The sequence below is a fragment of the Ascaphus truei genome, chromosome 7, assembly GCF_040206685.1.
Source record: "Ascaphus truei isolate aAscTru1 chromosome 7, aAscTru1.hap1, whole genome shotgun sequence".
Lineage (NCBI taxonomy): Eukaryota > Metazoa > Chordata > Amphibia > Anura > Ascaphidae > Ascaphus > Ascaphus truei.
This window is the reverse complement of record NC_134489.1, coordinates 4114109-4186197: the sequence shown is the minus strand read 5'-3', so window position 1 is coordinate 4186197 and position 72089 is coordinate 4114109. Positions and strand designations below refer to the sequence as shown.

Below are 72089 nucleotides of genomic sequence, written 5' to 3'. Positions count from 1 at the left end.
CTGGACTCCGTACCTGCCGATCAGTTGTCCCTGCCTGCTGTGTACCATGAGTACTTGGACGTGTTCAACAAGGTACAAGCAGAGGTTCTTCCTCCTCACCGTCCATACGATTGCCCTGTCGACCTCATCCCTGGGGCTGTCCTGCCGAAGTCTAAGTCTTATCCACTCTCCATCCCGGAGACCGAGGCCATGACTAATTATATTCAGGAAAATCTGGAAAAGGGATTCATCCGCAACTCTACCTCTCCTGCCGGGGCTGGCTTCTTCTTTGTGAAGAAGAAGGATGGATCACTGTGGCCATTGATCGACTTCCGCGGACTCAATAAGATCACGGTGAAAAAACAGTATCCTCTTCCGCTCATTTCTGAACTGTTCGACCGTCTCCAAGGGGCCTCTATCTTCTCAAAACTCGACTTAAGGGGTGCCTATAATCTCATTCGTATAAGGGAAGGAGACGAGTGGAAAACAGCGTTTAACACACGTTCTGGACATTATGAATATCTTGTTATGCCCTTTGGGCTGTGTAACGCCCCTGCCGTGTTTCAGGAATTTATGAACAATATTTTCCGTGATGTATTGGGAACTTTTGTCATTGTCTATCTAGACGACATTCTTATTTTTTCTAAAAATCTGGAGGAACACATTCAACATACCAAACTTGTGCTCTCCAGGCTTCGTTCTAATCGTCTTTACGCCAAGATGGAGAAGTGTCTGTTTCACCAGGCTTCCACGGCCTTCCTAGGCTATATCATCTCCAGTCAAGGTTTTTCCATGGACCCTGAGAAGCTGAAGGCGGTTCTCGACTGGCCACTCCCTAATTCGCTCAAGGCTGTGCAACGTTTTCTTGGCTTTGCCAATTATTACAGGAAGTTTATCAAAATGTTTTCTTCTATTGCTCTTCCCATCACCGCCTTGACCAAAAAGGGCGCCGACGTCTCATCCTGGTCACCTGAGGCCATTTCAGCCTTTGAGATTCTCAAGAAGGCGTTGGTGTCTGCTCCCATCCTTCGTCATCCGGATACCTCCCTCCCCTTTACTTTGGAGGTTGACGCCTCAGACGTAGGAGCTGGCGCAGTTCTTTCCCAGAGGACTTCCCCCCAAGAGAAACTCCATCCTTGTGGTTTTTTTTCACGGAAATTCTCAGCAGCAGAAAGGAATTATGATGTCGTAATCGCAAACTTTTGGCCATCAAGCTGGCTCTCCAAGAATGGAGACACCTTCTGGAGGGTTCCAAAGAACCAATTGCTATTCTCACTGTCCACAAAAATTTGTTATATATTGAGGGGGCTCGTTGCCTAGGCTCCCGCCAAGCTTGCTAGTCACTCTTCTTTTCCCGCTTCAACTACACAATCTCGTATATTCCTGGGACCAAAAATGTTAAAGCGGACGCCCTTTCTCGTCAGTTTGCCTCTGAGACTGAAGCTAAAGAAATTTCGGAACCTATTCTCCCGGCCAAGTGCATAATTTCTGCTAACAACTTCGATGTGTTGGATGAGATCAACAAGGCACAAGCGCATATTCCCAGCAGGTTCAGGGTACCAGAAGGACGTCTATACGCTGCTCCACGTTTTCGCCATAAAGTGTTACTTTGGGGTCATTCCTCTAGAGCAGTTGGTCATGCAGGCTTCAAAAGGACGGCAGATCTCATTAAACGGACTTTTTGGTGGCCTAAGATGAATCAAGACATTCTCGAATTTACCTCTGCCTGTCCTGTATGTGCCCAGAGTAAAACTCTCCATTATAACACTTCTGGACTTCTTCTACCACTTTCCATCCCTGAACAACCCTGGAAGCACATTTCGATGGACTTTATTGTTGAGCTGCCTGTTTCCAAAGGGATGAACACTATTTTGGTCGTGGTTGTCAGGTTTTCGAAGCAGGCACACTTTGTTCCCCTCAAGGGTCTTCCCAACTCTGCCACCTTGGCAGACGTCTTCTTCAAAGAGATTTTCAGGTTGCATGATGTCCCCATTTCTATTGTCTCGGATCGTGGGTCTCAGTTCATCTCAAAGATTGGGTATCTCTCTCTTGTTTTCCTCTGGATACCATCCACAAACCAACGGTCAAACTGAAAGGATGAACCAAACTCTTGAACAGTATCTAAGATGCTTCATTTCGGACTCACAAGATAACTGGGTGGATCTTTTACCATGGGCCGAATTTGCCATAAATTCCTTGAGGAACGAGTCTACTCAGGAGTCTCCTTTCTTTATCAACTGTGGCTTCCACCCCAGTAGTCTCCCTCTCTCACCTTCTCCTTCTGGTGTTCCTGCAGCCGACTCTCATCTCACCAACTTACAAGAATCCTGGAAAAAAATCCTCAAGTCTTTAAAATCTGCGGTTGCCAAACAAAAAACCAAGGCAGATCGCCACCGTCAAAGGGGTCCTTCCTTCAAACCTAGTGATCTGGTGTGGCTGTCTTCCAAAAATATTAGGCTCAAAACTCCTTCACCCAAACTATCCCCTAGATTCTTGGGACCATTCAAAATCCTAGAGAAGGTGAATCCTTTAGCCTATCGTCTCGATCTTCCTCCCACAATGAAGGTTCCGTCCGTGTTCCATGTTTCCCTCCTTAAAGAATTCATTCCCAGTACCCATTTCCCGGCCCCCTCTCGGAGACCCAATCCAGTGTCCACCCTGTGCCAACAGGAGTACGAAATACAGTCTCTCATCGATTCTAGTCTGTCTAAAAATAGACTGCAGTTTTTGGTACACTGGAAGGGCTACGGGCCTGAGGTACGTTCCTGGGTACCTGTACATCACATCCACGCACCAAGGCTACTTTCTCTATTTCATCAGAAATTTCCCCTCAAGCCGTGGTTGGATCACTCGGAGATTGATCCTCAAGGGGGGGATATTGTGACAACTCAGGAGATTCCTTCCCCTCCTTGTCCCTCTCTCCCATCTCCTGTTGCCCCTTCTACTCCTTCCCACTCCTCTCCTTTGCCTTCCACCTCTCTCCCCTTGCCGCAGCGCGTTCCCCGCAGGTCTCGCATACCCACGCGGTCCCTGAGTCCCTCCTATGATCCTCCCCGCTCCCTCTCTCCCGCGGTGCCGCATTACCTTCCCCCGTGGTGGCATCCATCCCATTGCCTCCTCCCTCCATGGTGCCCGCGGCACGGCGTTCCATGCGCCTAGTGACGCGACCGGTGCGTGCGCTCCCTCAGCCCATGATGGGCACGTGCACGCTCCTCCGCTGGTCTCCATGATCCACCTGCTCCCTCCTCCCTGCCTCTGCATGCCATCTCGCGGTCGCAGGTCACGTGCGCGTTCCCCTTCTCTGGGCTTCGTGCTCCTCCTGCGTCCTTCCCTTGCTCCGTGTGGTCCCTCTCTGTGTTGCAACCTGTGCGCGCGCATCCCCAGCTTACAGAGGGTGCGCGCACATGCTCTTCTTATCCTGTTCCCCATGTTTCCGTCTCCCAAGCCCTCCAGGCCATTCCCCTGACAGCCCCTTCTGTCTCCTCCTCTTCTCTCCCTGTCCTATCCCTGTCGTCTCCCACTTCTCTCTCTACTCCTTCCCTCTCTCCTATTGGTATGCCCTCCTTTATAACCCCTGTCTGTCCACTTCTTCCTCGCTCTGCATAGTTCCTGTTTCCCTGTGTGTACCTGACCTATGCTGTGCTCCCTCTGTGTTCCTGTTGTTTCCTGCTCCTGTGTTATCTTGGATTTCCCTGGCTTTGACCCCTGCTTGTCCTGGACTACTCTGCTCTCTGGTATCCCTTGAACCCTGCTACGCATACTACTTCGCTTACCTCTGGCTTACTAGGACCTGGCTTATACTCTGACGATTCTAACCTCTGGACTCCTGGACATTGGCACACGGACACGACTACTCCTACTGACATCCCCAAGCGTTGCAAGTATAACTAACAACTCTTCCAACAGGCCCAGCAACGCCATACCACACTCCGGGCTTTCTCCCGCTGCTGTGGGTGTGGGGTATCATACCGTTCCCACCTCAGTACTGGGGTCTAGCCAGGTCTGCGGGCATACAGGCGTGACAATATAATTGTCTTTAAGCACCCCCAAAACCCTGTTTCCTTTTGTTGTTATGCTATTCTCATTGCCCCAGTTTATGTCTGGGTAATAAAAATCACCTATTATGCAAACATGACCTAGTTTTGATGCCGTCTCCATTTGCAAAAGTATTTTAGCTTCCTCAATCTCACAGATATTTGGTGGTTTATAGCATATTCCCACAAACATTTTCTTTATACTTTTACTTCCACTGCTAATTTCTATCCACAAAGTCTCTTCATTTTCATCTTTCCCTTCATAAACATCTTCCCTTATTATAGGTTTTATATCCGGTTTAACATATAAACATACTCCACCTCCTCTTCTATTTGCTCGATCCTTCAGAAAAAGGGAATAACCCTCTAAATTAACTGCGCAGTCATGGGTTTCATCCCACCATGTTTCAGTAATGCCTATGATATCATACTGCTCCCTTGCAGCTATTAATTCAAGCTCCCCCATTTTATCTGTCAGGCTTCTTGCATTAGCAAGCATGCATTTAACTTTTTTTTCAGCCTGTACTATTATCTTATCTACTCTTTCCTTTCTGCTCCCACTTGGTTTAGTCTTTAGAAGTTTTCTAGTATTATCTCTTTGTACTATTGGTGTCTTAATGCTTGTCAAACTTACACTTGCCCATATTCTGCCTCTAAAACCCCTTGTTTTCTCTTCTATTGTATTTAGTTCGTTTTCTGTTTCATTGCCCTCCCCCCTCCATCCTAGTTTAAACTCTCCTCCGACCATTTTAACATTTTCCCCCCTAGCACAGATGATCCCTCTTCATTGAGGTGCAATCAGTCCCTAGAATATAGGTGGCACCTCTCAGAAAAGGAGTCCCAGTGCTTCCTACACCACTTTCTTAGCCATGCATTAACCTCCCTAATCTCTGACTGTCTCCCTGCGGTAGAGCATGGCACTGGTAGTATTTCAGAAAATACTACCTTGGAGGTCCTTGCCTTAAGCTTTTGGCCTAGATCCCTGAAATCATTTTTTAGGACTCTCCATCTTTCTCTAACTTTGACATTGGTGCCAACATGTACCAAGACCACCGGGTCAATCCCAGCCCCCTCCCCCCCCCCCCAACAATTAGTCTACCTGATCCGCAATGTGCCAAACCCGAGCACCTGGGAGACAACAAACTGTTCGGTTCATGCGATCATGGCAACAGATTGCCCTATCTAGATTCCTAATAATGGAGTCCTCTACCACCACAATCTTTCTTGGTATCTGAGCATCCTGAGTCCCCTCTGTGTTGGAGGAACTATTCCCCTGGCTGCTAGAGGAATCAGCCTCCCCCAGCCTTGCCATTTCTGCCCCGACACTCCCAATATCTTCTCTCAATATGGCAAATCTATTGGGATGAGTCAGTTCAGAAATGACCTGCCTCTCCTTATTGCCCCTTCTTACCCTTCTAACTGTTACCCAGCTAATTACCTGCTCCTCACTAACAGCAACCAAGCTATCTACCTGTTCCTCACTAACAGCCCCACCATCTGCACCACTAGTCGAAGCAAGGGCCTGCTCAGTGAGCTCTAAACCCCTTTCAAGATTGCCAATGTCCCTCAATATTGCAAGTTGCCTCTTCAGATCAGCAATTTCTGACTCTAAAGAGACCACCCGCTCACACCTCACAGTGGTAAGCTCCCTGGAACAACTGCTCTAAGTACACATACATGTGGCAAGATGTGCATTGAGTGGCAATTTCAATCCTGCTCATTATAGCAACTATGACGTGTATAATGTAGCCCTGTGTGGTTTGGGCTACAGGTCTGCCCTCCTCCTGTCAGTAATATCTGGGTAAGGGTAGGGCCAGGAGCAATCATGGGGTTTCCCCACTTCATGCAGTGCAGTGAGTCAGTGAAGGCAGTGTCATCAGGCTCTGTGTCCAATTAGAGACACAGGGGTGGTGCCTGCTGGAGTTTGCTTAATGTACTGCAACTTCCATATTTAGTCACCTAGTCTCTACCTTTGAGAGAGACAGGGTACCCGTGCGTCAAGCTGCTAGGGCTCTGGTAAGCTTGAGGCCCTCCCTTAGGGGAGTTTGGGGTAGACCCATACCTCCTACATTAAAGTGGGTAGGGGAAGAGCAAGAACCACTCTTGGTGCTCTTGGTCAGGAGTGAAATCAGGGTCATCCTGAAGGTGAAGAGCCTTGCAACTGCTGTGATTGAGACTGCTGCTAAAGAGGAAGACCAATAAAGACTGTTGCATTTTTCCTATACCTCCTTTCTGAGAGTGAAGTACAGTATATTGGGAGGAGAGGGACAAGTTATTTTGCAGATACTTCACCCCATACCACTGGGGGCTGCACAAGATGGAGGCGCTGTACCTGTATTTAGAATTCGGACACAACCCCAGAAGCCTGTCCTGGTATTCCCCTACAACATCATGCGGGAGACCCATGGCCCCTTGTTGCCAGCATGTATACACCAACCAGACCGATGTAACAAGAGCAGTATTTCCCTTAGGAGACCCTATGTGAGATTGGGTGGGGGAAATAGGGTTACAATAAGTATTAACAATAAACTGTACTCCAATATACTATAACTTGTTTAACCGCTTCCTTGTTCAAACTGCTTCTGGATCTAACTGTACACTTCATTAAACATTAACATTGAACGGTTAACATTTCACATCACATTTCGAGGCCAAACTGTGTAAGGTTGCCCAAACAAACTAACACTTTATGGCTCAGGTTGGCCCACCTCTTTTTTATTGCTAAGTACCATGCTCTGTTGTGATTTTATTTCTCCTGCATTACTAAGGGCCTCTTAGTCGACATATCATCTCTGTGATCTTGGAGACTCAGGGAGTGGGAATAGGAGGGGGGGTGGGAGGAATGGGGAAGGGACTACTGGACTCAACCTTATGCTATAACAATAATTGCTAGTTTTATTTCTAAGTCTAAACCTAGATCTACAATTATTTCTGTATCTAGGGCTGCGTTCAGAGGTTCTTTATTTGAAGCAATAGCCAGGCTTATTAATTCAGCTCCAATGTGAGTTTAGGCTGATCTCTTTTAGCCCCAGTGCCCAGCCATATACAGGGCTGCAGTATAAATATAAAAGTATAAATATAAGAGTATAAAACAGTGTTCCTGCAGCACAAGCTTAGGCGACTCAGCGGTGTTCGCAGTCTTTGGGTACAGCGCCCCTTGAGATCCGGACACCCTCTCATGTTCTGTGCCACCCCCACCCAGTAACCCAAACCTTATGATGGTCCTGGTCAGTCCGGTTGTCTTTTGCCTTTAAATCTTTGTGGCCTGGGGGGGGCTCCCCAGCGACCGCTTTGAAAAGCTGGCCACAGGGAGCTCGGTTGGCATCCGAAATGGAGAGCGGCAGCTCCGAGACAAGAAGGCAGTGCAGTCGGCACCTTGCCATCAACAGGCCCCCCCCCCCCCACACACCGGACAGAAGATGAGGAACCAACCTCTGGGCCATCGAGTTGAACTTCAGAAGAGAGAAGGTAGGAAGGAAAAGGGGATAAGAAGGAGCCTAATCACTCCAGGGACCGGTGTCCGATGGGGAAGGTGGACTAAAGTGCTCAGCCTCCACAATCCTTTCGAAAAAAGATGACCAGCTACAAATTAACCATGGCAGCCCAGAGACCTCAGCCAAGGCCTCTCATTCTAGCCCAATGGATCCTTCAACCAAACGGAGATCGCCAACAGGTATGTAGCTTCTTGCTTCTTAATCCTTTGTTGTAGGCTTCTGTTGATTCTGGTGTTGGGAGGCCAATCTTTCTGACATTAGTGGTAGGGGGCCATTCCGCCCTGATCTTTGTTTTTGGGCCCGGTTCTTCTGGAGGTGAGATCTCGAGTGAGCGCAGAAACCTTTCACTCTCCCCTGGGTAGCGTAGTACGACCTGCTTTTCGTCTTTGAAGACCATTACTTTAAATGGGAAACCCCAGCGATATTTTATTCCTCTTTCTCTTAGGAGGGAGTGAGCGGCTTCAGCTCACGCCTTCTTGCTACCGTGACTCTGAAGAGGTCGTTAACGATTTGTAAAGTAGAATTTTCAAAGGGTATGTTCCCCTTTTCTCTGCAGCATCGAATGGGCCTTTCTTTAGTAGCATAATGATGCATTTTTATTATAACGTCTCTGCATCTTCTGCGGTCTTCTGATCTGGGGCCTAAAGCCCTGTGGGCACGGTCCATTTGGAGTTCCCTCTCTTCCATGGCTGGGTCCAGAGTTGAAAATAATCTGGTGAGTTATGATCCTAGTTCTTCAGCGGGGGACAGGTTCAGGAATATTTTGAATTCGGACGTTCTGTCTCCTTTCTCTATTCTCATGGTTCGCCTGAACCTCTTTGAGAAGTTTAATTTCGTAATTAAGTTTGAGAATTTCTACGTCGGTGCTGGCTTGCATTTGGAGGGACTCCTCCATCTTTGTCTCCAAGTCAATGGTCCGAAGGCCCAGTGTTGTAATCTCTTCTTTAACGGCTGAGCGGATGTCAGACTGAAAAGTCTGTGCCATATTGTGGGTCATCTTTTGGAAAAGTTCTTCTAAGCATGTTCTGGTGATCTCTTCGCCACGCTTGGCCTCCTCTGTCCGTTCTTCCTTAGCACGTCTCTCGGCCTCCCCTCGTGCTCCCAAATAGTGGCGCCTTGAGTTCCACCGAAAAATTGTGAAAACTCCTGGACTGTGGGCGTCTTGAATTTGACAGACATCTTGGGTCGGTTCTTTCAAACCAGGTTAGTGTTGGGCTCCGATTATAAAGTTGGAAACTTGTTTTTATTAGTATTGTGCTCTTGAGGGTCTATGGAGCTCCCTCTCTAGGCTTCCATTCCCGTGCTCCGCTTCCCGCAGTGCCAGGTAACCCTGCTCACCTGCGTCTCCGGTGGTGCCGCCACTCTCCCTCCAGTCCCGGTGCAGGCAGCCTCCCGCTATGTCTGAGGGTTAGAACAGCCTCGCTGAGCCGACAGCCATCTTGCGCATGCGACTGGGTGAAGGCAGCCCACACCGCCGGGCAAGAACCCAGCTCTTTCCTGTGGACAGCTTCCCTTGAGCCCGTGGCCAGGCTACACTGGCAGTCTGTGCTGTGGACTCTTTTGTAAGTCACTTTTTTTTTTAAAAATTGCGATTTTTTTTTCCGTATTTTCTTTTCTTTTTTCAGCCCTACTCCCCGGAGCCGACCAGGAGTGCGACTTCTCAGCTTTGTGCCCCCTTTGTACTATAATCCAATCTAAAGCCTAAATTTCAGCCAATCCACATCTCAGTGACACGTCTTCAATCTGGTCCTAGGAAGGAATGAATCTTTAAATGTACATATGTACTGTTACACATAACATAGGTGAAGTGAATAATGTAACAGCATGAACATAAATCTCTTTTGCAATCATATGACCTAATTATAATGGCCACAAATCCTCCTAAATTAACCAGGAATAGATACCATAGTTACAGCTTGGCTTAAAGCTAGAACCCACACTGCTCATTATTATTTTATTTTCTGCCCCAGTTCAGCATACATTCAAGAGCAGTTTTCACTTCACAATTGTACCACTTTTGCACTGATGCATAGAACACATAATAATTATGTCCCGTGATGTTTAATTTGGCAGAAGAAATTAATGTTTGCTATATGATTTGTTAAACTCTGTTGGAATCTATGTGTTCCAGTCTCAGGGTCCACTATAAAGGCACCTAGGGGTAAATCCTCAGAGGTCCGTTAACGACATAACGAGATGTAACATCTCATTAAGTGCTAACGGGGATCTTCAAAGATCAGTAAGGCTGTAATTATACAGAAAAATGCGCACGGCATCGCGTGTAGCAGCGCCAAAACAAGTAGCACAAATCAAATTAAAGTGCTCATACTGATGGTGATAGTCGCGGTGCGCGGTACTGCAAAGCCAACGGCTGGGGAAGAGATTGACAAATACGTTTTTTTTTCTTCCGACGGCCGTGTCATGTGAGCGATTCAGCCAATGAGGACGAACCGCTCACGACTACGCCTCCGCCACGCCTCCAAGCCACCTTTGTCCTGTCTCACTGATATAACCAAGATGCTGCTCAGCGGCAGCACAGGGTGACTTCCCAGAATAGCGCTGCCGCCCTGCAGCTCTTGGTATAATCTCACCCTAATGATTCATTAAGTGCGGTTTTGAGTCATAACGAACCCTCTTGTTACTATAACAGACATTAGTGCTAATGGGAACAAAAACAAGAGGAAAAAGCGCACAACTCATAGTGGGGCCGATACACAAAGCAGTGATAAGTGGTTTTAAGTGAGATAAATGCCTCTATAGTGCGATACTGCCAACTGTGCGATTTCACAAAGCAGTGGTAACAGTGCAATATTGCGCTTTAATGGCTTTTTATCACCAATAAACAGTCAGTGAAAGAAAAGTCGCCCCACAGGCCAAAAAATGGCAAACCAGCTGTTTCGTGCCAGTAAGCACAATTCACAAAGCAGTGATAACTGATTCGTACTATAAAAGCTCACCCTTCCATTTCACCAGCTAAATGCTGGCGAAAAGAGATGGAGACATGCATAAAAGCCTTTTTTTTTCTGCACAGCATTAATACAAGAGGCCAGCGGGGGTCTCCGGGTGGTCCCTGCGGGTGTCCGGGGGCCCTCGGGTGGTCCCTGTGGGTGTCTGGGGGCCCTTGGGTGGTCCCTGTAGGTGTCTGGAGCCCTCACAGGAGTCTGGGGTTCCTCGGATGGTCCCCGCGTTGTCCGGGGGTCCTTGGTTAGTCACCGCGGGTATCCAGGGGAGAATAGTTCATTTGCCCATTATAAAATAAAACATTAGCCAGCATAAATAAACCTTTCTACTTACCCATGCCATCATGAAGGGCGTCCTCGTCCGCATACTGCAGGTCCAGGTCCTCCGATGCCAGCAAGAATACATGACAAAATACAATCTAATGGCCCCTAACCCCTTAATCAGCTTAGCTGTTAATAACCGCTATAGTAATTAAAGGATTAACCCACCCTTCCCCGTTACCGACCCGGGAGGCCTTACCACCCACCCTGGGACCACCATAGCCACCCTGTACCCATTGATTGGCATAGTGGTATATCATACCCATATAATATGGGCATGATAAGTCACTATATCAGTCATTGGTCACTCTAATAAAAAAGCGTGAAGGCCAAATATACCCAATAATAAAAAAGATATACACAAGCACCGAAAACCCCAATTCAATAAATAAAAGCACTAACCAACCAATCAATTTAATAAATAAAAACACTAACCAACAAAACAATTAATTCTTTTTAAACATTAGCCAACAAAACAATGAATTAATTTAAACCACTAGCCAACAAATCAATTAATTAATAAAACCACTAGCCAACATATCAAGTAAAACCAGTAGCCAACAAAATAAATAATTAATTAAAAACGCTAAACAATCAGAAAATGAAATAAAAACAAACCATCCAAATTACAAACAATTTAAGCCAAACAATAAATAGAAAGCTAAAAAAAACAACAATCAAAAAATGAATTGGCTGTCACTCTATTGATCTGTACCCTAAACGGGCACAGATTAATACATTATCAGTCAATGGGCAATAAAAAACATAGAAATAAAAAAACCTGTAAAAATAAAATTACATACATTCAATATTTTTCTTACCTTTAGAAGCGTTGACCCTTTGATTCTCCAAGCTTTCGTACCGCGACATCATCGAAGTCAATCCAATGCCATCCACCTTGAAGATCCGGAACACGTAATAAAATTATTCTTTCTTTTATCTTCTATTACTGTCTTCTTTCTTCATCTGTCATTATTTCTTTTTTTTTCTTTAATCTTCTATCTTCATCTGTCAATCCAAAACCCAATGGTAAATACAGAACAGGATGTTCTCTCATCGTCTTCTTCCTGTTAAATAAGGCGTTCAGGCCTTATATAGGGCCTGTGACATCACATTCTCTGGTCAGATGATACAGCTCCAATCTGATTGGATGCTGTTTCATGTGCCCGCCTCCTTTCTTTTTTTTTTTTTAAGATTGTGATGTCATCTCCAAGGGAGGTACGTCACATCTTTCAAACCACATGGCTATATCACATGGTTTTACAGCCAATGGGATTGAAGACAATCCCATTGGTTGCTGTACCATGTGATTGGTTACATTAGTTCAAAAGGATGTGACATCACTTTAAGAGTTGACGTGTAATAGTGGAATTACAGGGGATAAGTGTAAGACCACCGTTAGGTATGATTTAACTATCATATTGTTACTTTCAGTATTCTTTTCCTCTCTGGTCTTCTATTTTTTTAATTTATTTAATTAAACACCTATTCAGAGTATGCACTTTTGGATAAGACAGGCTTAACACCTTGTTATTTGAAGCGAACACAAGGCAGTGCTAACTTTACATGGCGTTAAGCCTATGCTGATGAGATCACTAACGGCCATTGGTTTCGTATATTTAGCTTTGTGAATACCCGTTAAACTCAGGGAAGCTAACGGGCATTACCTATTTAGGTAACGTCAAGTTAGTAACCCAGATTTACCAGAATTCTGAGAATCTACCCCCTGGCATCATTAACTTCCTATGGCTATATTGCTGGCTGCCATTTTAACATCGACACAATGCTTGGGGGGAGGGGATATATATTTGTTGCACTGGTAATAGAGAAATTGGCATTTTATCATGTTAAATAAAGTAGTCAATAATGTACATACATATAAAGACAGCCCCTTGGCTTTTCCACACAAAGCACCGCAATATGTTGACTTAAGTATAAATGAAAAAGATGGGATCTATGGCCCATATTCACTAAAGGTGCTAAGCGTTAGCACGTCCTAACTGCCATTCATGTTAATAGGCGTTAAGTCATGAAAAAACTTAGCACCCTTTAGTGAATATGGGCCTATGTATCATGGTAAAGCTGGTGTAGGTCTCAGACAAAAACTACACTGGATATATCAAAGAAAAACATTACGTTAAACTCATTAGTTTGTTGGTTTTCTGTGTAAACTTTAGAGACGTTCAATTCTTCCTGCACAAGAGGGAGAAGAAATCCATTTTATTAGGGAGTTCTATAAATGCCACAAATACATTGGAGTCTCAGCGCTGTCAGAAACTACATCTAAATGTGTTGATCTGTTAAACTAAGCTGTTATTTGTATAAAATAACATTTCCTACCTGCTGTGAAGCCCCTCATTAGATCACTGACATATTTGGGATCCCCTTGTTTATGCCCCATGCAGCTATGAATTCCTCGCTGTATTAACCTCCTTTACCTGTTCTAGAAGGCTGTTCCAGGCGCCCACTACCCTTTCAGTGCAGAAATACTGCCTCACATTTCCTCTGAGCCCCCCACCATTCTGCTTAGTTCTGAGCAGGACCTCTTGTTCTAGCACTTCCCTTTCTATGGGAACTTCCCATTGTTAACTTTGATGTTTTTGAGGTTCTCTTCTTAATTTATAAAATAAAAATAAGCTCACTTACTTTATAAAGCAGACTAAATAAATAAGACATTGTTCAATGAAACACATGCAAGGTATTTTAAAAATACAAAACTGGAAATGGGAAAAAAAGAAACAGTTGTTTTTATGTTGAGAAGAGTTCCCCGTTTAATTAAAAGTGGTTACCCAGAATCCCTCGGTTCTACCGGGCAGCTGTCACCCTGTATTGAAGAACCAATTTGTCATCTTACTGGGAGCAGTAATCCCTTCTAATTCAGTTACCAATCTGCTGGGGGAGCAGAGGGCATAAGAGGATTGGAACATTTGCTAAATTAGATAAGTCAAAATAACAAATTGGGATGGAGGGGGCAAGTAACGAAGGGTCCCTGGCATCATCGTACCAATGGGAACACCTGTGAGGGCGAACTTCTGGCCAGCAACACGCAACAACGGGGCAGAGGGAGATGTACTGTATGCAGAAACTCAGTGATTACCAGCCTTCTAAATTGAAACATAGTTGTATAGACATTGACTGCTCATAAGGAGAACTTGTCTCACACTTTTTTTTTAACATATATATTTGGGATCCCATTCTTTATGTCCCCAGCATTCCTTTGCTGTATAAACCTCTCGTAGAGCTGGGAGGCAGTTCCATGCACCCACTATCCTTTCAGTGCAGAAATACTTTCTAAGATTTCCCTTGAGCCTCCCACCCTCCTGCTTATTTCCGAATAGGATCTGTCGTTCTAGCCGTTCTCTTTCTTTGTAAACTTCCTATTGATCATTTTTATATTTAGCATAGGTTGAACTTGATGGACGTACGTCTTTTTTCAACCTCATCTACTATGTAACTGTGTTACTATATTAGAGATTCTCTCACCATGTTCCCTTTCTCCTTTGTCTCTAAATGCACATATTGATCTCCTTAAGTATTTGATTAACATCCTATGCCCGGGGTAGCCAACCTCCTTTGTTCTTCTGTTTATACAGTAATTATGAAGCTGTCATTAGTTAAATGTTATTTATATTATGCCTAACCGGTTTTACACCTACCCAGACACGGAAAAATTCTTATTTCAGGGTCTGGATAGAGGAAACGCAAAGTTTAGATACAATGTAAATAAGGTAACAGTAAGTCCTCGTGTTTTCACCTTAACAGACTTTAGTGGCTATGTGATGTTATGATAACATCTCATTTGCATATAATTTGTATGTCGTGACTAATGTCCATTATACTTGACACTGCTCTTTACGGGGAAAACACAGCTTAACATTACGTTATTGTCCTTTGAAGATATACCGTTAGACTTAAAGTAACATTAAGTTAGGTTAATGTGACGTTGAGTGACTTAAAGGAGCTTTTAGCACTATGCTAGAGAATTTGCACTATCCATGGGAGATATACTGTACATTGTGGCTCCATAAATGATGTAAACTGCATCGTTCTGACTTTGTCTGATTTTTGCGTCAATGTCTTAAGATTCATTGGGGACTATGTACAGAAGTTAAAATAAAATGGACAAATCATAGAAATTGTTCTTAAGGACCTCGATTACCTTCAGCGTGCGCCGATCGCCATTTGTGAAGGTGCTCCTAATGCACAAATTTCAGCATTAGCGTGCCCTGCGGCAGATAACGCTCCCACCTGCAGAATCCTATGTATGGGACAGAAAAGGGATGTGTTTAAGGACGACTTTACTTTTGCCCTGGAACTAACTAGTTAATGTTGACACCTCTGTTTTGCCCATTTTTTTACTGCTACCACAGAGATGGCAATAGTGTCAGTATTCATCATAAGATTAGGTTTACACCAATGCAGTATTTTAATTGTCTAGCAATGCCTATATTTTTCTAGAACAAATTCTTGAAAAAATGTTTTATTAAAGTGTAAAAGACATATTTAAGATACTTTTTTTAACTTTACAATAAATGAAATATAGAAAAATATGATATTTAATGTATATAGAGATATACTCTCTCTGTATGTCTGTATGTATATATGTATGTGTGTATATATATGGGTGAAGGAGCTCTGCGTGTAGAGAGGCAAGTACCCTCTACACTAGGCCCCATACCCCCAGGCCCAGTTAGACCCTGAGTCACAGTCAGTTTGAGTAATGTAGGGACAGGCCCTTGTATAGGAACCTGTCACTTTAGAGAGAGAGAGAAGTGTAAGAACCAGAGACTGTCGCAGCACCATTACAGAGGTTTGGGATCAGCACTCTTCAAGCACAGCAGCAGCCAACTGGGTGGGATCGCCCTGGAAGGTATCCCTGACACATCTTCATCGTCGGGTCCTTTGTGAAGTTTGTTTGCAGGCCCGAGCGCTGGAGTGCTCGGCAGGTAACATCCATAAGTGCACCAACTATAAATCAGTACATAGTGGCTGCGCAGTCACACACACACACATACCTTACTTTGGGGGGTGGGGTTGTGGTGTGGGGAGTTGGACACGGTGTGGGTACATGGTGAGGGGTTGCGTCCTGCGAGACGCGTGAGTTACTGTGTCTCCTATACAGAGGGACACTTACTGTATGTCATGCAAGGTTATGGTTACCATTAGTAAAGTCACTGTTTCTTTTATATGCTGTTTACGTAGTATTACATTATTGTCCTGTGAGGAACCACTCCCGCTCTGCTGGGAGCCATCGCAGGTGGAGGCGCTGCACTTGGTAAGAGGTTATCGGTATACATATGTGTTGCCCCAGGCTCTCCATGGCGGAGGCTTAGGCCCTGCGAGCCAACAGGTTAGACAGCATTGGTAGCGTACTGTATTCAGTAGGAAACAGGGCTACATATATATATATATATATATATAGCTATATTTATTTATATACCAGTATATTGAGATGTATATACCTATATATGCACAGAGCGATTCAGCAAGTCTCTTCTGTTTCTTTTAAACTGATTCACTACATCGGCTAATAGTTTGGATTACTTGCGGTCACATTACATTTCTGCAATCAATTACAGGTAAGATTACATTTGTAAAGTGCAAGATAAATTAGGGACATGCACAGTGATTAAGCTATTTAAGTAAGAAGCATGAATCAGCATGTAGGTGTGATTTGTGAACACTAAAAAGCAATTTAAGTAAATAGTGGTGATTTTGCTCTGCTCGCATCAGTGAGGGATCTTGGGAAGGATTTTTAAGCAATTAGTAGAGGAGTTGCCTGGAGCCAGGGCCAGCCTGGCCTTTGGCGGTGCCCAAGGCGGCATGCCGGCAGCGGAGTCCCTCCTCCTGCAGTAATGACGTCACGGCGTAACGTAATATCACGTTGTCATGACAACACCTCGTGTTGACAGGGCCGCCAACCGGTGAGGGACAAAGGGTACTGGTGTCCCAGGCCCGTGGGTGTGGGGGGCCTGGCCGCCCGGGCCCCCTGCGCGTCTGGGCACCAGTTAATTAAATAAATACATTTTAAAAAAAAGTTTAAAAAAATGGCGGCGATTCCCTGCGGTCCTGGCGTGCATGGGACGGAGGGGGAAGTACCAGCTTCTCAGCTCCTCCTGCGGCCCGCTTCCCCCCCCCCTGCTCCCAACGTGGGACGGAGGGGGAAGTACCAGCTTCTCAGCTCCTCCTGCGGCCCGCTTCCCCCCCCCCCTGCTCCCAACGTGGGACGGAGGGGGAAGTACCAGCTTCTCAGCTCCTCCTGCGGCCCGCTTCCCCCCCCCCCCTGCTCCCAACGTGGGACGGAGGGGGAAGTACCAGCTTCTCAGCTCCTCCTGCGGCCCGCTTCCCCCCTCCCTGCTCCCAACGTGGGACGGAGGGGGAAGTACCAGCTTCTCAGCTCCTCCTGCGGCCTGCTTCCCCCCTCCCTGCTCCCAACGTGGGACGGAGGGGGAAGTGCCAGCTTCTCAGCTCCTCCTGCGGCCCGCTTCCCCCCCCCTGCTCCCAACGTGGGACGGAGGGGGAAGTACCAGCTTCTCAGCTCCTCCTGCGGCCCGCTTCCCCCCCCCTGCTCCCAACGTGGGACGGAGGGGGAAGTACCAGCTTCTCAGCTCCTCCTGCGGCCCGCTTCCCCCCCCCCCCTGCTCCCAACGTGGGACGGAGGGGGAAGTACCAGCTTCTCAGCTCCTCCTGCGGCCCGCTTCCCCCCTCCCTGCTCCCAACGTGGGACGGAGGGGGAAGTACCAGCTTCTCAGCTCCTCCTGCGGCCCGCTTCCCCCCTCCCTGCTCCCAACGTGGGACGGAGGGGGAAGTGCCAGCTTCTCAGCTCCTCCTGCGGCCCGCTTCCCCCCCCCTGCTCCCAACGTGGGACGGAGGGGGAAGTACCAGCTTCTCAGCTCCTCCTGCGGCCCGCTTCCCCCCCCTGCTCCCAACGTGGGACGGAGGGGGAAGTACCAGCTTCTCAGCTCCTCCTGCGGCCCGCTTCCCCCCCCCCCTGCTCCCAACGTGGGACGGAGGGGGAAGTACCAGCTTCTCAGCTCCTCCTGCGGCCCGCTTCCCCCCCCCCTGCTCCCAACGTGGGACGGAGGGGGAAGTACCAGCTTCTCAGCTCCTCCTGCGTCCCGCTTCCCCCCTCCCTGCTCCCAACGTGGGACGGAGGGGGAAGTACCAGCTTCTCAGCTCCTCCTGCGGCCCGCTTCCCCCCTCCCTGCTCCCAACGTGGGACGGAGGGGGAAGTGCCAGCTTCTCAGCTCCTCCTGCGGCCCGCTTCCCCCCCCTGCTCCCAACGTGGGACGGAGGGGGAAGTACCAGCTTCTCAGCTCCTCCTGCGGCCCGCTTCCCCCCCCCCTGCTCCCAACGTGGGACGGAGGGGGAAGTACCAGCTTCTCAGCTCCTCCTGCGGCCCGCTTCCCCCCCCCCCCTGCTCCCAACGTGGGACGGAGGGGGAAGTACCAGCTTCTCAGCTCCTCCTGCGGCCCGCTTCCCCCCTCCCTGCTCCCAACGTTGGACGGAGGGGGAAGTACCAGCTTCTCAGCTCCTCCTGCGGCCCGCTTCCCCCCTCCCTGCTCCCAACGTGGGACGGAGGGGGAAGTACCAGCTTCTCAGCTCCTCCTGCGGCCCGCTTCCCCCCCCCTGCTCCCAACGTGGGACGGAGGGGGAAGTACCAGCTTCTCAGCTCCTCCTGCGGCCCGCTTCCCCCCCCCCTGCTCCCAACGTGGGACGGAGGGGGAAGTACCAGCTTCTCAGCTCCTCCTGCGGCCCGCTTCCCCCCCCCTGCTCCCAACGTGGGACGGAGGGGGAAGTACCAGCTTCTCAGCTCCTCCTGCGGCCCGCTTCCCCCCCCCCCCCCTGCTCCCAACGTGGGACGGAGGGGGAAGTACCAGCTTCTCAGCTCCTCCTGCGGCCCGCTTCCCCCCCCCCCCCTGCTCCCAACGTGGGACGGAAGGGGAAGTACCAGCTTCTCAGCTCCTCCTGCGGCCCGCTTCCCCCCCCCTGCTCCCAACGTGGGACGGAGGGGGAAGTACCAGCTTCTCAGCTCCTCCTGCGGCCCGCTTCCCCCCCCCCCCCCTGCTCCCAACGTGGGACGGAGGGGGAAGTACCAGCTTCTCAGCTCCTCCTGCGGCCCGCTTCCCCCCCCCCCTGCTCCCAACGTGGGACGGAAGGGGAAGTACCAGCTTCTCAGCTCCTCCTGCGGCCCGCTTCCCCCCCCCCCTGCTCCCAACGTGGGACGGAGGGGGAAGTACCAGCTTCTCAGCTCCTCCTGCGGCCCGCTTCCCCCCTCCCTGCTCCCAACGTGGGACAGAGGGGGAATTACCACCTCCACAGCTCCTCCTGCGGCCCGCTTCCCCCTGCAGCCAGCTTCCCCCGCGCCCCCCGAGCCCACCTCCCGTGGCCCTGTCTCCCACCAAGACCCTGTCACCCAGTCACTGTCTCCCACCCACCCACCATCATTCACCCACCTACCCACATTCACCCACCAACCGTCATTCACCCACCCACTGTCATTCAACTGTCATTCACCCACCCATCCACCCACTGTCATTCACCCACCCATCCACCCACTGTCATTCACCCATCCACCCACTGTCATTCACCCACCCACTGTCATTCAACTGTAATTCACCCACCCACCCACGGTCATTCAACTGTCATTCACCCACCCACTGTCATTCACCCACCCAACTGTCATTCACCTACCCACCCACTGGCATTCACCCACCCACTGTCATTCACCCACCTACCCGCCCACTGTCATTCACCCACCCACTTTCATTCACCCACCTACCCACATTCACCCACCAACCGTCATTCACCCACCCACTGTTATTCAACTGTCATTCACCCACCCATCCACCCACTGTCATTCACCCACCCACCCACTGTCATTCACCCACCCACCATCATTCACCCACCCACCATCATTCAAACAGTCATTCACCCACCCACTGTCATTCACCCACCGTCATTCAAACCGTCATTCACCCACCCACCATCATTCACCAACCGTCATTAACCCACCCACCCACCCACAGTCATTCAAACAGCCATTCACCCACAGTCATTCACCCACCCACAGTCATTCACCCATCCACCGTCTTTCACCCACCCACCGTCATTCAACCTCCCACCCACCGTCATTCCTCCACCCACCTACCATCATTCAACCGTCATTCAAACCGTCATTCAACCGTCATTCAACCGTCATTCACCCACCCACCCACCCACTGTCATTCACCCACTCACCCACCCACCATCATTCACCCACTCACCCACCCACCGTCATTCACCCAACCGTCATTCACCCACCCACCCACCATCATTCACCCACCCACCCACCATCATTTACCCACCCACTGTCATTCAAACCATCATTCACCCACCCATCGTCATTCACCCATCGTCATTCAAACCGTCATTCACCCACCCACCGTCATTCACCCACCCACCCACAGTCATTCAAACAGTCATTCGCCCACAGTCATTCACCCACCCACAGTCATTGACCCACCCACCGTCTTTCACCCACCCACCGTCTTTCACCCACCCACCGTCATTCAACCACCCACCCACCGTCATTCCCCCACCCACCTACCATCATTCAACCGTCATTCAAACCGTCATTCAACCGTCAGTCACCCACCCACCGTCATTCACCCACCCACCGTCATTCACCCACCCACCATCATTCACCCACCCACCGTCATTCACCCACCCACTGTCATTTACTCACCCACCCACCATCATTCACCCACCCACCCACCGTCATTCACCCACCCACCGTCATTCACCCACCCACCCATCATCCTTCACCCACCCACCCATCATCATTCACCCACCCACTGTCATTCACCCAACTGTCATTCTACTGTCATTCACCCACCCAGTCACTGTCACCCACCCACCTAGGCACTGTCACCCACCCACCTAGGCAGGCAGTCACATGTCTTTTGTTGAAAATATAAAAATAAACAGGTTGCTTTGTAATGTTGTTGTCGGTATCACAATAAGAAAACGGTTAAGTAAAAGTTGTGCACTAAAAGATATTTTGTTCATGGTAGGTGCGCTATGGGTTGGGGGGGGGGGGGGGCTGCTCCTTTCATTTGTCCCAGGCCCCATGATTTCTGTTCGCGGCCCTGCGTGTTCACATGATAATGTGATGATGCAGAAGGAAGGCCACTATGCATAAGGTAAGACCACCCCCCACCTAAACACGCACCTCCCCCAGCTACATGCACGCACCACCATCCTCCCCAGTCCCTACCTTGGGGTGAACAGTGGTGCGGTCCTGAACCAGTTCGGGGTCTCCCCAGCTCCCTCCTCCAGCTCTCTCCTCTCCTGTTGGGTGGAATTGGGGAGTCTGGGACCTCCCCGAAGACGCAGGGCCCAAGGCAACTGCCTTGCTCACCTTGCCCTAAGGCCGGTCCTACTCGGAGCAATAGTATAATGAGATGTATCAATGTTTGTCACTATGTAACAGAGCAGGGACGCGTTCATTTAAATCCACCAGGACTGAGGTGACGTTAACCTCTTTTGTTCAGCACCAATTGTACGAATCTCAGATAACAAGTTTCATATATAGGGAGCAGCAGCAGCACGTTGATGCACATGAAAACTTCCTCTCCACATGATACTGTACATACTATGAGGTTTATGTATCAAGGCAATTTTGCAGCAAAACTGGGGAGTTTTCACCCTGCACCTCTGTATCAAATCATTTTACTCCTATTTTCCCCTGTCTGCCCTAGCTTGTTCCATGGGGAGCGTTAGTAGGCGAAGGTGGGGAGGAGTTACACAGTGCACAGACTAGTAGAAATCTGATTGCCATTATTTGGAGTCAGGAAGAAATGTAATTTTCCCCTTATTTTTATTTATTTATTTATAAAAATGTTTTACCAGGAAGTAATACATTGAGAGATACCTCTCGTTATGAGAGTGCATTGGATAATTTATCACTGGGGGTTTTTGTTTGCCTTCCTTTGGATCAAAATACTGTAATTACAAATATAGGCTAAAGTATCTATTCTGAATTTTGCATACTGTAGGTTTAACTTGATGGACATATGTCCTTTTTCAATAAATCTATTATACAACTACACAACTATGCATCACATTCTGAGTCTCTCTGCGACACTTGTTTTGCCCTTTATTTGCACCCCAAAAATCTTCCATATCTGAATGTAAGAAACTGTCCTGTCCTGTACTGTTCACGCGTCGCAGCTCTGTTCCAAAAGACAAAGCCGTTTGTCTAACCACACTCTACATTACTGCAAAGACCCATATACTTTCTGAGCTGGAAAGCTGGGGTAAAACCCAGTGCAAAGAATTGCATCAGATTTATCAAAGGAGAAACTCTCATTGCTTTCAATAAGATGCCATTCCTTTGAATGATGCTATTGTTTGCACAGGTTTTCCCCCACTTCTGCAGATTGTACACTTTAGTAAATAAACTCCAATGTTTTCGATCTGGAACAGCACCACAAAGGGGCATATGTATCTAGGCAAAAGTGGAACGTTTCTTGGGCCACAACATTGCTCCAAATGTATCACAGAAAAAATCCTATTGGTTTCGTAAAGATTTTATACTTTATTACATACTAGCTGATATACCCGGCGTTGCCCGGGATGTAAATCCGTAATAGGTTGTATTATTTATAAATAGGGTAACTATAGGATGACTATTTGGTGGAAAGGTTGAATAATAATGTTGAAAAGAAACATGGAAGAAAATGTAATACGATGTTGTTTAAAAATGGTTTATTGTAAACACACCACAGTACAATGTATATTTTGGTGACATAAGTGATGTAAAAATGTGAGGTGTGTGTCCCGCTAGGGTGTGAGCGGGTGTTCAGTGCGGGTGGGTAGTGAGTGCTGGCTGTGGGTGGGGATCCCGCTAGGGTGTGAGGCGGCGGGTGTCTAGCGAGTGCGGGCGGCGGCTTGTCAATGATGTCGGTGCGTAGGGGTGGGAGGCGGCTGGTGTGTGTTGAGTGTGGCGGGTGGGTGAGAGGCGGCAGGTGTCTGTTGAGTGAGGGCAGTGGCTGTGGGGCGCAGGGGTGTGAGGCGGCGGGTGGCTGAAAGGCGGGAGGGCGACGGGAGTGTGGGCGGCGAGTGGGTGAAAGGCAGAGGCGGCAGTGTGGCGGGTTGGTGAAAGGCAGAGGGGGGGGAGAGGCGGGAGGTGGCAGGGGGAGAGGTGGGAGGTGGCGGGAGTACGGGTGGCGGAAGTACGGGTGGCGGGTGGGTGAAAGGCAGGGGTGGGAGGGGAGGGAAAGGCAGGGGCGGGAGGGGGGGAAATCCGGGGCGGGTGGAAGAGCGAGGGGGGTGGAAGGCCGGGGCCGGGGGGGTGGGGGAAGGCCGGGGCAGAGGGAGGGAAGGCAGGGGGGGAAGGTAGGGGCAGGGGAGAGGGAAGGCAGGGGCGGGGTGCAGGGGCACGGGGCAAGGGGGGTTGTCACTGTGTGTGCCAGTGTGTCTGTCACTGTGTGTGTCAGTGTGTCTGTCCCTGTGTGTGTCATTATGTCTGTCCCTGTGTGTGTCAGTGTGTCTGTGTGTCCGTCACTGTGTGTGTCAGTGTGTCTGTCAATGTGTGTGTCGGGGGTGTCAAAAACGGAGGGGGGGGTCAAAAACGGAGCTGGGGGGTGGTAAAAAACGGAGCTGGGGGGGTAAAAAACGGAGCTTGGGGGGGTCAAAAATGGAGCTGGGTAATTTAGGCACAGGGGTGTGAGCGGGGAGGGGAGGCTGTACGCAGGGGTGTGAGGCGGCGGTTTAGTTACTTACCTGGGCGGGAGGTGGCGGCGGCTGGTGTGTGTGTGTGTGTGTCACTGTTAGACCACACCGGCCAATGAGAGGTGTGCGGGGGCGGGCGGGCCAAGGGAGCCATCTCATTGGCCTGAGGCGGAGTGACCGGCCAAAGGTCCAATGTGATTGCCCCTAGACACAGGGACATGCAATGGTTTCAAATATATATATATAGATGGTGCAGTTTGTTTGCCCCAGAATTGCACCACGTTGCCATTATACATATGCCACAAGGGGTTGTGTGTATCAAGGCAACAGTGGTGCAATTCTGGGGAAACGCAAATGCCCCATGTGTATCAAAGGAAAAAATCCTAATGATTAAAATGTGAATTTTTTTCTTCGATACAGTACACATGGGGAAGCTTTTTGCCTCTGTCTTCCTACATGTGTTCCATTGTTTTCATAAATACATGTATGTTCCACCAAATCAGTCCCTCCCACCCCAGGGTGATATCAGGAGGCAAATGATGGGGATGTCTGTGTACTAAGGAAGTCTTATCAACGTCGCTTGACTGCAGAACAGGGGGGAAACTAGTGCAAAAATACTCCGCCAGGTTTGTCAAAGGAAAAAACTCCTTTGATTTCAATGAGAATTGATTTCCTTGATAAATGAGGTGCAGTTTTTGTGCTCTGGGTTTGCACACCTAAGCATCACAAATACAATTTTGGGCTTTAAATTGATGCACAGAAATCACAAAAGATATTATGTTTTTGTGCTTCTATATTATGTAACTAACCTTTTTATCCTATTGTGTGACTTAAATCAACAAAAAATGTTTTTGGGCAGGTATATTGCCCCAAACAAATGGGATGGATGTGACCCACCGATATAAATGGCATGTACTAAACATTTTTTATGTGTGAACCCAATAATATTTGAGCCTGTGTTAAAATCATCTGCCAAGTTAAAAACAAAGTCTGTTTATATTGTCAGCATCTTAAAGCACTTCTAATTCTGCACTATCTATCCACCATGGATTTATTTATTTTAAGCAGCATGGATGTTTCACTATATACATTAACAAAATTGATTAGTTTCACAATATAAAATATATTAGTCATATTTCATGTTTATTAATACTATTAAAAAAATACACAATTCTGTTCTGATCTAAATTGTATCAGTCAGGTATGCAACACAATGTAATATGTCAAAAGTCATTTCAGACAATGAACTATGCGTCATATGTAAAATGTCACAAGTGGTACATTGTAAGCTCTCCGTGACAGGGATTTCCTGTCCTATTGTCTGATTTTGCTTGTTGCACTTATTGTATTATAATTCCATGTGCTGTATTGTCTCTTTAGTAATGCGCTGAGTACAGCCCTGTGTGCTATATAAATATAGACATACATACAGAAGTCACTACTTTAGCACTGTAAAGTCAATGATCCTGTAAGTACATAGGCCCTATTGAACCTTTAAGGCAGCAATCCACACTTATTTGTGTCTTATTTGTCTAATTTACTTTAAAGCAGCAGTTCAAGCTTCCATTTAAAAAAAAAAAAAAAAAAACCTTTTCCATTCAATATGTCCATCATTACAATCTGCACACTGACAAGTGATTAGCTATGTTGCCGATCAATCCGTTCTCCTGTGATCGATTGGCAAAGATTCGGCTCGGGGGTTCATTAAATCACTGTCAGTGCTGCAGAAGAGTACCCAAGATGCAAAGTTCTGTGTAAAAGATCATGTGACCAGGCAGGCACTAGATACACAAACAGGGGTGTGCAAGAGTCTGTCTCAGAAGAGGAAGGAGATGTGACTTTGTAAATGGTTGCTATAGAAACAAAAATGTCTGTTACATTAGAAAACATGAAAATGTCTTGATTTTTTTTTAATGCTACTCTATAAGTATTTTCTCATAGTACAAAACTGATTTATTAAAAAAAAAACACATGTAGGATGTTGCTTGATCTGCACCTTTATTAAGAGCTATATTGTTGCCCTTTTCAACTTTTTTTTTTTTTAATATATAAAAGCGTCTGAAATATTAAGCACCAGGAAGGATAAAATTGAGCTCTTCCCAGAGCCCAGTACAATGTAACCTCAAAAGCTAGAGATTAAGGAAATCATGATTTTTAATACTACTAAATAATTTTCGTAAAGAGCAAAAAATGCTCAGGGGAGTCAGATACTCAGAGGGGGGTTGTTTAAGTGCAAACGCATAAATCACAGAGAAAAAGGGGACCCCATGCCTACCCAATCTGTACCTCAATCTGTCTGGCAGTGACAGATAACTATAATGATCACCCATTCAACCTCTCTCACATTAACAAACACACACATATAAAACTCTATATACATGTATTAATGATACGGAACAATGGATTTTAGTATAACATTCCCACAATGTTATTTATACAAAATTCCTGGTGCAGCACAAATGTTTTTTTTTTTCTTTTTTTAAATGCAAACGATTAACCAAACGAAAAAATCAAATTGGAAATAATGAGATTTATCTTCCTCAATAAATCCTCTGCTGTTTTATCTTGCTCCGGTTTCCCAACCAGGAGATGTTTCTACACATTTCCCTTGATATGGGACGTATAAAGCGTTACAATAAGATGCAACCGCATCCTGGTTACCAATTGCACAATAAAGAAACAGCTTGTGGCTCACCATAATATTTTAATGATATTTCACACTTTTTTTTATAATAATAATAACAATAATGATAATAATATTACAATGTAGACCTATAGAAAAACATCATCTCTTTTAGCCCCTTCTCTGTCAGAGGGGCCTGGCTCCTAGGCAGAGAAGGAATTAAGAATATAGCATTGATTTGCTCAAGCGTACAAAACTCCTACACTATGGGGTTTTCACTACAATAACAAAGAAAAGCATAAACCAATACAATGCTCAGGTGCTTACTTTCCTTTGTATAAGGTGGCAAGGGTGGGTACTGTAGATCTTCACATTTGGGGCAGGGAAGAAATATTTTATAATATAAATGAACTACTCCGATCCCTTCCGTTTGCTTTACCCTGTCAGATAATTGGTGAGGGACGTGATCAGCGATAACATTTTAAAATGGCAACCTGTGGCATGGGGACACAATGGCTGTAGTGAACTACAGAGGTTCCGTTACCCTCAGACAATGTTCCTATAAGAATCTGGTACTCAAACTCTCATGTGTCTGAAATTTGTTGTGGAGAAAATTATATTCTGTGCTGTGATATTGCACCAGCGTGAAGATGAAAATAATGATTTATTTTTAAGTATCTATTAACACAGTGTCACAGTGAATTCGTTAGTGATCATTGCAGCGATTGCAGAAGTATTTCTGTCCTGACACTTCCACTCTATATTGCAGAAGAGGTCAGTAATGCATAGATAGATTTTTTTTTTATACAGAATTAATTACCTTCCAAACTCAGTATTAGCCTTATGAGACCATGGGTAAATTCTCTGTTTTTCTATTTCTACAATTAGGTTTTAAGTTCTACAGGGCAGGGATTTGTCCACATTGTTCCACAACGTCGGCTAACAATACTATATGTACATTAAATAATAATTATAATAACTATGATTACTATTATCACCCCATAGTTGCTTTGGAATAAACAGGATCAAAATGATGAAAGAGAAGGAATTTCATTAGAAGCAATGGTAACTTTTCCTTGTGCACCAGTTTTACAACCGGAGACTTTAGTAAATAGAGGCCAAAAAAACCCACTGCCCTGAAGAGTTTACATCTAATGTGGTGCTTGACACACCCAGAGATAAAGCACCATGCCCATTTGGTGTCTCAAGAAGCTGGCAAAGGAAGTCAAAATTCACTGGGATTAAATGTTCCCATTGAGGAGATTTACAGCCCCTTTTGTACAAGAGGGGTTTGTAATGCATTGGGGTCTGCTGTTGTCTTCTCTGTAGCTTATCTGCAGTTTAACATTGTTGTGAAATATCCGCAGCAAAGACAGGACTCAGATAGCATCACGATGAGCTATGAATTATGGTCGATTGCAACCCAAATCCAAAGTGCTTTTAAACAGAGATCACCAGCAAAGTTGCCATACGCACAGTCTTCACGCTCTTTATGCTGGTGTTCAAAAGCATCCCCTTTCTTTTAAGATTTTAGGAGGGCACCTTCTCTCTAGAGAATAACAAAGACCTGCACCCTAAACAGGAGAAGAAACAAAATAATCCTTTTCTAGTTTTAAAATCATGGGGCTCCTACTGGCATTTCCTTCTAACTCGTATAACCAAAGAAATCTGAACAACAAATAATATATATATATGTGTAACCTCGCACTGGAAACAAAAGCTCCCCCAGGTGGACGACATTCAGTGGCTCTTGTAGAGTTGGGTTGAGAAGCAGAGCTGCTGTTTATTATGATGATGATGGAATTGGGTTATAGACCTCATTCACAAGACCTGGAATTTCCATGAGCTTTGGTCCTTATAATCAAGGCAGTCAGTGGCATTGAAATTGAGCTTCCAGGAGGCAGTCTGGTCCTTATAATCTAAGCAATCCACTGAGGTGAAGCCTAGGCTGGATGCACCATATCCCTGGGCAGAGAGAGATGCAGGAGACTGGCTGAGATGGCTGCCCATGGTGGGAGTGGTGATTGGGCTCAATGTGCCCCCGGGAGCTGACAGCTGGGGGTGCATGGGAGACAGGTAGGAGCCACAGTCCAGCCCTGTGAAATAAGAGGTGGATCCTCCGTAGCTTTGAGTGTAGGCAGGGGCCTGGCTGTAGGTCATGGGGTAGCCAGCTGACCTCTGCATGCAGGGTGTGGTGACTGCAGAGAGAGGGTCTGGGATGGGGGAGATTGAGGCTGGGCTCCAAATAGAGACGGTGGCGCTGGCCGCAGAGCTGGGGGTCACCGCTGTTCCTGGGGGCGGTGGACTGTACTGGCCATTGGTGCTGGCCTCTGAATTGGTCTCTCTGATTGGGGAAGTTTTCTTTTTGGCCGGCCGAGGTTTGGCCTGTCCGCTGCTCTGCTGCTGTTGCTGACGACATTTGGCCCGTCTGTTCTTGAACCAAACCTGAAAAATAGGAAAGGGGGAATAAAATAACACAAAGATGGTTATTCACTAGCTGACAAAAGTCGGTGATAGCCATTAAATGTGAAGTTCCTCACAAAAGATTGGCCTATCCTGAATGGGCGCTCAATGTGACCAAATATGTGGTCCATATTTTAGAGAGACATGGGGTCATGTTTTTAGTTTGGGAGGCTCAGGGGAAATGTTAGGACATATTCAGTGGAAGAGGTATAAGTTTATGGATCAGCCTCCCAGCAGAGGTAGTAAAGGTTAATACAGTTTGGAATGCAGAACGGCTTCATATAGACATAAAGGGATTCTAAATATGAAAGAACCCAAAGGATCTAATAGGGTCTGAGGTTTCACAGCAGAAAAGAGAATGGGCCACTAATGTCTATGTTTCTACTTTTATTTTGTGTCCTAGCTGTTTCTCATGTTATTTAAATTTTAAAAATGCCCAAAGCCTGCAGTAGTGTCCACATGGCAACTCCTGCTGATTATTTTCGCTTTCTCCACCGCACCAGACAACACCTAACTATTTTCCACACAGACTTCAAACAGCCTTATCATTGAAGCTGTCTTATCCTGCGCCTCACAGATACAGTAGGGCTTTTTGGTAAATGTCAGTTTTAAGCTCATTTTTCAGGAATGGCCAATGGCCCTTATTATAGATATGTACTCTTCCTTGTGCTAGATCTGATTATACACCATAACTACCAAGGTCTAAGGAGTCCAGTTGAGTGTTGGAAGTCTAACACCAGTCATGCCCTAATCAAATAGGAAGGTCAGTGCCTCTGAATAATTAAATAATTAGGGGCCATAACCAATAGCTTTTAATACACATTTTTTTCTCACCTGCACCCGTGACTCTGGAAGGTTTATCTTTAGGGCTACCTCCTCCCTCATGAAGATGTCAGGGTAACGAGTTTTAGCGAAGAGAGATTCCAAAATGTCAAGCTGTGCCCTGGTGAATGTAGTCCTCTCTCTTCTCTGTTTCCGAGGGGTGTCTGCGGGTGAAAGAGAGAAGATTTGAGTAACAATTAGCAATGCTGCGATGGCTTTATTTACATGGTCTAGCCCAGTGGTTTTCAACCTTTGTTGGTTAAGTAACCCTATAATTATATTGTGAAATTCTGCAGAACCCCAACCCTCTCTAATAGCATGTCTGAGATCAGATGCAGTGTAAGGAACCCCAACCCTTTCTTATAGTGTGTTTGAGTTCAGATATATTGTAAGGAACCCCAACCCTCTCTAATAGCGCGTCTGAGATCAGATGCATTGTAAGGAACCCCAACCCTCTCTAATTGCGCGTCTGAGATCAGATGCATTGTAAGAAACCCCAACCCTCTCTAATAGCGCATCTGAGATCAGATGCATTGTAAGGAACCCCAACTCTCTATAATAGCGCGTCTGAGATCAGATGCATTGTAAGGAACCCCAACCCTCTCTAATAGCGCGTCTGAGATCAGATGCATTGTAAGGAACCCCAACCCTCTCTAATAGCGCGTCTGAGATCAGATGCATTGTAAGGAACCCCAACCCTCTCTAATAGCGCGTCTGAGATCAGATGCATTGTAAGAAACCCCAACCCTCTCTAATAGCGCGTCTGAGATCAGATGCATTGTAAGGAACCCCAACTCTCTATAATAGCGCGTCTGAGATCAGATGCATTGTAAGGAACCCCAGCCCTCTCTAATAGCGCGTCTGAGATCAGATGCATTGTAAGGAACCCCAACCCCCTCTAATAGCGCGTCTGAGATCAGATGCATTGTAAGAAACCCCAACCCTCTCTAATAGTGCCTCTGAGATCAGATGCATTGTAAGGAACCCCAACCCTCTCTAATAGTGTGTCTGAGATGAAATGCATCGTAAATTCTTCTGTATTTGGTACAATCTTCAAATGACCTGAAAATTGCAGGGACCCCTTTAAGGATGCCCAGGGAACCCCAGTTTAAAAACACTGTTCAAGCCACTCGCAGTGTTCAAACTGTGACAGTTCTAGGAGGTAAGGAGCACCACTACTTTATTTTTTTAAACCCCAGAGTACCACAATTTTTTTTATGACAAACTAATATTTCCACTTTCCATGTAAAGAAACATGAGTGTACTTATAAGGAGCCTTTCCGCTTTCCAAATATAAATAAATCGTGTATAGACCTTTCTAGAATACAAAGTGACTTTTCCCCCATTGTTAAATACATTTTGAATGTATTTTTCAGGCACAGTACCACTACTTTATCTAAATTACAGCTACTGGGGCAAATGCTAATAATCCTTTCACTGCCATATTGGATAGCACTGGGTGAAATGCTATTAATCCACCAATTTGCAGATGGTGCAACGATTAGTAAATGGCAAGTGCTTTTAAACTGTGGAAGCCAAGGAGATATTCCCATAACCATGAAAGAGAGAAGCAGGGGAGGGGGGAGGGAGGGGTCAGGTAGATACAGTATTTCTTGATAGTCTAGGACTATGCCCTTTGGGGATTACCTTGAAAGGCGGTATTGTAGCTGATCATGTTTTGGCCAAAATTTGTAACTAAAGAGATATGAAATATGAAAGGGTTAATGATATAGTGTTGCAGGATTTATGCAGCATGTCGAGTAGAATAAAGAGATAAGAAATGTTTCATTATACTGTATTTGTATTGCAGGTTTTCAGGTGGGAGAAGGTCAGGGATCTGGAGGGATGAGAAATGTAACTTTGCATTCTTACTGCATAGAGTCTGATTATGTGTAAAGCGTCATGTTAAAAAAAAACATCTATTCAATATTGTATACATTAAGAACAGGAAAATAGAAACCCCTCTAATGTAAATAATTTCTTCTTAAAAAATAAGCTAAAATGTTTGTTTCTACATTTGTAATGGGTGCTCTTTACCCCCTTGTACCTTCAAAGGTCCATCACTAATATTAACACATAGGGATCAATTTATCAAAATCAGTGCAAACAAAATGCATCCAATGTATCAATGAAAATAACAGCAACATGTTCTCTCCATGTGATTCATTTCCTTTAATGATTAAAGTGCTGCTTTGCACTGGTTTTGTTCCATTTTTGCAGTGGGGTGGGACTGACTTTGATAAATAGACCCTATTTTACCCATGTGTCTGTGAATGGATGAAAGTCAAAAAAAGTAAGCTGTAGAAAAAAATAAGGTTTCTAATGAGTTTCTCTTCCAAAAGTAGTTGTATTAAAGGAACAGCGAAGAACACAATGTTTCAGGTCCACCCACGACCTTTCCTCAGGTCACCTGGTCCTTGATTACAGTACAGTACTTTTGGACGAGAAACTCATTGGAAGTGGAAATCTTATTTTTTTTCTAAAGATTACCGTTTTCATTTTGGCTTTTATGATTGTGTTGGCCACACTTTTTTTTTTTTACATTTTATTATTGAATATTGTTACCCCTGTTTTTCATTGTCAGTGTAAGGCTGCGCTTATAGTGCCGGTGACGCGACGGTCACTGGAAAAATCAAATTGAGATGACGTCCAGCGATAGCGACCGATCCGTCGCTCTGCGCTTACTATACGCACACGCGACGGCGGCAATGCATTTGTTTTGCTGCAACGTCGCTATCGCCGGCACTATAAGCGCAGCCTAAGACTAGAAAAAAAGATGTGCCAGGTTTATCAAAGAAAATGTTTTGTTGTTTTCAATGGGATTTTTTGTTCTTTGATACATCCGAGCAATCTTTCTGCTCCACAACAACATCTCTGGATACATAGGGAGGGTCATTTAGTGGGGGGTCATTTAACAAAGTCTCCCAGCTGCAATCAAGGCAACAATGCTGCAAAAACTGTGTACCAGATCTGTTAGTTGTATTGCCCCAGATTTGCAGCCGGGCGATTTTGGTAAATAAACACGTGGATCACATATCTGTTAACAGTCTGATATACAATTAATTATCTTTACCTGTCATATGTGCGTGTATGTATGTATGTATATATATATATATATATATATATATATATATATATATATATATATATATATATAAAATAAGACCCCCAATTTCTAATTAAAAAATGGACCAATGTGTCCTCAAAATATGGAGTTTGTTGACAAGTATATTATTAGAGGGATATTTACTGTAGCATTTGTTTGTTAAAAAAAAAACATGTTACATAGTTACAAAGTAGATGAGGTTGAAAAAATACATATATCCATCAAGTTCAACCTATGCTAAATTTAGAAGACAAATACTTATCCTATATTTGTATTTACAGTATACATTATTATTATTATTATTATTATTATTATTTCTGTGTTGCTAAGCCTTCTTTTCCTGATGCTGAACATAAGAAGCAACGAAATGTTTATGTGAATTACAGTGTACCCAATGACTTGATTTCCACGTCTTTATTTTAGGTACTGCTCTGGTGTAGGATCTCAAAATCTACATAAGCATTGTAAGTGCACAAATGTTCATTAAATTACACACACACCTTTACTAACTTGTGTTCGAGACGTGTCTTCTTTACAATGATCTAGCTTCACAATTTTATGATAGTCACATTTAGTTTCTGTTTAGCTAACAACGTATAGGTATTCTAATTTAAAAAAACACCGTATACATATTTTTTATCTTATCTAAAAAATGCCCTTACCCTCAGTCTCTCATTATTAGTCCATAATTCAATTATTTGTGTAGATTTTTTAGGATAAACACTAAGATCTGAAAGACATGGCACTGAGCCTTGTATTACATTACTTTGTTTAATTGCTGCCACCCTAAAACGGCGTTTTCTTGGTTTTGTTGACGTATACATATCACATGGTCATTAAAAACTATTAAAATATATAATTTATATTGTTAATTCTTTTGAAACATAAGACTAAACAATGCTTTTTATATGCTGTACTTTTTTTTTTAATGAATCTTTCAAATGTTTACCTGCACTTGTGATATAAACTTGAATTTTATTTGGACCAAGAATATGTCTTCTTACAACGAAATCCTACTGTTCAAAATAATTTTGTGATGTTTCGTGGTATCAGATAATTTGCTAAAGCAAAAGTTTATGTGACAAGGGATATGCATTTCATTTACCAGCAGTGATTCCCAACATGATCAAATAATTTAGTTTTTTTTTTAAATTACATTTGCTTTCGTTCCCACGAGTATGGTTTATTGATTTATAATTGATCGATATCAAATGTCCCGTTTGTAAAAGGTAAAAGGTATACGCGACTTCGTTTTAAAAGTTTGTTTTCTCAATTCTGAAGTCTGAAGTCTTCAATGCCATTAATACAAATGTCCTGGACACATAATAATAATAATAATAATAATAATAATAATAATAATAATAATAATAATAATAATAATAGTAATAATTATGCATCAAAGCACTACTAAAACAAACATTTTTTTTTCATATATATTAGTTTTTAATATGAATGTAATTCAAGTTAAAACACATCATCTATTCGTGTTATTTTTCTGCTTAGAAATTGAACCGTTGAAATAAATGTCACTGTAAGAGCAAGGCATCCCGCGTACTGTTACATACTAAATATTACTGATACTAAATAGAGACTATCCCTATTCTTTGAATTAACTAACTTTTGCGATCCAGTGTCCCCAAAACCCACTATACAGTGAGACCCAGGTGGTAACACATGAATAAGGTGACACTTACTTGGGTATCCCACAGCTGAGTGCAGCAAATCCATCCCAGAGCCCGCTAGTGTCAGCCCATTGACTGCATAGTGCGGCTGTTTGATGTAGGACATCATTTCAGGTGGAATTCCGAGCTCTGGGCGCTCTTGTCCTTTGAGGTGTCAGTCCCTCTCTTGTCCTTTGAGGTGTCAGTCCCTCTCTTGTCCTTTGAGGTGTCAGTCCCTTTCCAATGCTCCCTTGCTTCCAAATACCTGGAGCAACCCACGTTTTCTCAGTGCCGCCTGTAAAGTAGAGTGATCGGAAGTGAACATGGAAGTCTCAACCAACATAGACTGAAGTCCACAGACCAGATCCTAGATTTTTGGTCTCCTCCAATGGTATATCCTGAGTACAAGACTGGGGGACATACTGAGGGGAGTTCACTTCAATGTTTGCCTTAAAAGCTCCCCATCCAGACCATTCACTAATTAAATCAAGGATTGCCTAGCAATTTCCACACCTCCATCCGCCCCCTTGGTTTGGGGTGGAGACTTTACAGGGGCTTGGAGTGGGAGGGGAGCAAAAGAACGCAACAAAGAATGGGCAATAATGTTGATTTAATACAACCAACGGTTCGGGTGGTAGCTCTCCACGCGCTTCATGTTATCACCCAGTCTGGTGAAGATGTACCCAGCCGAAACCTTGATACAACATGGAGTTATGGGAGTGTAAAGTTACAATCTTAAATTACAATCACTTCTACATAAATATTTTTTGTTTGACTTTTAAGAAGTGAATTTTAGGAACATCCAAAACATACATGTAACAGGGGCTTTTGTAGTGTTGTAGTGTATTGCGTCATCTATGGGGTGAAAAATCAGCATTTAAGGCTTGAAAAATCAAGCACATTTATCAATTATTTAAAAATTATTTACTATTTCCTAGAAATTTAGCTTAACAGTTCTTGCAAATCTATATATAAATATATACATGTTTTTATCGGTGGGGAGATTACTTTTTTTTGCTCGTCTTTTCGATCTTCATGAATGTCTGGTTTCAGGATTTCTATTGTCCCAATGCATTTCTTTGGTTTCTTAATGTAGAATGCAAGAACATTGCTCGTCCTATTGAGGTCTCCCACCATTGATAGTCAAATATCCCACTTTACAGTGTAGTCCCCAGGGGGCTAATGACATAGGACAATGGCCATCAATGGGGGGCTAGGCGACACAAAAGGGTTTATTTAACATGGGAGCAATAGGCGATGTGTCGTCAGCTAATATCCTATTACACCTTTTTGTTTGGATGTCAATGATCACCTCCAAGGGCATGTTAATACAGTGCTAATTAGGTAAACATGGATGGGGAGATGTGCTGGGATGACATCTGGGAGAGGGCTGCTGCAATTAATTAAAATCCCTATCCTCCTCCAGACCAGACCCCCTAAGGTGGTCAGGCTGGGGAGCTGTTGATCCATGCCTCTCAGCAGCATCACTGGTGCAAAAAGCAGCACCAGATTTAACAAGGGGGGGGGGGGGTTAGGTGCAAAAAATAATAATAATCTGTTTTTCCACTATTACTCGTCTAATTTGATATTCTTTGATAGAGCTCGAGCGTTTTTCTAAAGTGCTGGGGGAATGGCTGGTTACAAGGTTACAACAATCAGAAGAACAAGGCACTCAGGCGCTGCGGTGTGCTGCTACTTACTGTGTGCACCAAGCTGGGATCTAGCTTACTTTATAGCATTCTGGAGAAGTAACACGAGTTTGTCCCTAACTGGTCCTTGGTTACATTTGTATTCAATGAATTGATTTCCCCTACGGGACCTGCAGAAGAGATTTTTGGGAGTCTCTAAAGTCCATGTGCTACATAACCCATGAAGAACTTCCATGCTGTGCGCCCTATACAGACATTAAGCCGCGTTTATTAATCAGATCTGAACAATTTAGCAACTCCCATCGTGTGAAAAGGAATATAGGGCAATGTCCTTCAGATCACAAAGTTTATGGTACTTCAAGTGTCCAGGTGCTGCTGGAACATGTATTGCAGAGCCTGACTTCCTATAATGGACCATCTTAAAACTTAATGTAAAATTCAGCCATGGTTCATTGTGTATATGACAAATTACAGGTCCCTACTCTAAAAAATATCCGCTTCAGACCCACAGGGGGAGGGGGAGAATAACACCCTCTGCAGGGATATGTTCACAAGATCACAGCGGTAACTTTCAAGACATTACCTGCCAGTGATTTAAATGTAAGTCTTTCTAACTGCTCTGGGCTCTGTTCTTAAGGTATCTTATTACACATAATAGCAGATTTAGAAAATGCTTAAAATACTTTAAAAGTTGATACTTTCTAGCACAAAAGCATTACACAAATAACAATTGCACATAAACTTACACATATACACATACACGGTAAGCGTGTATCAATTTTGTAAGAGTATATATATATATATATATATATATATATATATATATATATATATATATATATATACACGCACACACTCTGAACAATTGATACCCACACTGATTGATACACTGCTACAGATGCGGTCAAAATGATCTGATCCCAAAATATCTAATGACTTCCCCTCGGTCCAATAAACAATAGTGTCCCAGTGCGTCTTCAAGTGTTTCTGCTAGTGAAGTGTGTTTGTTAAACAGCCCATAGCTCCACAACATTAACTACGTTTTGCTTTGTGAATACAAAATCAGGTTGCTAGGCAGATTTGATCGAGAGAGAGAGAGAGAGAGAGAGAGAGAGAGAGAGAGAGAGAGAGAGAGAGAGAGAGAGAGAGAGAGAGAGAGAGAGAGAGAGAGAGAGAGAGAGAGAGAGAGAGAGAGAGAGAGAGAGAGAGAGAGAGAGAGAGAGAGAGAGAGAGAGAGAGAGAGAGAGAGAGAGAGAGAGAGAGAGAGAGAGAGAGAGAGAGAGAGAGAGAGAGGAGAGAGAGAGAGAGAGAGAGTAACCCGTTTTTAACTATACATCTATTTTCCATTTACAATACCCTAGTTACAAAGCAAAAAAAAAAAAGATAAGTTTATGTCCATCCAGTAAATGACTTGTTTTAAGTCTAACAGTTACACCTCTGACTCTGTAGTGTAATTTAGAGCTAATTAACTACAGACACGTAATTGCTGTGGTATTTTTCCCATTCAATGTAAAAGGAGATCATCTTATGTCAGCCGGAAAAATCTCCATTTCTCTCAAAGATTTTAATGGCCATGTATTAAAGATTTTCCCAGTGCAAAAAAAAGCCTTTTAACTGACATTCCTGTTTTTCTTTTTGTTTTGTTTTAATAAATCTGAATCTGTTTTGTTGCACCTGTTTGCTATATCACATTTAATTCCTTTGCTCATAAAATATAGAAATCCTATTGGTCAAGTGCTACGTAATACTTAAGAATCATAATAAACGTCACAATTTGCTTCTTTGTGCAACTTGCTAGTAACATAATCAGCTTCTCTAATTAAATAACTTTATAATTTATGCAAATTAAATAAAATCACAAATATTAAAGGCGAAAGTTTCGCTTTATTTAAAATACTAAAGGGAATGTATACAACCTCTTTTTGTACAGTCTTTTGCTGTAAACCTGGAGACGCAGGATAATGTGATTTTTCCCCGGTATGTAAGATAACATCCCTCTTAACCCTTTGGCTGCCAGGAAAGCAAGCAGCGCATTGTTTTGCGGTAGTGGCAGTGGAAGGGTTAATGTTGGACATTACAACAGTCCAGCCTTAATGGATTAGACTGTGTGTCTGTGGTGATACCCAAAAGACCATCCCAAATAATTATTGTAGCTCAAAAGACCATCCCAAACAATTACAGTTAAAAAAAAAGATCACAGGCAATTATAGGCATTGTTCCTTCATTAGTCAGAAGAACAAGATCTCTCTGGGTTTCCAAAGGCTATAAGGAACAAAACATATTTAATTCTACGCTGGTCTGATGGGCTGTAGGGCATTTTCTGCTAAGAAAATAGAAATGCATCTTGCTACACAAGCGTTATCAAGTTGCAATTCTACTCAGCTAATCCAATTATGGGTGTTGTTTTTATTATCCAAATCACACAAGCCATTGTGAATTCTTCCAGTATTTTTGGAGTTTTCAGATACATTTGTATTGTATTTTGTATATATTATTATTATTGTTTATTTGTAAAGTACCAACATATTCTGCCGCATAGTACATCCAGTCTTGAGAAAGGCTTCCGGTAGAGCCAAAACGTTGATAGTTTTGCAATAAACTTAATTTATTTTTGTAAATCCTGGAGTGCCTGCTTCTTACTTTACTGTAATCCAGTCCCAGCGGTTTGCACCCAGGCAGGACGCTACTGTACCTTCAGTATGCGCGCGCGCGCGTGCGTGTGTGTGTGTGTGTGTGTGTGTGTGTGTGTGTGTGTGTGTGTGTGTGTGGTGTGCAGCACTTAACAGAGATACAGTATCATACAAAACAGAGATACAGTATCATACAAAACAGAGATACAGTATCATACAAAACAGAGATACAGTATCATACAAAACAGAGATACAGTATCATACAAAACAGAGATACAGTATCATACAAGAGTTAAATAAGCATGGAAACTGGAAGATAACATAACACTAGACATTAGGGACTAGGCATCTATGCACAATTTACAAACTGAGATTTTCCTGGAAAATTATTATTATTATTATTATTTATTTTTTTGGGAGGGGGGGGTCACTACTTACATATGACTGGGATTGCTAGATTCTCAAATTTTCTTTATAACTCAGACCTGTTACATCGTAGATGAGGTTGAAAAAAGACTTCCGTCCATCAAGTTCAACCTATGCTAAATTCAGACAACAGATACTTTATCCTATATCCATACTTACTTATTGATCCAGAGGAAGGCAAACAAAAAACCCCATTAAGGGGAAAAAATTAATTCCTTCCTGACTCCAAGAATTGGCAATCGGATAAATCCCTGGATCAACATCCTTCCCATGTATACTTATTTGGTAGATCCCTGTATACCTTTCCCATCTAAAATGTCCAACCTTTTTTTTAACATAACTATTGTATCTGCCATCACAGTCTCCATGGGTAATGAATTCCACATTTTAACTGCCATTACTGTAAAGAACCCTTTCCTTTGCTGCTGGTGAAATCTCCTTTCCTCCAACCTAAGGGGATGGCCCTGAGTCCTTTGTACTGCCCGTGGGATGAATAGTTCTTTTGAAAGCTCCTTGTATTGTCCCTGAATATATTTGTATATAGTTATCATATCCCCTCTTAGACGCCTCTTTTCTAATGTAAATAAATCTAATTTAGCTAGCCTCCCCTCATAAATCAGAGTATCCACCCCCTTTATTAATGTTGTGGCTCTTCTCTTCCTCTAGTTCCATAATGTCTTTTGTAAGGAGTGGTGCCCAAAATTATACTCCATATTTAAGGTGTGGTTTTACTAAGGCTTTATAAGGCTAAGTCCCCGCTAGCGCTGAGCGGGTGGCGCTTGCGGATGAGACTTACATATATAGATATATGTAAGTCCCCGCTCACGAGGTGCGCGCAGCACTCGTGCACGTGCACAGATGCTCAGCCGCGATCGGCGCTTAGGTAAACAAAAAATCTATACTTACCCGCGCTCTGAACTCCCCGCAATGCCCCCCAACCCTCCCCCGCGCCCGTGTACAACAGGACACCCGGCGCTCATGCTTGGAGCGCTCTCCAAGCATGGGCGTGCTCAGCACCAGCGGGGACTTATCCTAAAGGGGCATAATTATGTTTACTTCCCTTCCATCTATTGCCAGTTTAATGCAAGATAAGATCTTGTTTGCCTTTGCAGCTACTGCATGGCATTGGGCACTATTGCCAAGCCTGCTGTCTACAAGCAATTCTAAATCCTTCTCCATCAAGGATTCCCCTAATTTATCCCCATTAATTAATATTAAGCATATTAATATGCTTAAACTTCCAGGCCTTATTTTGCAAAGATCTTAAACATATCTGCCATTCTAAAACAACTATCAGAAAAGGTAGAACAAATGTGTTGCATGTAAAAATCATTTGCATATATAATTTTTTTGCTTTGTAACTAGGGTATTGTAAATGGAAAATAGATATATAGTTAAAAACGGGTTACACGCACGCACGCACGCACGCACACCAGTTGGCACTCCCAAAGGCTATAGTAAAGGTTGGTGCATGTCCCATAAGTATAGCATAAGAGTAATGGTACCTGGATTGGAGTCCAGCAGAAAGGAGACAGCACATTGCCAGACTCCAATCCAGGTACCATTACTGTCTCCTGATTACCAGATTGCGGAACGGTACCTTATTGATATATATATTATTATTTATGACACAACTTGCACTTACCTATTAGATCCAGTAGCCAGAGTAATACTCAGTCCTGCTGTTTTCTGCAAGGAAACACAATAACACAGTCATGTCCGAATCCTGAAGCTTAAGTGGGGGGGTCAGCTCTCCATAAAACCTAATAAAAACCCCTTTGAAATAAAGAGTGGCGCATCGGCTTCTGTTAAAAGGACAACAGTGATCTGCAAAAGTCCCATTAAGCCCACAGTAAAAAAAAAAAAAACACGAGCTTGACCCTATTTTGCCAGGGGATTTGGGGTTTTATTCCCAGAAAGGGCAGGTTTCCTTTTCCCCTTCTCTCCTGCAGGCCTGTAAGGATTTTTTTTTAAAATATGTTTTCAAGTCCTAATGAAGGAACTGCTTAGTTCATTTGTGGGTCCAGAAATCACGTTGGGATTAATGTCTTTGATTCGTATAAGGCCCCCTTGTTCTTCTGCAGGTGATTGCATTTGGAAATGTTAACCCCCTCCCCTGTTCAACTGCACAGTGAAACTTTGCATTACTAAATGTATTAGGGACCTCACAGGCATGTATTCATGTGTGTGTTTGGTAAGGGTGCCCAATTGCATAGCTCTGTACAGACTGAACCTTGCAAGGCAGGGCATTATAATGTCATTTATAGTGAAAATAACACTGGACCAAGTCTTCCTACTGCAAAACTGGTAAAATACTGGTGTAAAAAAAAAAAACATATCCCAATTTATTCGAGAAACATATTTTGAGGTTATAAATTTGACCTGGTCTTTGCACAATATTTGGAGATTTAAGAAAAAGCTTATTTATCTATGACCAAAGAGTATGATTAGAAAAATCCTGGATGTATTTAAAATCGGGAGAAATGCTCTTTGGACCAAATATGTATACAACATTTGAACTATAAAAGCAGAAAGTGACATCGGTTTTTCTAAAAGAAATCCCCTTTGCTTGACAAAGAAGGTGGAACTATAAGTGTGTAAATAAAAAATGAGTGGTACTCTGGGTGTGTAAATAAAAAATGAGTGGTACTCTGGGTGTGTAAATAAAAGTGCTGGTGCCATGGGTGTGTAAATAAAAAAAGGTGTTGTGATCTGTCCCTCCTACTTCCAACTTGGATCAGTGTTCCTCCCAGAATGGAAAGTTTGCACAATGAGTTTACATGCAGAAAATGGCAGAATACATGACTTTTTTGAAGACAGGTGTCTATCTGCATCTGCTTATAGATTCACTGCGTGTTACCTTTTAAGACACCAACACTTGTAGAAGGAACCTATAAGGAACCTATAAGGTATAACAAGCCCTGTGCACTTTAACTGTAACTACGAATAACTCTTGTGTTGGTCCACTAACAACCTACAAAGAATCTGTATTTTCCAGGACCACCTTTGATGTAGCGAGACACAGGCTAGCGCCGCAGCTACAGTGCTAGCGCTACCGGGGGATCCATGGGTCCTGCAGCTTGGCCGGGGGCAAACCCCCCACGTTTTGCTGCATCTGTACATCTGCTTATAGGAAAGGTATCGTGCTCTATAGTACAATAAACATCAGTGAACCCATGAGATCAACTAAAGTTCTATGTATAAAAACCACCAAATGGTCCATGTAAGTGTTGACCTGACACTAACAGCCATGTGAATATGCTGGATGTATCAATTAATTGGATTTGTGGGATGTACCGTATCAATTTGTGCCTATCAGGCTCATCCTTTTTCTTCACCTTATGTATCAATGTATTCGACTTTGTGTGTATTTAGAGAAGACCCTAAAGGATGCGAAACAGTTCTTCGGTGCCCAAATTCTACACAATACACAATGTATACAATTTTGCACAATATATGAAGTCTGAAATAGTACCACCCCCTGTACAGACAATATTTAATGAGCAAACATAAGACTGGTCACTTGCCTGAAATCGCTTGAGTTAAAAACATGCATTTTAAGCAATAGTTTTTGCATTATCTGTCTGCCTATCTATTTATCTATCAGTCTGTCTATCTCCAACTTTGTATATCTTTCTACAATGTATCTATATCTATGTATCTATTTATCATCTATCTATCTTTAGCTGGTTGGAAACACACTTGTTTCACAGTGTGAAGTGTTTAACGAAGAGGCAGAAAGTGCAAGCAATGTTAAGCCTAGAAAGTCTGCTCCTTTCTTCCTTCTCTCTCTCTCACTCTTTCTTTGAAATCCCTTGTTTGTTAACCTTTGGGATCCCACCGCACAGACAGGGGGAAGAAGAGACGCAGCCAGAGCAGAATAGAGAGCAGGAGGGGAGAAGAGACGCAGCCAGAGAAGAATAGAGAGCAGGAGGGGAGAAGAGACGCAGCCAGAGAAGAATAGAGAGCAGGAGGGAAGAAGAGACGCAGCCAGAGCAGAATAGAGAGCAGGGGGGAAGAAGAGACGCAGCCAGAGCAGAATAGAGAGCAGGGGGGAAGAAGAGACGCAGCCAGAGCAGAATAGAGAGCAGGGGGGAAGAAGAGACGCAGCCAGAGCAGAATAGAGAGCAGGAGGGAAGAAGAGACGCAGCCAGAGCAGAATAGAGAGCAGGAGGGAAGAAGAGACGCAGCCAGAGCAGAATAGAAAGCAGGAGGGTAGAAGAGACGCAGCCACAGCAGAATAGAGAGCAGGAGGGGAGAAGAGACGCAGCCAGAGCAGAATAGAGAGCAGGAGGGAAGAAGAGACGCAGCCAGAGCAGAATAGAGAGCAGGAGGGAAGAAGAGACGCAGCCAGAGCAGAATAGAGAGCAGGAGGGAAGAAGAGACGCAGCCAGAGCAGAATAGAGAGCAGGAGGGGAGCCGCTATTTCTGGTGACTTTAAGATAGCCGCTCTAGGAAGTGCAAAAAGATTAACCCTTTCTCTGCCAGCGTGACCAGGATTGAGTCAACAAAAGCAGTCAGTGACGCAACAACGTTTGGCTACTGGGTCTATTTATCAAAGTCTCCCGGTTGCAAAACTGGCTAAAAAAAATAGAAATAAACAGTCTGGATTTATCAAAGAGAAACAATCAAAGGAAATGACATCTAAGTCCTGTTAAGTTGTCAAACTTATTATTAACTCTTACTTTTAAGAGGGCAATATGATAGCATATAAATTAAACAACAGATAATCACTTACTGATAACGAAAGGTGATCAGGACCAGGTGTAAATACGATCTGCCTGCGATACAATACGTGCCCACCTGTATATGAGCGCCTGGCAGAAGGAGCTGCGAGATGAGTGTGCTCGCTGCCCTGGGTGCCTGTTATAATGACAGGCCTGGTACCGGCAGAGTCATCCCCAGGCAGGGCCGGCTTATAAAACACACGGGAGGGTTTGTGCAGAACATGCTGGAACCTTTCAATGCTGCTGTTATGAGTCAAAACATTCTAATAAAACATATTACTCAAATAGGAAGGGGCAAGTTGAAACTATGAATATAATGCTTTATTAGTTTATTTTTGTACTATATATTAAAAAAAAAAAACATAAAGAAATTCCTTCAGCAAGGGATGTGGTAATGGATTAACCCCTTTGCGGAATTGCATTGTTTATTGATATAACGCACTCCATGTACTCAGCACTGTACAGAATTAGATTCCTGCGCACGTTGCAAAGTATACAGAAGAGCATTAAGTCAAATAAAACTTTGGGAGAAAGGAATCCCAGAGCCAAAGAGCTAAGTGCTGCGTGGGGTGAGGTACGGAGAGTTAGTAGCAGGAGTAGCATTGCAGGACTCTCTGGCAGTGCATTGGTTAATTAATATATCCCCGAGCTCAATGGTAAAAGTATGATAGCACCAGAGGGGTTTATTTGCAAATCCTAGAGTGCCACTACTTTTTATATATGCAAACCCATAGTAGTACCACTATATACACACACACACACACACACACACACACACACACACACACACACACACACACACACACACACACACACACACACACACACACACACACACACACACACACACACACACACACCACCCTCCCCCCCCCCAGAGTAACACTCTTTTTATATATGCAGACCCAGAGGACCACTACTTTATATATATATATATATATACACACACACAACCCCAGGGTAACACTACTTTTTATTTACAAACCCAAAATACCATTATTTTTCTATATACAATCCCAGAGAACCACACATTTTTCTATATATAATCCCAAACGATTTATTTCATTTACAAGTCGAAAGTACCACTATTTAAATATATATCACCTCAGAGTATCACTACTTTTTCTGTACAAATCCAGAGGGCTACTCATTTTATATACTGTATACATACAATACCCAGAGTAACACTACGTTTTCATATACAAATCACTAGGAGTGGTACCACTGATCTGCTTTGTGGGACAGAATAAACGTAGAAAAAAATGATCTACGTAAAAATATATATATGTGTGTGTGTTTGTGTGTGTGTGTGTGTGTGTGTACGAAATTAATCAACACGGTTCTCTTCTAGCTGTTATGTTAAATGCAAAGTGATGACAGAGGGAGGCTTTGTGTTTCTTAGCAGTTTATGAGACTATAAAACATTGCTCTGAAGGCTTTTGACCCCTGCAGGATATAAACTCACCCAGGTACCAATTAAGCTGCTGCTTTGCTGTTGAGTGATATTCCTGCTCTGTCAGTCAGTCGTGTGCCTATTTATCATAATTCTTATATAGGCCTGAAAGTGTGTGCAGGGCTTTGCAAACTTAATATACTGTGTCAAGTAAACTCCTTAAGTGCAAGAGGGGCAAGAAACACAGCTATCTAACTATACTCTGTCTGTCAATCTACAGTATATATCTATCTAAATTTATATTGGTCTGTCTGTCTGTCTATCAACTTTTTCATAGATTTTGATTAAGATCTTCGGAACTCTGTTCATGCTTTGTGCAAATCTTTGGTTAAAATTGATTTATATAAATGTTAAACATATCTATCTATCTATCTATCTATCTATCTATCTATCTATCTATCTATCTATCTATCTATCTATCTATCTATCTATCTATCTATCTATCTATCTATCTATCTATCCTATCTATCTGGAAAAAACTTCCAAACATGATAGGATAATACTAATTAATGCAACAATAATATAAATGACATATAGATAGTATGCATTTTTCTCCCCGCAGGATAGATTATCTTGGCTCCCCCAGTTTGACTCTTCCAAAGACTCTTGTCCCAGGCTACTCACAAATCTCTGCCTCTTCATCCGAAAACAAATATATCTGGATAAAGTAACCTTTTTTTTTTTAAACTTTGTGCTGCTGAGCACACAACATGAAAGGAGTTAAGCTAGATCAGAGGGAGCAGAGCTGTATTATCAGGGGTAAGGACTTTAAATCATTAGCAATAATTTTATCAGGAGGGCTAAACCTCTCTTTTAAATCTGGATCAGTTGGGAATCACCAGATATCCCACAAGCAGAAAAGTGCAGTGAATGGACCGGCGCAGGAACAGGGGACTTACCTCTGCAAGGAGAAGTGGCGAAGGATGAGCAGCACAGGTAGAGATGGCTGCGCAGGTACAGGGAGAAGGAAGGATGAGCAGCACAGGTAGAGATGGCTGCGCAGGTACAGGGAGAAGGAAGAATGAGCAGCACAGGTAGAGATGGGTGCGCAGGTACAGGGAGAAGGAAGGATGAGCAGCACAGGTAGAGATGGGTGCGCAGGTACAGGGAGAAGGAAGAATGAGCAGCACAGGTAGAGATGGGTGCGCAGGTACAGGGAGAAGGAAGGATGAGCAGCACAGGTAGAGATGGCTGCGCAGGTACAGGGAGAAGGAAGGATGAGCAGCACAGGTAGAGATGGGTGCGCGGGTACAGGGAGAAGGAAGGATGCTGTTTAGTGGGTGGCAAAACAAATAAGAGTTGCAAAAGGAGACAGGGTGCCTATCCTTAAGACAGAGGGGCGGGGATGTCATGGTCCATTGTCTAAATGTCACTGGTTAATGCGAGGAGTGTGGCAGCAGGGGTGGGAGGAGGGGAGGGTGAGAGGTCTGGACGGAGGTGACTTTGCCAGGATGCCCACCCCGCTTGTCTCTGTGTGGGTTGGCTAATCCAGAGTTGACATGCCGCCACCAATTAGCTCTCATCCCCCGAGACGAGTTGCTGACACCTCACGTTGGCTCCAGGGGGCTGCAGGGAGACAGATGTCCCTGTGGACGGATCTGTCCCCATCTCGGTGGGATGCTGGGGGGGCAGGTGGTGGCTTTTTATTACTGGTGGGCAGGGTTTGGGTGCCCATCCATCTGGTACAGATACGTGTGGGTAGGGTATATGCTGTAGGTTGTTTTTTGTATTGGCAGACACTGTACACCTATCCTATATCACCAGTCACCTATATACCCATCCTATCTATGCCACCCGTTACTTATATACCTATCCTATCTATGTCACCAGTTACCTATTTTACAATGCTATCTATGTCACTAGTCCCCTATATAGCCATTCTATCTATGGGACCAGTTCCTTATATAGCCATCCTATCTATGTGACCAGTCCCCTATGTAACCATCCTATCAATGTCACCAGTCCCCTATATACCATCCTATCTATCACCAGTCAACTATATACTCATTTGATCTATATCACTAGTAACCTATTTACTCATCCTATCTGTAATTTAAATCCTATATATATCCTCACGTTCTATGTAATAAGAGGTATATATACATGTCATGACCTACCTGAACTACATTTAATACCAAGCGTCATCAGACCCTCGCGTGCCCTTTTTTTTTTTTAAAAAACCTAATTCTATCCCCATATACATTCTCTTTCTGTCATTGACCCGTATGCCTCCATGCATTCTGTGTCATTTTAACCCTACATAGTAGAAATAATATTGTTTTCTAATACAGCCCTGGCAAAGTACACAGCACTGTACATAGCATGTTTGCAGGCACAATGAGTCCCTGCCCCCTAGAGCTTACAATCTAAAACAAGCTTAAAACGTTGGTGCCTGAGGCACATGGAGAGATAACACCAGGATTCGACCCCGGTTCACCCACTTCAATGTCCCTATTTACTGTAGGTGACATTATTTCTATGTCCCCCAGCGTGCATTTCCTTTTTATAGCCACCCGGCTACATTAATTATTAAAGGGCTATATAATAACTTTTTATATTTAGACCTAAATGCTTAACTGCAACAAAAAAAAGCAGAAGAAGCAGGGAGAATACTCATTTATTGGCAATGTATTCCAAGTCAAAAGCTGCAGGGATCAGGGCTGCGTTACATGGCCTATTATTCACAATTTAGATTTCATGCGAGGGGTTTCTAGGTGAAATTATAGTGTACAGAGGTTTGGAAGCTCGTAGATCACATCTTTATTTTTGAACAAGAGACCTGTAGGGTTTGGAAAGTTCTATATGAGTGAAGAAGAGCATTGGAAAGCTCTGTACATGTGAAGAAGAGACCTGTGAGGCTTGGAAAGCTCTCTACTCATGAAGAAGAGGTTTGGAAAACTCTGTAACCACGAAGAGGAGGTTTGGAAAATGTTGTACATGTGAAGAAGAGACCTATGAGGTTTAGGAAGCTCTGTACGCATGAAGAAGAGGCTTAGAACGCTTTGTACATGTGAAGAAGAGGCCTGTGAGGTTTGGAAAACTCGTTACTCAAGTAGAAGACGTTTGGAAAGCTTTGTACATGTGAAGAAGATTCCTGTGAGGGTTGGAGAGTTCTGCACACATGAAGCGGAGGCTTGGGAAGCTTTGTACATGTGAAGAAGAGACCTGTGAGGTTTAGAAAGCTCTGTACCCATGAAGCGGAGGTTAGGAAAACTTTGTACATGTGAAGAAGATACTGCGACGTTTGGGAAGCACTTTCCACTATAAATGTATATGGATTAGATGGACAAATCATTGCAGGCACTTCTGACAGTGACAGAGTTAATATTGCACGTCTTGTTGTGATGCTCTTGGGGAGGTTGGTGAAAGGAACATATTACTCGGCCTCTTAATCCTGGGACGCAGGCGAACACGCGCTTTTAATTAAGGCAGCAGATTAGCACCAGCCTGCTCCATCTGTCCGTCAAGCTCAGCTCCTCATGAAACTGGTGCAGGGACTAACGAGAGACAGCCTCGTTAGCTGGCCCTTGTTTGCTTGGTATTATTCAGCCACATACCAGGAGAGACATATCGGGGCCAACGTAGATTATAGTTACACATTTTTTATGCGTCAACATGTCAGTGCTAAAAAGTAACACAAACCTTTAGAAAATGTGCGTCATATGTAGTAAAAGCTTTTATATGTGACGCGCAATTTGTTAGTTAGATTTTTTATGTATTGTGCCATGTTTAATACCCGATGGTTAACATTTTAATGAAAACAGAATTATGTGTATTTTTGTATTTATTACTAGTAAAAAAAACAAACCTATATAATGTTACATCCCTGCTGCATTAAATAAGTTTTTTGGGATGATACATTGCAACTTAATTCTGCGCTAACACTATTAACAGATGGTTTTGATCCATTTCTCTTATTTTTGCACACAGAGACATTCTTTGTTGAGTACATGCAGTACCATTAACATCTGTCCGCTTAGGGTAGTCCACTTCTGTGCTCCAAAAACCTGTTTGTGATGCGTAGTACGTAGGCCTAATCTTGTGAACCCGTGGCCCAAACATCTTGCAGGTTTATATTAACCTGTTCAGTGCCAGTGCCTTTAGCCCTGAAGGGTTAATAACTGAGGGTGCAGGGCAGTGCAGATGGTGGTGGTTTTGTATGTATTTGGCGGGTGGTTTTGTATGTATTTAGGGGGTGGTTTTGTATGTACTTGGCGGGTGGTTTTGTATGTATTTAGGGGGTGGTTTTGTATGTACTTGGCGGGTGGTTTTGTATGTATTTAGGGGGTGGTTTTGTATGTATTTAGGGGGTGGTTTTGTATGTACTTAGGGGGTGGTTTTGTATGTATTTGGTGAGTAGTTTTGTATGTATTTAGGGGGTGGTTTTGTATGTATTTAGGGGGTGGTTTTGTATGTATTTAGGGGGTGGTTTTGTATGTATTTAGGGGTGGGAATGAGTGTGAGAAGGGGGGATTGAGTGAGAGTGGGGTAATTGATGGAGAGAGGGGGTGAGAATGAGTGGGTGAAAGGTTAAGAGTGAGACAGAGGGAAATAGAGGGGGCTTGCGAGGTGTGAAATGGGGCGGCTCACAAGACCGTCGACACAGGGGGGGGGGAGCGTTAATAACTAGTCCTGGGCCCCAGGAAATCAGTCTGAGGCCCTGTTCCTACTGCACTATATAACCACTCCATAGAGGTCATCCTATTGTTCCGTATAACTAGCGTGACAAAATTTGTCTCTGCAAAAAACGAGACAAATGTCATGTATGCGCAGTCACAATCAATGAGCGCAGACTGCGCATGCATGATGAGTGCTTGCCATCCCCGCATGCACGATCAGCACTTGACAGCCGCTCGTGCGCATGTACGGCCGATAAGTGCCAATCACGCATTTGTGCATGAGCGACCAGCAAGTGCAGATCGCGCATGCGCATAAACAGCCGGGAAGCGCGGTTCTATATTCCCACTTCCTATAACTTCTCCCTAACATCTCCTATTGCTTCATATAACCACTCCCTAAAACCTCTCTTGTTGCTTCATATAACCGTTCCTTTAACTCCCCTATATAACTTCTCCCTAAAACTCCTCCTATCGCTCCATACAGTAGAGTTACGTGTAGTAAGACTTACTGTCCCCGGCGCCACAGTCAAACAAACAAAGTTTGTTACAATGGGGACAGTTTCTGCCTTGATGTAGTGACTGAGGGTCCATGCTTCTCAATGGCCCCCCCCCCCCCCCATCTTTCAGTGCTGTGACCGCGCTTGACAGTGGCACCAAAGACACTGAGCTTTGCTACAGTACATCTGTATAACTAGTCATAATTTCTCTTACAGCTCCATATAACCGTTCCCTATACCCTTTCTGTCACTCTTTACAACCCCCCCCCCCTATAACTCCTACTATTGATCCATTTAAGCTTTTCCTATAACTCCTCCTATTACTCCATATAACCACTCCCTATAACCCCTCCTATTGCTCCCCATAACTACTCATAACCATCCTATTGCCCATATAACCGCTCCTTATAACTCCTCCTATTACTCCATATAACCGCTCCTTATAACTCCTCCTATTACTCCATATAACCGCTCCTTATAACTCCTCCTATTACTCCATATAACCGCTCCTTATAACTCCTCCTATTACTCCATATAACCGCTCCTTATAACTCCTCCTATTACTCCATATAACCGCTCCCTATAACTAGGGCCGCCAGCAGAAATCTTGGCGCTCAGGACAAATGAAAGGAGCAGCCCCCCCCCACAACCCATATCGCACCTACTACCCAAAATAATTTTTTAATGCGCAACTTTTATTTAACCGTTTTCTTCTTATTGTGATACAAAAAACAACATTACAAAGCAACCTGTTTTTTTTAATATTTTCAACAAAAAACAAAGATACCCAATGCTACATCCAATGTGACAAAAGGCCTGGGGGGGTTAAGTATGTTCCTGGGGGGGGGGGTTAAGTATGGACCTGGGGGGGGGGGGTTAAGTATGGACCTAAGGGGTAAAGTGCAGTGTGGGACTAAAATGAATTACAGTACCTCAATTCAACCTGTCCACGGTGGGGGCCTTCGATCGGTCAGCGAGGGGGCTCTCAACCGGTCGCGGAGGGAGGCTTCAACCAGCCTGGAGGGGGGAGCCTTCAAGCATCTGGGGGAGCCTTCAACCGGCCAGGGGGGTGGGGGGTGAGCATTCAACTGGTGGAGGGGGGGCGGCCTTAATTTGGCAGGCGGCGGGGCTGGTTTCGGAGGGGATATGGAAGACACGTGGGTTGGTGACTGAGTTTGACTGCCTAAGTGGGTGACTGGCTGGGTGGGTGACTAGGTCCCTGGGGTGGGTGACTGCCTGGGTGACTGGCTGGGTGGGTGACTGGTTGGGTGGGTGAATGGCTGGGTGGGTGACTGGCTGGATGGGTGACTGGCTGGGTGGGTGGGTGAGTGACTGCCTGGGTGGGTGACTTCCTGGGTGTGTGAGTGGCTGGGTGACTGGCTGGGTGACTGCCTGAGTGGATGCATTTAGTGTCCCCCCCTTCCCAGCCCCTGGTCACCACAGCTGCTGCCGAGGGCAGGAGGCTGGCGCAGGGGAAGCTGGGTTGGCAAGCGCGGGATCGCCATGGCACCTCACCTCCATCCCACATAGGGAGTGGAGGGAGCAGGTCCACAGGAGCATTTGTGATGTGGCGCGCCCCAGCCCCTGGTCTTGGTCCTGGTCCCAGTCCACATGGCTGCTGCAAGGGGCGGGAAGTAGGCTCGGGGGAACAAGGCCGGACAACCTGCTTCCCTGCGCATGCACATGTGCGCCGAGACTTCTGCTCTGCGCATGCGCAGGGATAGCCGGCATTTTTTTTTCTTCTTGCACTTTTCTTTTGTAAGACAGCACGGACGACCAGGCCCCTTACTCACCGGGCCCAGGACGCCAACCCTGGCAGACCCCCCCTGTTGGCAGGCCTGCCTATAACTTATCCTATTACTCCATATAACTGCTTCCTATAACTCCTCCTATTACTCAACATAATAGCTCCCTATAACCCTCCTATTACTCCATATAGCATCTCCTTATAACTCCTCCTATTACTCCATTTAAACAGTCCCTATAACCCACCTATTACTCCATACAACGGCTCCCTATAACTCTTCCAATTGCTCCATATACTTGCTCCCTATAACTCTTATTGCTCCATGTAACCTCTTCTCTCACAATATTTTGATTCCCTTCCAGTATTTTACTTTCAAAGCACTAAAGAATTCTATAAGGCCTACACGCGGTTTCTAGGGTTTGCACTGTATTTACACTTTTTCTTTAAATGGCAAGCGCCGGAGTGAGATAAAATCACAATAAGAGGCTTGCGTTAGGGCTCCGGTTTCATAATTGTTCTGAGGAAAATGAATACAGCAATAGTGTTCTCGTTAATCCACTTCCAATAAGAGCCACGTGCTGCTTAATTACATGGCTGCAGAGCTGAAAATAACGAGGTCTCCTGCCCCCCACTCCTCTATTTACCTTAATTATAATACACAAGAGGATTAGGGACCCGGTCCACTAGGGCATTTCGTTTATGGCTGTTCATTAGGCAAATGGAGGGAGAGAGAGACAGTAGAAGTATTCTTAATTGGAAATCCCCCGTCTCGGAATAGAACAGGGATTAAAAGGCCATATTATCTATAGAAGCAGCGGCAGATAGAAACACACAGTGTAATAAAGTGAAACATGGGTTATACGGGAGGTGAGAGGTATAAGTAGGGCACCCTGACAGTGAGCAGGGAGGTGAGAGGTATGAGAGGGGCACCCTGACAGTGAGGGGGGAGTGAAAGGTATAAGTAGGGCACCCTGACAGTGAGGGGGGAGTGAGAGGTATGAGGGGGGCACCCTGACAGTGAGGGGGGAGTGAGAGGTATGAGGGGTGCACCCTGACAGTGAGGGGGGAGTGAGAGGTATGAGGGGGGCACCCTGACAGTGAGGGGGGAGTGAGAGGTATGAGGTTGGGACCCTGACAGTGAGGGGGGAGTGAGAGGTATGAGGGGTGCACCCTGACAGTGAGGGGGGAGGTGAGAGGTATACGTAGGGCACCCTGACATTGAGGGGGAAGGTGAGAGGTATGTGGGGGGCACCCTGACAGTGAGGGGGGAGGTGAAAGGTATAAGTAGGGCACCCTGACTTGAGGGGGGAGTGAGAGGTATAAGTAGGGCACCCTGACATTGAGGGGGGAGTGAGAGGTATAAATAGGGCACCCTGACATTGAGGGGGGAGGTGAGAGGTATGTGGGGGGCACTCTCACAGTGAGGGGGGAGTGAGAGGTATGAGGGGGGCACCCTGACAGTGAGGGGGAGTGAGAGGTATGAGGGGGGCACCCTGACAGTGAGGGGGGAGTGAGAGGTATGAGGGGGGGCACCCTGACATTGAGGGGGGAGTGAGAGGTATGAGGGGGGGCACCCTGACAGTGAGAGGGGAGTGAGAGGTATAAGTAGGGCACCCTGACATTGAGGGGGGAAGTGAGAGGTATAAGTAGGGCACCCTGACATTGAGGGGGGAGTGAGAGTATGAGGGGGGCACCCTGACATTGAGGGGGGGGGGTGAGAGGTATGAGGGGGGAACCCTGACATTGAGGGGGAGTGAGAGGTATGAGGGGGCACCCTGATATTGAGGGGGGAGTGAGAGTTATGAGGGGGGCACTCTCACAGTGAGGAGAGGGGACATGCATGAGGGGAGCACATTCAGTGGGAGGAGAGTGGGGCACCCTCACAATGAGGGGGAGGGGTGGGAGAAATTAGGGGGGCATCCTCATAGTGAAGGGGAGGTGAAAGGTATGAAGGGACCATCTGCACATTGAGTACGGGTAAGAAAAGGATTAAGGGGGGCACACTCAGTGAGGGGGGTTATAAGAATTAAGGGGGACCCTCACAATGGGGGGGTTATAAGAATTAAGGGGGCGCCCTCACAGTGAGGGGGGGTATAAGAATTAAGGGGGGCACACTCATAGTGAGGGGAAAGGTATTAGGGGGGGCACCCTCACATTGAGGGGAAAGGATTAGGGGGGCACCCTCACAGTGAGGGGAAAGGTATTAGGGGGCACCCTCACAGTGAGGGGAAAGGTATTAGGGGGCACCCTCACATTGATGGGAAAGGTATTAGGGGAGACTTAAACATGATCACATTCTTAGAGATAAGGATAATTTACATATGAATATACGTATGAATAGGATCTTACACACACTAGTTGCTCTCATTGACTTCAATACAGTAATCTTCCAAACTTTAAGATCCCCCTTTCAGCTGCTCCTGGGAGCTTTAAGTGATGGGGAATGTTACTGAGCCCATAGGATGGGAGCCGAGCCTCTTTCCTGCAACACAGGGAGCTCCTAAATCAGACTTTACGGTATTTTAGCCACAAACGCACAATTTGCAATTACAGCGCGGGGAGGGTATTCAGGAGCAAATGGAAGCTGGCAGATAGTCGCTTAAGACAGCAGGACCAGGGTATTAAACCATGATGAAAATTGATTTCCAGGCCCTAATCCCTACTTTCAATCTTATAGACAGCACACTACACAACAGATATAATGTACGCCACAATTAAACACTTACAATTTAATTTGTCCAACTGGCTTAGGGGAAATTGAAAATCACAATAACAAAGTATAGAATCCCCCCCCCCCCCCCACCTTCTGCAATCTCATTTTTTTTTTAAGTATTTTTTTTAAAAAGTATTTTTTTTATTATTCAATTGTAAGTCATTTTCCTATCTGTTATTAAAATAATGCACATGAATGTACAGCTTACCTGGTAACTCAGAAACAAGTGCAGCTATTACATCCAATATTATTACCGGCTACAGCGGAGACTAGAAATGTCACCAGCTCCCAACACATACAGGGCTCCTGTATCAAACATTCATTGGTGCAACATAATAGCAGCAGATAAATGAAAAAATAATCATTTAGGAAAGGGATTTTTCTCCCCTTTGTTAAATCTAATGCTGTTTTGCATGGGATTTGCACCAGTTCAGCGGCCCCCTATCTTTTTAAACTGAGCTACCCCAAAAGTTTCCAGTGGTCACCTCGTTCTGAATTCAGTCCACAAAGAAAGATGTCCAATATTTGGGGTCTGGGACCCCCCAATATCCTATTAGAAAAGAATATAAATTCCACATTGTGTAATATCTTGATGCTGCCGTTCTTTGGGGCCAATGTACTAAAATCAAATTAGAATTTTTTTGGTGAGTCACAATTTCAGTGCTAAAAAATAGTACAAACATTCATTAAATGTGCACTGCATGTAAATGTGAGCCAGAAGACGTCATACAAATGACGCATAATTTGCTCTTTTCAATTAATTTTGGCGCATTAAGCCAGGCAGTAATCTGACTGCCGTTATTTGGAGTCAGGAAGGAATTTCTTTTTTCTCTTATGAGATATCATTGAATGATGTGTCACTGGGGTTTTGTGTTTGCCTTCCTCTGGATCAATGTACTGTAAGTACAAATATAGGATAAAGTATCTGTCGCCTAAATTTAGCATAGGTTGAACTTGATGGACGCATGTCTTTTTTTCAACCTCATCTTTTATGTAACAACTATGTAACTATGTCACTGTAACGCTGAACACCCGAATTCTACAATTTAAATTACAACAGAATTCTGTGTATTTTGTAGTGTTAGTAAATATCAATTATTAGTGCAATATTATTTATAATAGCCCTGCTGGGAAAACAAGACATGTTGTTAACCTATATAATGAAACATCCGTGCTGCCTCAAATTGCATCGTTTTTGGTTGATAAATAGCAGCTTCATTCTCATCCAACACCATTAATAGACTTAAGGGTTACACACAAGTCGAACAATTTTTTTTTACCAAACAAATGTTTGATGCTGACGCTGATTGAGAAATGGTTAGGTTAGTAGACAGGCGCGCACAAGCAGAATTTAAAATGACATTTCCGTGCATCAATTGGGCACAATAAAAGCTGTTTGCGATGCTTAGGGGTCTTTGTATCGAGGCAATTGCGGAGCAAAGCCGGAACATTTTCAACCTTACCCTACTGTATGTATCAAGGCGTTTTACTCCAAGTTTGCCCCAAGTCTGCCCTACCTTGCAACATGGAGAGCATCAGTAGGAGGTGCTGAGGAGGAGTTACATAGTGCACAGATTATACTGAGATATATCACATTCTGCTTGTCTGTGCTATTGCCTTTTATTTGCCAAAAAATGCTCCACATCTGAAGTGGAGTAAGTCTAATATACTGTACTGCTTGGAGATGGAAGAAACTGTTTTTGTATATGCCGTTGCTCTGCTTCAAAAAATAGAGCAGTGCATCTAAACACACTTTTTTCTTCCCTGATACATAAACACCTTATTACACAGGCCCTTTTGCACCTGTCCCCCTCAAGCAGGAGACTATCTACATCTATCTGCTAACACACACACACACACACACAATAAAACATGTACTGTTGTTGTGTGAGAAGGGGGAGACTTTTAAAAATGACCCTAAACAAGTAAAAAAAACATTCAAAAATACCACTTATTATTTGAGTATTTCGTTTGTGTGTAGAGGGAGACAAAAAAGGGGGGGGAGGGTGGAAATCAAAAAGGGGCGAGTGAAAACCCCCACCACCCCAGACTATACCTGTTGGGGTTCTGAGAAATCTACCACTGTTCTTGGTTACAAGATTTGACCCAGCGTAGCAAAAATGAATCCTTATAGCCCCCCTGTTAACCATGCTCCCTCCTGTGTGACAAGTCAGCTAATACCATCACACATTAAACTGTGCCGTTTAATGAAAAGCACTATATAGCCTGATTTCAGTGGGCCGCTGATGTAGGATGTTGCATTGCACTTAAAACAATTCCAAACCAGGAATCCACCAAATTCGGTTATTATGATTTGATTGTATCTAGAGACCCTTCAACATTTGCAACGTGAAAATAGATATAGCACATGTAACGGTATTTCTGGCCCGGCCTGACCCACCCAATCTCACATTGGCCCCTGTGGTCTAACCGGCCCCCATTACAGTGTGGTAGTGTCTGGTGGTGCACCTGTTGGCAACAGGACTCCTGAGTCTCCCGCATGATGGTGTGTGGGGAGGACCCGTCCAGACAGGCAGCTGAGGTAGTGTGCTGAGTCCTACCTAGTTCCAGTGCAGCGCCTCCACCTCATCAGGGTCCCTGCGTCCGCAAGGGGATGATCCTGTTGAGGAACTCCTCCGTGGTGCAACCCCCTGTGTAATCATACTCTCACACACAGGGGTCTTTCTGATCAGCTCCATCTTTATTGTACTGGTGGGCATAGCTGCCCTCCACAGTTGGGGTGTACTTAGCCAATCATTTTCCCAGCCGCTTCCCTTTGGTAGGTATGTCTCCTAGATTAGGGATTCACTGCTCTGTGCCTGGTCCCTGGACACAGACTCCTAAATCAGCTACTATAGCATAACTGTTAACTATTCTCTGAACTCTGCAATAACCTTGCAAGAACTAACTCTTAGTCACAGTGCGGTGTCTTATGTACTCTGGGGGCTGACACAACTTCTGACATCACCAACCAGGGAGTCAGAGTCTGTGACCACTCCCATAGCTACACAGGACACCTCACCAGGGTGGGAGGCAAAACCTCCATGATTACTGCTGGCATGCCCACACTTACCAGGCCTTGCTGCCAGCAGGAGAGATGACTGTAGGCATTTACATGACCGCTACATTCTCCCCCTGGTGAATCCCATCGTCCTCGCTGGGACCTAAATTTGTATACCTCTTTCCAGGAAGCACTGTAACAGAAAACATAATCAACATCACACGATTCAAATACAGTATACATGAATACAGTCATCCGCCAAGCCCGCCCCGACCAGCAGCCACGGACCCGCGTAATGCGCAGTACCACCTAAAAATAGTGACAGGGGTCCGGCTTCCTTACTTCCCTACCCCCCATATCTAGAACTGTAACTGAGTAATGCCGTGGTAATCCCCTCTCGGGCCTATAGGTTACCTTGTGTTTGTGGATATTTCTTCCAATGGCCCATATGCGGATTAAGTGCTCTATCCGCTCCTCGGCCTTCTTCCCCACCACAGCATTCCCCTTACTGACTAAGTGCATCTCAATATTTTCCCTGAGCCACCTATCCCTGTTCTCCTCTATTTCGTCCATTAGTGGCTCGGGGACATACGGGTACTCCAACCCGTGGGATGACTTGTAACGAGCCATTATGGCCCGTTCGGCCCTACTGATCCTAGTCAGGTCAGCCCTACCTGCCCTCCCTGGTAGCACCCATGATAGGGGTTCGTCAGGGTCCACGGGGTCTGACAAGATGCTGGGACCCATAGGTTCTATCTCCCTATGCTCTATTTGAAGCCAGCGCTCCTGCAGTTCCCTGTCCCTCCGTTCTGGGGCGAACTCTCCCACCGCCCACCAGCAGTCCACTACATCCTCTCGCCGGATGAGGAACCGAGTGCGGTCCATCCAGGCGGAGTACCCCTCAAATAATGGGGCCCACCAACGGCTCTCTTTAAACCTATCGGACCTCCCTGACTCCCTATCATCGTCCATGGAAACTACCCCCGATGACCGCTCAGATCGCGGTACAGACCACCTAGAAGATCCCGGGGCCTTTTTCACCGGCGCCGGAACTGCAGGGGGCAACCACCGGCCTACCGCGGCCTTGCCCAACTCTCCCCCTCCCCTGGAGATACCTTCCGTAGCGCAACTGCGCTGTCCTTCCCCAGTCCGTCTCACCTCCTCTTCTGAGGGTATGTCCACTGATTCCAGGCTAGGCGGGGAACCCGGGGACCGTGTGATAGGGGTAGGGGTTTTAGCTAGGGCATGGGGTTGGGCATACGGACGGGGTAGCGATTGCCACGGGGCTGCGACCCGTTCCCGGCTGTCCGTAGATATTTCAAAGGATGATACTTCACCCTCCTCAGTCCTCAGATCGCCCGTCCAGCTTCTGAGCCATTGAGGTGATTGGGGACTTTCCCCCAATCGCTGAAGCGTCGCTGCGTCTTCCCCATGGGTTCCGCCGTCACCACCGGAAGGGATGTCTTCCCCGGAACCGGAAGCATCGCCATCTTGCGTGGGACCCCCATGCGGGATCTCTTCTTCTACGACGACATCCGGTTGCTCCGCCGTCACCACCGGAAGTGATGCCGTCACTCCACGTGCGCTCGGGGCCTGGCGCAGCCCTTCTAGCGCTTCGCCGCCTGCTGCAACCAAGTAAGTGATAGGGCTGCTTGGCTTACCCGCCCGCAGGGGTGTAGGCGTCTCTCTCCCGTCTCCTAGATCAGGTCCTGGGATGGCGGGACTCCGTCTGTCGGCTCGCCGATCTGCGGGGGACGCCCTGTTCTCAAGGCCACCACTCACCCCACGGGGTGTCGTCCTTCCGGTCTGCCTTTTTGGCTCCGCTTTTAACACCACCAGCTCACGGAGGTCCTCGTCCGAGTAATCCCCTTTCCCTGACTTAGGGGTCTCTGAGCAGAGTGAAAGTCTCTTTTCCCCAAATGCGGGGGGTGATTCAACCGCCTCGATCGCCACTGACCCAGCCGACTTGACCGGCTCCAGTCCCTTGTCTCCGGGACTCGCGCGGTTGATCCATAGCGCGCCCGGGGACTCGGCGGAGCGCCTTGCCATGTCCACCGGGGGGTCAGCAGGCTGGATTGGAATAAATGTGGGCATAGGCCACAGGTATAAAGTCCCGCAATGAGGGCAACGTGCCGCCGTGTTGACCGTGCCTCCGGGCAGCCCACATTGTAGGCAGAGCCCGACCACCGTCTCGGTGTTGGCCACCCTTACTACTAGCAACCCGCCGGGTACTGAGTAGGGCTGGGTGGAGACCATCGTGCCCACAGTGGAGGAGCAGGCCATTCTTTGTACAGGAGCCACTTCCTGTACAGGTCTCTTCTTCTCAGTGGTTCCTCGCAACTGACTGGTGGAAGTTGCTGGATCCGCCACTCCCTGCTTCGGCTCCTCCCTCCTCTGACAGAGTTGGAACCCGCCCCCAGGGGTTGCAATGATGGGCGGGTCCCACAGGGGAATATCATGCCCCTTAATTAAGGCCGCGCCTTTCTCAGTCCTGGTGGGCGCTGTCTGTGTTTTGGCGCCAGTTTCCCCACAAGGGTGGGGGTCTTTTCCCGCGGCTAGTTCCCGCCTTCTCCTGGCAGCCGCCCTCTGTGCAAGATAACCATCCTTTTTGCACGGCTCTTCCACGGCCGGAACTACTTTTTGTAGTGGCGCCGTCTGGATATCAGTCCCTGGGCCCAGTGGGTGCATTCCCACAGGCCATAGTTGAAATTCACTCCCCCTGGTAGAAATCAGGGGAGGGTCCCATAGACTAAGCGGTTGACTCAGCACAGGGGCTGAGTGAGTCACTGTCCATGCCGGCGCAGCCATAGCTTTCGCGCCCTGCCCTCCATCAGGGCGGGGCTCTGCTGTTCGCGCCATTCCCGGCCAACTCTTTGCAAGTCCTGTATCAGCCACATTTTCTGTGACTGGCCCATGCGGTGTCCCTAGCAAGCGGGAACCGCCATTTTGGTTGACTTTTAAGCCCAAAAAGTCCGTTTGTTTGCTCTCCTCGCGGGGTTCTCCCCCAATTATTACAATTTCCTCACACTCTTCAAGGGTGGCCCCTCGCTGTCCCAGACAGGATAAAAACGGGTCAGCCACAGCCTTCGCTCCGCTCCAGAGCAGACTGGTTAATGATAACTCGGCGACTGTTTGCTCTTCAGTGGGGTGCACGCCACGGGTGCCCTCCCCATCAGCCTCTGGTCGCCATTTTGGGTTCTCCGCACCACGCGGATCCTCCATTCTTTGGGTTGTCTCACTCTCGTACCAATTATCGTACATGGGGCTCCGCTCTGCGGGGCAGCCACCACACCGGCACAATAAAGATTAGCTTCAGATGCACCACCACATGTGTACCTTATCTAGGTGTGACCCAGTGTTGCACTACCTCAGGCTAGGCTCACTCTCTCAGTGTCTGCTGTGACTCCTTCCTCCCAGTCTGTGCTCCCTACGGTGAGTGTCTGGAATGGGCTAGGTACTCTGGCTCTGCCATGCAGTACTTGGGGCGTCTACCTCTCTTGGTCAGCCTAGCGCAGACCCTCTCCAGGATTCCTGACCAAGTTAACAGGCTATCCCTTCTGGCATCCTACCAACTAGCACTGCCTCAAGGTGACTCGGTCAGCTATAGCCCGGCTCCAAACCCCTCACTCCTTTCAGGCCCCTAGGTTGTCCCTGCGAACTGACAATATCCCGTCAGCCCCTGACCACCCCTAGGTCCGTCCCTACGCAGCACAGAGTGGCAGCAGACTCTATCCCTGTTTCCCAGTGTGCCTAGCTAGAGCCTGTCCTGATGACAGATCTGATCTCAGCAGCTCGTCTCCAAATGTAACGGTATTTCTGGCCCGGCCTGACCCACCCAATCTCACATTGGCCCCTGTGGTCTAACCGGCCCCCATTACAGTGTGGTAGTGTCTGGTGGTGCACCTGTTGGCAACAGGACTCCTGAGTCTCCCGCATGATGGTGTGTGGGGAGGACCCGTCCAGACAGGCAGCTGAGGTAGTGTGCTGAGTCCTACCTAGTTCCAGTGCAGCGCCTCCACCTCATCAGGGTCCCTGCGTCCGCAAGGGGATGATCCTGTTGAGGAACTCCTCCGTGGTGCAACCCCCTGTGTAATCATACTCTCACACACAGGGGTCTTTCTGATCAGCTCCATCTTTATTGTACTGGTGGGCATAGCTGCCCTCCACAGTTGGGGTGTACTTAGCCAATCATTTTCCCAGCCGCTTCCCTTTGGTAGGTATGTCTCCTAGATTAGGGATTCACTGCTCTGTGCCTGGTCCCTGGACACAGACTCCTAAATCAGCTACTATAGCATAACTGTTAACTATTCTCTGAACTCTGCAATAACCTTGCAAGAACTAACTCTTAGTCACAGTGCGGTGTCTTATGTACTCTGGGGGCTGACACAACTTCTGACATCACCAACCAGGGAGTCAGAGTCTGTGACCACTCCCATAGCTACACAGGACACCTCACCAGGGTGTGAGGGAAAACCTCCATGATTACTGCTGGCATGCCCACACTTACCAGGCCTTGCTGCCAGCAGGAGAGATGACTGTAGGCATTTTACATGACCGCTACACACAAAATAGAGAAGCCAAGAGGGGATCTGTAAAGCCCCTATTAGAGTGCACTCAATACTCCTATGTAGTTACACGAACAGAGATATACATATCTCACTGCCTTTCTTGCTATCCGGGTGGCAATGAAGAGAAAGAAAACCGATATCTACATGTATACCAATGGGACAAAACACCCCATAAATATATAGTACAATTCAAAATGTAAAAACAGGAACCCTTTTATTTTTCGTCATATCTTGCAGAAAAATCACTAAATGTTCATGAAAATGTGAGCAATTATATGTCTGTCACAGTACATTATAATATTTAAGAGTTATTTGATAATCTATTTGATAATCTAATAAATATTCTTTGGAATTGGTGACAGCATGATGACCTCATCAAGTGAGATGAAGGTGGACATTTTGAACACACACTTTGAACCATAATTTGAGAGCAAACTTTACACCAATCTTGGTGTTTCAGATTAGATTACAGCGGTCTAACACATTTACGAGCCACGAAGGAAAAACTCCTATTTCTTGTTTAATAAACATGAACCTACCGCAGTGTATCTGCTACTTGTTGACCTAATACAGTCACTTCAATTTACTTGACTACATTTTGCTTCATATATAGGGGCTATGCACTAAGCTGCACGTTTTTGCGCCCGATTGGAAATGTTTTGATCGGCCGTTTACCAGTGAAGCCAAAAGCGCGATTCACTAACATGTTCAGGGCATTTTGTTCCGGCCAAGCAAAAATATGCCAGATCGTGCGAGCTGCTCCCCCCCCCCCTGTTATTGTGCTTAAACTTGTAAGGCGCAATAGGTGATAGAAAAAAAGCCTGGAGACGCTGCGTCTCCATGCACAGCTGTTACAGGCGATCGTACTGTATAAATATACATTACAATACTAGTGTACATATGCAGGGGGTCTCCTAAACTGAACCGCATTGGTATCAGCCTCGGGACCCCTTACTTCATGAGATACAGGCCCCGTTATGGGGTGCTGTTATCTCCTGTGCTTTGAAAGCTCCCGCGTCACGTGACAGGGGGATTCAAATCATGCACAGGAATACCAGCCCCCCATAACGGGGCTTGTAACTCGGGAAGTAAGGGTTCCCCGAGGCTGAAACCAATGTGGTTCAGCTCAGGAGACCCCCTGCTCCCGTACGATTTGGTTAAAATCTATATAGAAATGTGTTAATAATTTGGGCACCTCACAGTGTCCCCTGAGGTCCGTGTATGTCCCCTTAGTTTCCTCTGGGTATCTGTGGGATAGTCCTTGGAAGGAGTGAACCCCTCCACTATAATATTGTTGTTAATTACTTTCTACATGGTTTTTATTACATCATAGCTATGGTACTGTAGGGGTTAAGTGCTGAAATGCTGAACTGATTAAATAAGGGAAGCACATGTGAGAAATTATAATCACACGTTTGCGTGACAATTTTCATTACACACCCTATATAAAGCAGCCATTTTATTAATTGTGTGTCGTTGCTGTTGGGAGTGAGGGTGAGATAGACCGGACTTGGTGGTAGAAGGAGAGATTTGTGAGTGATTTGCTGCTGATTACTGAGTGAGTTGTCTTTTGTTATTCTATTTGTTTTCAAACTTTGTCTTGTTAGTGTGAAAGTACTTTGTTAGTGTGTCATTTTTTTATATTTGTTTTTTGTGACTGAGTGACATGGAGAGGAGGAGTGGACGTGAGAGTGGAGGAGTGGAGGAGCGTGGGAGTGGTGGAGTAGCGGTGGCTGGAGGAGTGGAGGAGCGTGGGAGTGGTGGAGTGGCGGTGGCTGGAGGATTGGAGGAGCATGGGAGTGGTGGAGTGGCGGTGGCTGGAGGAGTGGAGGAGCGGAGGAGCGGAGGAGCGGAGGAGCATGGGAGGGGTGGAGTGGATGTGGCTGGAGGAGTGGTGGCATGTGCAGGCACTTCACGTGCTGGCACTGCAGGTACTTCACGTGCTACAAGTGCAGGTGGGGGAGGGTAGCAGGAGTAGTGGACAGGGAGAGAGGGTCAGTGTCCAGCATCCGAGCACTGAGGCAGAGCAGGCTGCTGCTGCTGCTGCTGCTGCTGCTGCTGCTGCTGCTGATGATGATGATGATGATGATGCCCCTCACCTCTGGAATGCCCTTCCCCTCAGTACCCGACTAGCACCCTCTCTATCCACCTTTAAGACCCACCTTAAGACACACTTGCTTAAAGAAGCATATGAATAGCACTGTGGATATTCTAAACACGATACATAATGCTTGGCCCCCTGCAGACGCACTTACCAGAACTCCCTCCTACTGTCTCTGTACGTTCTCCCTACCTACCAATTAGACTGTAAGCTCCTCAGAGCAGGGACTCCTCTTCCTTAATGTCTAAAGCACTTATTCCCATGATCTGTTATTTATATTATCTGTTATTTATTTGATTACCACATGTATTACTGCTGTGAAGCGCTATGTACATTAATGGCGCTATATAAATAAAGACATACAATACAATACAATGATGATGATGATGATGATGATGATGATGATGATGATGATGATGATCAGCCTCCACCCTCCATGCAGCGCGTGGAAAGGATACGAAACCCACGTTTTACACACAGAGAAAATTAGATCCTTGTGGAAGGTGTTATGGCGTCTTTTCCCAAACTGTATGGATCATTGGCAGGTAAGAACATTAATTATCAAATTTATTTATTTATAAAATATTTTACCAGGAAGTAATACATTGAGAGTTACCTCTCATTTTCAAGTATGTCCTGGGCACAGAGTAAGACAAATAATACATGGTTACAAATACAGTGTACTCAATATGAATTAAATGTATGTAAACAGTTAAACGTTTACATTTGAAACACTTACTGTATTAATGTAACATTGAGAAGTTAAACATGTATGCTATAACAGAGTAGTGCTGCTGATGTATGGATACATTTTATTAGTCATGAATGCGCACATTACATATACTAAATGGGTGTCTGTAACTACATGTACATTTTTGTTGTGATACATATACTCATACTATCTGTAACAACATCCCTTTCATATATTACAATCGTTAATATACAAGCAGAAATGATGAAATCACACTACTTAAATTAAATGCCTATAGTCGTGTATAAATACTTTTTTTTTCATATGTACACAGCAAAAACGAAAAGCAGCCAAAAAAGCAAACGGTGATCAGCACATCGGTCAGTGCACGCAGTCAACACAGACGAACAGCCGAGACGTGCACAAAACATTTTGGAGACATTAAACTGTGCCTTAAAAAAAGATGGCAAAGGCTGGTCGCCATGCGTGTGGCACAGGAGGCGGTCCTTCAGCATCTCTACATTTGTATTCTTACGAACAGAACATGTACCCCATCATGGATCACCAACTGGTTTTTGGGATTGGAGGGGACAGGGATATCGGGCCGATTCTTTCACAGCAGTCACAAGGTAAGTACTATGATTTTCAATCTGTCTAATTTATGCCTAAATACTGATTAAAAGGCAATCATTTATACATACCAAAAATATTCACTGTAGTTTATTTGATGCTGTCAACTAATCCACAAATTACACGGGTCATTATGTTCACTTTTTATAAATCTCGCTTGTTATGTAACTGATACACTTAGACAATTTATAGCATCTAAATAAATGTGCACTTACACGTATGTGTCTCCATCTATTATTATTTACTATCTATACGGTCATGGTTAGGCCATTGTAGGTTTCGCATAACATTTTTGGGAGATGTATTACATCTCAAAAACCAAAAATACAAGAGTAGTGTATGTATGTGCAATATATATTTGTAGAAGATGTAATTTTTTAAACATAAAAATGATAGGAAGTGCACTGTCACATCATTTGTGCACAATAACCATAAAAAATGTATGTCCGTATATGCAAGTGACAATTTTTTTGTATGTTTAAAATAATACATATTGTATATTTACATCATATACTGAGATAACTAACAATCTTTTCCTGTTGTATTTTTACAGCTAGAGTTGCAACTGCTGAAGATGAGATCCTAAACAATTTCTATTCCCATGCACATTCTGTAATGATCACACTTTTACATTAGCACCTAAAATGTTGCACACAGTACTTACTTTCACTGGCGTACAGTCATGTGTTTTAAACGTAACCATCAGAGGTCTTCATAAAATTCACTGACCTCTTATATGTGTCCAAAAAATACATTTTTATACGGACAATAACATACATGAGTGTGTGTAGGCGTAATATTAAGAGACGTATTAGCATTAATTAACTCAATATATGTAGTGTCTCCAAAATTGCCAAATAAAGGACACCTGCATTCAAAGTAGATCTGTGTACACTATAATGTAGTGGCAATAGGCCAGTTGACGTTATACTCTTGTGTTTACCATAAAATGGATAGCAACAGAACTGGGTATGTAAGCTTCATGTGTGAACTTAAAGTGTATAGTTCTAAATGTCGTTACATATCCACTATTTCTAAACAAATATTATGTTTTGATTAGGTGATGTGAATGGCATATGCACATAACAAATAACATGGATGTTCCAAAATAATACTAATTTATTGTTAAGCAGATGATACAATGCCTAACACTATAAATATCCAGCCAAAATAAGAACAGTAGCACATAATTAGTTTGTCATTATGTTCATAACAAATTATATTTGTAATGTTATAGTTGTGGATGACGAAACAGAGTTAGATTTGTCAACCCAAAATGTTGACGAATTGGAAAGTGATGAGGAATTGCTTGAGGAGAGACAAGATATTCAATCTGTGGAGGAGACCGTAGAACACGAATATGCTGAGGCACTCAGAGAACTTGATGTCCTGACCCCGATGATTCTACACCACAACTGTTTCTCGAGGGTTACAATCGGGAACAGGATATACTGTAACAGATCCTGAAATAGAAGATGAAGATGACAGTGACCCTCTCCAAGCAGGCCAATGGGACAATAGGTGTGCAGCTGAATCTGCATCATTAAAATCTGCTGAGGAATTGTTTTTGAAACATCAACAGGCTGTGGCAGACAATCAGCAGAAAACCAATCGGACCATTTGTGAAGAACTACTAAACATGCAAGGCATTTTCACACAACAACTGGATATTCCAAATGCCATTTCTAATAGTTTAACTATTATAGCACAATGTATGGCACAGCCACCGCCAATGGAACAGCCACAGACAATGGCACAGCCACAGCAAAATCCACTGTTAGAAGCACTGGCACAGGCACTGGGACAGCCACAGCCAATGCCACAGCCCCTGCAAATTCTACTGTTGGAAGCATTGGCACAGGCACTAGGACTGGCAATGCCACAGCAACAGGCATATCTACAGCCAGAAGCACAGGCTATTCTCCTGACTGCCCCTTCTGTCTCCTCCTCTTCTCTCCCCTACCTATCCCTGTTGTCTCCCACTTCTCTCTCTGCTCCTCCCCTCTCTCCTATTGGTGTGTCTCCCTTTATACTCCCTGTCTGTCCTCTCTATCGTCGCTCTGCATAGTTCCTGTTTCCCTGTGTGTGCTGACCTATGCTGTGCTCCCTCTGTGTCCCTGCTGTATCCTGCTCCTGTGTTTACTTTGGATTTCCCTGGCTTTGACCCCTGCTTGTACTGGACTACCCTGCTCTCTGTACCCCTTTGAACCTTGCTACGAACTCTACCTTGCTGACCCCTGGAATCCTTGGACCTGGCTTTGTACCCTGACGACTCTACTCTCTGGACCCCTGGACATTGGCACATGGACACGACTATTCTTATGCTTACACCAACAGACGTTGCAAGTATCGTTAACCACTCTTTCTACAGGCCCAGCAACGCTATACCACACTCCGGGCTTGCTCCCACTGCTGTGGGTGTGTGGTGTAATACCATTCCCACCTCAGTACTGGGGTCTTGCCAGGTCTGCGGGCCTACAGGCGTGACATTATGCAGAGCCCAACAAACGCAGACCCCCCTGAGGTGGGTACAAGTATTTCCATAGAGGCCTTACAATTTGTCAGTAATCAGCTGTCTACTGTCTCCCAGCAATTGGCCAAGTTATACCTTCAGGAGAGTCCCATGGCTCCTACGCCACCGGTGGCCACAACATACGCCAACCCTGGGCCCCGGATTCCCTCTCCGAATCGCTACGATGGGGACCCCCTCGCCTGCCGCGGTTTCTTAAACCAATGTGAGGTGCAGTTTGAGATGTCCCCCTCCCTGTTTCCCACTGGTCGTGCTAAAGTAGCATATGTCTACGCCTTGCTCACCGGAGACGCTCTCGCCTGGGCCTCCCCCCTATGGGAGCGCAAAAGCGAAGTAACGCAAGATTACTCTCTTTTCAGACGCGAGTTTCAACTAGTATTTGATACTCCTGCATGCCGCGAGACAGCCGCCTTCTCTCTGTTTCACATTTCACAGGCCCGAAGATCGGCTGCCAATTACGCCATCGAGTTCAATACGCTGGCCGCTGAAGTCCAATGGAATGATGAGGCACTCACTGCCGCGTACTGGCACGGACTCTCAGATACGTTGAAAGACGACCTAGCTACTCATGCCCGGCCTTCGGTTGATCACCCTGAGCGTATGCATGGATCAGCGTACTCAGGAGCGACGGCACGAAAGGCACTGTTCTCACTCTCCTTCTTCTATTGTTTCTCACAGGTCGCCTACAACACCTCTCCTGGCACTGGAGTCTCCGGAACCGATGCAGGTCGGCAGTCAGCAACTTCAGGCCATGGAGAGAGCGCGGCGTCGCCAGAATAGACTTTGCTTCTACTGTGCTTCTCCAGAACATCGTCCCACGAATTGTCCCCTGAAGCCAGGAAACGGGCACACCCAGTAAACGTAGAGGGGCTTCTACTGGGTACTGTCTCTCCTTGCCCCTCTCCACCCGAAGCTCTCCCAAAGAAGTTTCTGCTTCCTGCCACATTGGAGGGTCCGAACCTTTTTCTGAAGGTTGAAGCTTTCGTCGATGCGGGATCTGGTGGTAACTTCCTGGACCAGAAGTTCGCGTCAGAGAATCAAATCCCCATGGTCAGAAGGAAGACCCCCATTGGCCTCGAGGCCATCGATGGCCGACCACTCCAGCTGGCATTTATCATTTGGGAATCTATTCCTCTTACATTGACCTTGGCTGATGGTCATAAGGAGGTAATCATCTTTGATATTTTCCAATCTCCCACAGTGCAAATTATTTTAGGATTGCCTTGGCTTCAACTCCACAATCCGCGCATTGACTGGACCGGTACTCTGCTTCTCCAGTGGCCTTCATCCGCAGATGCCGTTCCTGTGGAGTCTCCTGTTGCGGTGCTTGCTGGCCTGGATTCCGTTTCTTCCAATCTATTGACCCTGCCTACTGTGTATCATGAGTACCTGGAGGTTTTCAACAAGGTACAAGCAGAGGTTCTTCCTCCCCATCGTCCGTACGATTGTCCTATCGATCTTATTCCTGGGACCATCCTGCCAAAATCTAAGTCATATCCACTCTCCGTCCCGGAGACCGAGGCCATGACGTCCTACATTCAGGAAAATTTGGAGAAGGGATTCATCCGCAACTCTACCTCCCCTGCCGGGGCTGGCTTCTTCTTTGTGAAGAAGAAGGATGGATCACTTAGGCCGTGCATTGACTTCCGCGGACTCAATAAGATCACGATGAAGAATCAGTATCCTCTTCCGCTTATCTCAGAACTGTTCGATCGTCTCCAGTGGGCCTCTATCTTCTCAAAGCTCGACTTAAGAGATGCCTATAATCTCATTCGCATAAGGGAGGGGGACGAGTGGAAAACAGCATTTAACACACGTTCTGGACATTATGAATATCTTGTTATGCCCTTTGGTTTATGTAACGCTCCTGACGTTTTTCAAGAGTTCATGAACGACATCTTCCGCGATGTATTGGGAACATTTGTCATAGTCTACCTAGACGGCATTCTTATTTTTTCTAAAAATCTGGAGGAACACATTCAACATACCAAACTTGTGCTTTCTAGACTCCGTTCTAATCGCCTATATGCCAAGATGGAGAAGTGTTTGTTCCACCAGGCCTCTACTGCCTTCTTAGGCTATATCATCTCCAGCCAAGGCTTTTCCATGGATCCAGAGAAACTAAAAGATGTTCCCTCGGCCGCTGCTTGATTCACTCAAGGCTGTGCAGCGTTTTCTCGGCTTTGCCAACTATTACAGGAAATTCATCAAAAAAAATTATTCTATTGCTCTTCCCATCACCGCATTGACAAAGAAGGGCGCCGATATCTCGTCCTGGTCTCCAGAGGCTATTCTTGCTTTTGAGGCTCTCAAGAAGGCTTTCGTTTCTGCACCCATCCTTCGTCATCCTGATTCCTCCCTCCCCTTCACTTTGGAGGTCGATGCCTCGGACGTAGGAGCCGGCGCAGTCCTTTCCCAGAGGACTTCTCCCCAAGAGAAACTTCACCCCTGTGGTTTTTTTTCACGGAAATTTTCATCTGCCGAAAGGAATTATGATGTTGGTAATTGTGAACTTTTGGCCATAAAACTGGCTCTTCAAGAATGGAGACACCTTTTGGAGGACCAAAGAACCAGTTGCTATTTTCACTGACCACAAAAAATTGTTATACAGTATGTTGAGGGGGCTCGTCGTCTGGGTTCCCGCCAAGCTCGCTGGTCACTCTTCTTTTCCCGCTTTAACTACACCATCTCATATATTCCTGGTACCAAAAATGTCAAAGCGGACGCTCTCTCTCGTCAGTTCGCCACTGAAACCGAAGCTAATGAAACCACAGAGCCGATTCTTCCTGCCAAATATATAATTTCCGCTAACAACTTCGATGTGTTGGACGAAATCAACAAAGCTCAAGCTCACATTCCCAGCAGGTTCAGGGTACCAGAAGGATGCCTATACGCAGCTCCACGCTTTCGCCATAAAGTTTTACTTTGGGGTCATTCATCTAGAGCAGTCGGTCATCCAGGCTTCAAAAGGACAGCAGACCTCATTAAACTGACTTTTTGGTGTCCAATGATGAACCAAGACATTCTCGACTTTTCCACCGCCTGTCCTGTATGTGCCCAGAATAAGACACCCCATTTCAAACCTTCTGGACTTCTCTTGCCTCTCCCCATTCCGGAACAACCCTGGAAACATATTTCGATGGATTTCATTGTTGAATTGCCCATTTCCAAAGGGATGAACACCATTCTAATCGTAGTAGACAGGTTCTCTAAACAAGCACACTTTATTCCCCTCAAGGGTCTTCCTAACTCTGCCACTTTGGCTGATGTCTTCTCCAAAGAAATTTTCAGGTTACATGGCGTTCCCATTTCTATTGTCTCTGACTGTGGATCACAGTTCATCTCGAAATTCTGGCGGGCATTTTCCCAAAGACTCGGTATCTCTCTCTTGTTTTCCTCTGGATACCATCCTCAAATCAATGGTCAAACTGAAAGGATGAATCAAACTCTTGAACAATATCTAAGATGCTTCATATCAGACTCACAAGACAACTGGGTGGACCTTTTGCCATGGGCCGAATTTGCTATAAATTCCCTTAAAAACGAGTCTACTCAGGAGTCTCCCTTTTTTATTAACTTCGGTTTCCACCCCAGTAGCCTTCCTCTCTCGCCTTCCCCTTCGGGCGTTCCTGCGGCCGACTCTCATGTTGCCAATCTACAAGAATCTTGGAAAAGGATCCTCAAGACTTTACAATCTGCGGTTGCTAAACCAAAGACGTGGCAGATCGTCATCGTCAACCTGGGTCTTCTTTCAAACCTGGCGACCGGGTGTGGTTATCCTCAAAAAATATCAGGCTTAAAACACCATCACCAAAACTGTCTCCAAGATTCCTAGGTCCATTCAAAATATTGGAGAAAATTAATCCTGTGGCTTACCGTCTCGACCTGCCTCCCACTATGAAGATCCCTTCTGTGTTCCACGCTTCC

At 45.4% G+C, this 72089-nt stretch overlaps 1 protein-coding gene and 2 long non-coding RNA genes across 10 annotated transcripts in view; 1 reads left to right on the top strand and 2 right to left on the bottom strand.

Moving 5' to 3' along the window:
- Positions 1 to 26189: 26189 nt before the first annotated feature.
- Positions 26190 to 46477, bottom strand: CRX (cone-rod homeobox). 6 transcript variants are annotated; one of them, XM_075606878.1, is made up of 7 exons: positions 45965 to 46477; positions 40531 to 40574; positions 34407 to 34475; positions 34214 to 34352; positions 31061 to 31108; positions 29426 to 29577; positions 26190 to 28573 (listed from the first exon to the last, which is right to left on the bottom strand). In XM_075606878.1, the coding sequence occupies exons 4-7, from the start codon at positions 34308 to 34310 to the stop codon at positions 27950 to 27952; spliced, it is 921 nt and encodes a 306-aa protein (XP_075462993.1). In that variant the 5' UTR covers positions 34311 to 34352; positions 34407 to 34475; positions 40531 to 40574; positions 45965 to 46477; the 3' UTR covers positions 26190 to 27949. The 6 variants fall into 6 exon arrangements, with proteins under 6 accessions (XP_075462993.1, XP_075462992.1, XP_075462995.1 ...); XM_075606877.1 differs by having other exon boundaries at positions 34214 to 34346; positions 45965 to 46476; XM_075606880.1 differs by lacking the exon at positions 45965 to 46477 and adding an exon at positions 45078 to 45375 and having other exon boundaries at positions 34214 to 34346.
- Positions 46478 to 64710: 18233 nt separating this feature from the next.
- On the top strand, positions 64711 to 68102 carry LOC142498640 (uncharacterized). The gene is made up of 3 exons (XR_012802518.1): positions 64711 to 64856; positions 65337 to 65631; positions 66186 to 68102. It is a non-coding gene; the product is annotated as an uncharacterized LOC142498640 (long non-coding RNA).
- Positions 64866 to 72089, bottom strand: part of LOC142498639 (uncharacterized) — an 81886-nt gene continuing 74662 nt past the window's right edge. For all 3 annotated transcript variants that reach the window (XR_012802516.1, XR_012802517.1, XR_012802515.1), the window contains one exon: positions 64866 to 67095. This is a non-coding gene — a long non-coding RNA (uncharacterized LOC142498639). The remainder of the gene's footprint in view (positions 67096 to 72089) is intronic.

Excerpts from the sequence above, each read along its gene's own strand:
- CRX (XM_075606878.1), bottom strand. The coding sequence starts at position 34,310 with ATGATGTCCTACATCAAACAGCCGCACTATGCAGTCAATGGGCTGACA. Across the intron at positions 31,109-34,213 it reads CTCAGCTGTGGGATACCCAA|TTACAAATTTTGGCCAAAAC; the intron begins GTAAGTGTCACC and ends ATATCTCTTTAG. Across the intron at positions 29,578-31,060 it reads CTACAATACCGCCTTTCAAG|ACACCCCTCGGAAACAGAGA; the intron begins GTAATCCCCAAA and ends TTTCACCCGCAG.